Genomic DNA, 72,089 nt, shown 5'->3' with positions numbered 1-72,089 from the left:
GTAGCATGGGTAGTGTGTATGTGCGGTTGTGTATATCGCTGTATGTGAGTGTGCGTGTCAGTGTGTGGTTACATGTGTGTGTGTGTCACTCTTGCACCCCCTTCCCGATTGTATGTTGTGTGGGTGTACATAAAATGACAATATACATCAATAACAGGTAAGTGTGTGCATTTATGGTTGCTGTCATCATCGATGAATCCCGAGTCTTTGGGTGAGCAGGAGCAGTGGGATGACGTGTAGTTCTGGTGACATGGCAGCTCCGGCCGAGTATGGCTTCCTGAGGGGGTGTCTCCTTTTCTGCAGTTCATTTCCACCTGGGTTTCTGTGGTGGTGTGGCTGCAGCGGAATCCTTGGTAGTGTGCAACCTCGTAATCTGTCCAGCTGAAACAGGTTCTCTGTTGGCCTGCAGGTGGGCACCGTCGTCCGTGGTAGCCAGACCACAGTGGCAGTGCCAGCGGTGCTTTGGCTTTATTCTGTTATGAATACTGCCATGGTCACAGTTTCGGGGTCTTTTCCGCCAGCCTGTTGGTGGTATAACCGCCAACAAGGCGGTCCTAAGACCACCAAACTCATAATGATGCCCTTAGTTTTTGAATTTTGTGGGCTATTTAGTATCTAATTTTGAATTTTTAGTGGATTGGATTTTTGGGAGATGGCGGTGCAATTGTAAGTATGATATATTGATTTCTTCTTGGGTGGAAAATGTCATATTTTGATATGTATATGTATTTGACTTTTGGTGCAAGTCTATCTTTTTATGTGTGTGATTTAATTGGTGAGCTGCTTTTCTAATTTTTAAGTTGTATCTCTTAGTTGATCCAATGAATTATTTAAACTAAGTATTAAAATAATTTATTTTTATTTAGAAGTCTTATGTAATGTATTGATATTGTTTTTTAATTATTTTTTATGGATGATTTATAAAAAGATGTAATTCAAAATATTCACTTAATATTATGTTATAGTTTGTGTTCTCTTTTACTAGTGAGGTGCTTTAGAAAGTGATTTAGCTATAATTTCTAGGTAATGGACTCTTCTGGTATTTACAAAGAGTGTGACTTTGAATTGTAGTATTTCATACATTTCTCTGGTTGGTTTACTTATTTTAGGTTTGATGTAATTTTCTGATTGCTGTATTCTGAGTTATTGTGGCTTCTATGAATTTGTAGAGAGCTGGTTGTGTTCTTCCTAGTGTGGATTGAAAGGCATTGTGCAATCCTTCCACTACGCTGTTGGTGTTAGCTTATTATTGAGCCATGGTGCTGTTGCAGCCAATCTATCATGGTATTGGAAATTTGGGATGGCATCTGTGTCCAGAGCAAGTGTCTTCAGAGTAGTCCATTAGTGGACTTAATTCTTGTTCATTGTTTCAGTACAATAGGGATTCTATTAGAATGTTGTAGTAGGCTGTCTGATACAGGTACATAAGCTAGAACTATAAGCTTTAATAGCAGCCATGTATGGTTGTGTGTGGGTATAGTTCAAGTATTGGTTGTATCACAGCCTGTTCAAAGTCTAGATAATTTTGTGTTCAGAGAGTAGTTGTTAGTTTTCACTTTGATGTTGTTTAAGAGTTGATAGTAAGTCGCACTGTGTTTTTTATGCAGTAGTGCATAAATGAGGAGTATGTTTTGATATTGACTATGTATGTTGTATGTATGTGTGAATGGTGAAAGTTCCATCCATCATCCACATTTCACATTGGCCTAGTCTTAGGAGGTTTTTTTCAGTTGTAAATATGATTTTTGTTTTTTTGGGATTTGTGATTGTCGTGTAAGAGGAAGGGTTAATTATTTTGTGTAGTGGTCAGATTTCCCAGAATGTGTATATATGTGTTTAGGGGCAGCATGGGTCTGATCTGTGGCTTTTTTATTGTGCGATATTAAACATTTTAAAGTGGGTGTTACTGAATGTGTATATCTTGATATCTTTTAGGGGCAGCAGAGGTTTGATCTGTGACTTTTTTATTATGTGATGTTAATTGTTTTAAAGTAGGTTTTCCTGGTAGCTGACTTGTTATGTACTAAGGTACTTTAGGGAGAATATCTTTTCTAATTTTAGAAGTTACCTCATGGAAACTGGTGCTTGCCTAAGTACTTGTCTTACTTCTAACTCAGATACATTTAGGGGAGATGATTGTTGTTGTGCTTTTGCTTATGCAGGGTCATCCCCAGTCTTTTTGCCTCCTGCCTCCTATTTTTTTCTGACCTGTTGCTGTTGGCTTTTCAACTCTGAGCACTTTACCACTGCTAACCAGTGCTAAAGTGCCTATGCTCTCTGTGTAAAATGTGTACGTAATTGATTCTCCATGATTGGCATATTTGTTTTACTGTTAAGTCCCTAGTAAAATGCACTAGAGGTGCCCAGGGCCTGTAAATCAAATGTTACTAGTGGGCCTGCAGCACTGGTTGTGCCACCCACACAGGTAACCCTGTAATCATGTCTCAGACCTGCCACTGCAGTGTCTGTGAGTGTACATTTACACATTGTAAATTCGACTTGGCAAGTGTACCCACTTGCCAGGCCTAAACCTTCCCTTTTCTTACATGTAAGGCACCCCTAAGGTAGGCCCTAGGTAGCCCCAAGGGCAGGGTGCAGTGTATGGATAAGGTGGGACATATAGTAATGTGGTTTATATGTCCTGACAGTGAAATACTGCCAATTTCGTTTTTCACTGTTGCAAGGCCTGTCTCTCTCATAGGATAACATGGGGGATACCTTTAAAGTGTAGATTCCCCTAGAGAGTAGATGGACATGTGGAGTTTGGGGTCCCTGAACTCACAATTTAAAAATACATCTTTTAGTAAAGTTGATTTTAAGATTGTGCGTTTGAAAATGCCACTTTTAGAAAGTGAGCATTTTCTTGCTTAAACCATTCTGTGACTCTGCCTTGTTTGTGGATTCCTTGTCTGGGTCAGTTTGACAGTTGGGTTGTTTTTCACCTCGCACTAGACAGTGACACAAAGGGGGCTGGGGTGTAACCTGCATTTCCTGATTAGCCATCTCTGCTAGGAGGGAGGGGTGGAGTGGTAACTCTCATCTGAAAGGACTGTGCCTGCCTCTGACAATACCGGCTCCAACCCCCTGCTGTGTGTCTGATGCCTTGCCTGGGCAAGGCAGGATTTCACAAGTAGGTGTGAGTCCCCTTTGAAGAAAGGTGACTTCAAAGACTAAAATGGGTATAAGAAGTGCACCCAAATCTACAGACTAGAGAAACACTTCTGGAACCAAGAGGAACCTCTGCCTGGAGAAGAGCTGATAGCTGAGGAAGAAGTGCTGCCCTGCCTGTGACTGTGCTTTGTGGAGCTTTCCTGCAGGGCTGCTTCTGCCAGAGTAAGAGGGCAAAGACTGGACTTTGTGTGCCTTCCATCTTGTGAAGAAATCTCCAAGGGCTTGAGTTAGAGCTTGCCTCCTGTTGTTTGAAGTCTCAGGGACAGCAAAGACTTCTCTCTGCCAGCACCTGGGGTCTCTGGAGAGACTCCTGCCCCGACAAGTGGTGCCCTATCCAGTCCCTGGGCCCTTGAAAGGAAAGCTGGTGGAATCCAAGGAAATCGACTTCGTACGACTTCGGACCGACGCCGCTGCTGAATCCGGTAACGCCCCCTGCACCTGACGCCGTGACCTTCGCTGGAACGCAACGCTCTTCGAAGGCCCGACTTCGCAGCAGCCCCGCTGAAGTTCGCGACTCCGTGGAAGTCGCCGCACCACGTCGTAACCGGCGCCGCTTGAAGTGCACGGATTAAACGTTTTGCACAGACGCCGCGATTCCAGACTTCGCGCATCGGCTTGTTTTCACTCTTCACCAAAGGTACTGTACTTGGGGGTCTACACAACTCCGTGTCCGGCGCCGCTGGTGTCGGCTTGTTGGGAACGACTCCGTCACGACGCCGTGTTAACATCTCATCTAAGCATTTTTGTTTCTAAGCGCTATTTTTGAGTTTAATCTTTAAAAATTCATAACTTGACTTGTGTATGTCAGATTATTGTCGTTTTGGTCTTGTTTTGTTTAGATAAATATTACCTATGTTTCTAAACTGGTGTTGTGTCATTTTGTAGTGTTTTCATTAAGTTACTGTATTTGTTGGTACAAATACTTTACACCTAGCACTCTGAGGTTAAGCCTACTGCTCTGCCAAGCTACCAAGCGGGTAAGCAGGGGTTAGCTGAGGGTGATTCTCTTTTACCCTGACTAGAGTGAGGGTCCTTGCTTGAACAGGGGGTAACCTGACTGTCAACCAAAGACCCCATTTCTAACAATTGTATTCTCTCATGTTAGTTACAATCTCGTTTTGTCAGCATTTCATAACAAGCATTTGCATTTGTTTAGTACATTTACAATTCACATTTTCAGTGCTTGCACCTTCCCAATGCGTACCCCATGTGTACCCCATTTGCCTTTCTGTGATGTGATATATTTCTCTTTCTGCAAATATGTGTGAAAACAGTGTAATTATTATAAATTAACTATTATGTTAGAAATGCTAGAAATGTTAATATATTTTGCTAATATAATTAAACATGCTTTAAATCACTTTACAATGTATTACATTGTACACTTCCATTTGTGCTTTTGAATTAAATGCTAGTTGGTTTTCTACTATTTTCATTTGAAGTTGTTGAGATGTGGGTAGGATGGACTTTTCTTTTCTGTAGGGGGACATATTTGTTTTATTTACAATTTTAAACTACAGGTTTGTTTTGTTTTGGGGAAGATGGGGTTTTAGTTTTATTTTTAATGTATGATTGTTGTTTTATTTCTATACTTTTGTTTATTTTACTTACTTTGACCTGTCTTTGTCCAGGTGTACAGGTGTGGAGTTGAGTTTTTTTTTTGTGTGATGTGCATCATTGTTGTGAAGTGGTCTATTAATATCTAAGGAGTTTATAGTGTCGTTATTTTAAGTTTTTAAATTTACTTGTGATGATGGTTGGCCATTTTTTTTCAACTCCTTCTTCTAGGTTTCCATCATTCAGTCTGGCAGAGTGTTGTTTTATTATAGTTGCTAAATTTGTTCTGTGAAAAATATTGAGGTTTTGTGTTCTTTTCATACTGTTCTGTTAAAAATGTTCATATTTGTATTGGTTTGTTTATTTTACTGTTAATTGTCTTTTTCAGTTATTACCTTTTTTGTTTACACTAGATAGTGCTTCCATTTAACTTTTTATTGTGTGCATTTTTGTATAGTTTTAGTAATATATTTTAATGTTTAAGTACTGTATTTATTGTGTAGAAGCACCTATTTTCTTGTATTCATGTTTCTTAGATGAAATGGATGAAAATTAAGTATAGATTTGTTTTATGTATGCTTATGATGCTTTTTTCTTGGTTTAGTCTATTATTATGTATATGTAGTTTATTTATTGATATTGTTTATAATGATTATTTTTAACAAATAAGAGTATATAATGTAAGTTGTTATTTTTTGCTTATTTTTAATTATATTTTTGCAGTTGATGTTCTGTGTTTGGATAGTTTTGCTGTTTTCTAGATATTCATTTAATACACAATATTTTCCTTTTTGATATTTATGTTTTTGATATTGTTGAATTTAAATGTGGCGATATTTTGTCACAAATGTTTGTATTATTTTAGATTAGGTATAGGATGCTGGTATTTTTATAAACAATATTTTTGAAACATTATTTTGGTGAGACAATATTGCTTTCCACGATATTCTGTAATGAAACCATTGTAAGTGAAATTCTATGTGCCTCTGATGTTTCATTCATTTATTTTCTCTTTTTAGACCTCAGTGCTTTTTAGGTTGAGCATAGCAGCGCGCAAGGCATGGGCTTTAATCACACCCATCACTTTCATTCTTTTGTGGGCTTGCCTTTCAAACTTCCCTTGATTTCATTTGTCAAAGGCATGCATAAGACATTTTTCCAGTGATTAGTCCTTCTCGAGAGCACCGGCCAACTACTGATACCATACGAAGCATCCATGTTTTAAGCATGGGTTCTGAACTACTTTTTTATTTTTTAAATGGGTGACTGGTCCAATGCCCAGTGGGAGATGAACCGCTGGTGGCTCAAAATTGCTAAGTGCAATAAAGTAAGATCATAAGAAGAGGTCCTATGGAGACCCTTGACCATTTCCCCTGGCGACCTTTCGCACCAAGGCGCTACTCTGCCTTGTTAGCATCCCTGGCACTGCATGTGCCCTGCGGGCATTGTCGCTCACGCCTTTCTGGTTGTTTCAAGATCTCTACTGTAGCATTAAAGGAGTTTTGATGAGCACATAAATGGCTTTGTAATGACCACAGTATGTCTGCATGCAGTTAGCACACCAACACACATGGCAGCCCAAGTAATGTGCCTTAAGAGGTGTTTCATAGGGCACATTGGGCCTGCTTTATGTGTCCTGTGCAGGACTGCCTCCCTTGAATGGTACCTGCCACTTTCACAACTCAGCTAAAATTAGTTGTGGCCACTGTGTTTAATAAAACAATAGGAAACCATTTCACACAGTCCAAGTTCTCCTGCCCGCCACGCCTCTCTCATGAATATGACGGATGCCGGCTCCGGCGGTGGCAGGCGGCGGACATATTTATTGTTGCCTGAAACTTCTGAAAGGAAGTTCATGTGTTTTTAAACCAAGTTATTTTTCAACAAGGTGCCACCCATTAAAGACAGCACCAGGTGCAGATGCACAGGTCACACCGCCCTACTACCCTGATCCCTGGTGTGAACGTTGTTAGATGAGTGTGAAATCAATGCTGCGTGGGAACACATGAGAAGTTTAGGTATAAGAGGCATACACTGTGGCACTATACACTGCTTTTTGTGACCATGTAGGTAGCCACGGTGCATATTAGCAGTGGTCTGTGCTGCCATGTAGGTAACCAATGTGCAATGTAACAGTGCTCTTGTGTCCTTGCTCTTAGCCAGTGCTACCTTAGCAAAGGTCGGCTGACTGTATCAGAGCTCTGCGGGGCCACTCACGTAGCCAGAGTCCAACACAATGCGCTGTATCTCTATTCAGATAGCAAAATATGTCACTAAAGACAACACTGGAGGAGGTTTGCAGCTTGCAGGCAACAAATCTGAACATGTCAGGTTGTCTTCCATGACAGCTGCGACGCAAAAAAGGCTTTTGGTACTATTGGCAGTACCACTAGGAATTAGCCATAGAAATGCTCAAACTCACAGTAAAACCTATTTCAAACTACAAGTCAGGAGAAACAAGGTATAGCCATGTTAGCTTCAATTGATAAAGAAAAAATGGAGTGTTGCTGTATTAACAACCAAATTATTCAAGACAGACCAGGACCTCTGCTATGCTTGTGGAATGAGGTGTCCACTAAAACAAGTTGCAACCCTGATAGCACTGAGGAAATATCAATCAGCAACCATCAGCAACAATTTACCATTTCAGGGAGAAGGGGACAGGAGGAGTCTTTGGGGCATTGAGATCCGATACACATAGCAACATAAGAGCAACTGTGGAATCTCCTGAAGTTTTGTAGGATATTTATGTCATTTTGTTGCTCCTGGCCATCTCTAGCTGCCAGCAAGCATTTCTTTAGGTAAGTTTCCTTCAACTTCAGTTCAGCTCATTACTCTGGACTTGTACAATGTCTAACGCCTGGTGCTCTTCTCAGCCTAAGGTCACCTCCAGTGGACCCTGCAACCCTCAGGACAGACCACCCTTTATGGCTGAACTCTTGAGACCCTATAGAATTCGTGTCCCCTTAAAGGGCACTGTGTGATAGAAGAAGTCTGAGGATGGCTCGCTCTCCGATGATGGCCCTCAGAAGGGTTCTTCTCCTTCACGATGCTCCAGCATGTCCATTGCTCTAACATCCCTCAGAGTGTGCATGGGTGCCAACCCCACTGGCCCATGAGAGGAGAGTCCACAAATTCCCATCAAGGCTATGTCCAGAGTGCTCCAGCATCCTAGACGAGGGACCGGTCTTCTACAGAGTCTTACAAAACTCATCTTCTCTCTCATTCTCTTTCACCTGTTTAGAGATTTTTAAGTTTGATGGAAAGTTCCAGAAGGCCGACACCTCTACCCAGTCCAAGGATGACACATCATCACTCTACCCCTGTGCCAACCCCCTGTACAGCATCTTGGGACATTTTAAAATGGTGAATTGAAGTGGTCGGTTGAAAGATCTCTATAGGAGCCTGAAACCGCACTCCTGACTGCCACTACTGCTTGGTTCCTTCCATTCGAAACATCAGAGGAACGCTCCTCCTGTGTTAGGCTCCATAAGTTTGTCTCCCTCCTTTTTTCTACTTGAGATGAGATCTCCGTGGCCTGATGCAGTGTGAAAAGATCATCACCACTTTCAAGTTATGCCCCTAGACCTGCCTCTACCAGGCCCAGGCTGAACTGTGACAAATGGCCCTCTGATGTAGGGAATGCTTTTAATCATCCAGCTGGTCAGCAGAGAGTTATTACGTGGCCAAGCAGGACATTTCAAACCCAGAAATCTAGCTGGGGACTTGTTTCAGAGAGTCATAAAAGGCTTAAAGTGGCAGACGAAATGCCGATATGATCTATGCATGTGTATTTATATAGCAGAAAGTAGCTAGGACACAATGGAGCACTGTACATTACATGGGAGTTTGGAAGATGATCTACAATCTCATGTACAACAAGTGGTATTACAAAAATAAATTTCATATTGTTAGGCACAGAGATATTAAGTGATTTGTTGAGGATTACAACATATCAGCGGAGGCCGAGATTCATACACGTGTGCTGAGATTCCAAAGTCAGCCACTCAGGCCACATTTCTTCTCAGATGGAACCAATATCATATTTGCATTTGTGACCCTTATTTATAGATAAATCACACTAATCACGAGGCATAACTATGGTGAAAGTGTACTTTGGTGCACATTTCACCACACTCTGTATGTCAGTAAGCACACCCTCAGTTAAGCACTACAGGGAGTGCAGAATTATTAGGCAAGTTGTATTTTTGAGGATTAATATTATTATTGAACAACAACCATGTTCTCAATGAACCCAAAAAACTCATTAATATCAAAGCTGAATATTTTTGGAAGTAGTTTTTAGTTTGTTTTTAGTTTTAGCTATGTTAGGGGGATATCTGTGTGTGCAGGTGACTATTACTGTGCATAATTATTAGGCAACTTAACCAAAAAAAATATATACCCATTTCAATTATTTATTATTACCAGTGAAACCAATATAACATCTCAACATTCACAAATATACATTTCTGACATTCAAAAACAAAACAAAAACAAATCAGTGACCAATATAGCCACCTTTCTTTGCAAGGACACTCAAAAGCCTGCCATCCATGGATTCTGTCAGTGTTTTGATCTGTTCACCATCAACATTGCGTGCAGCAGCAACCACAGCCTCCCAGACACTGTTCAGAGAGGTGTACTGTTTTCCCTCCTTGTAAATCTCACATTTGATGATGGACCACAGGTTCTCAATGGGGTTCAGATCAGGTGAACAAGGAGGCCATGTCATTAGATTTCCTTCTTTTATACCCTTTCTTGCCAGCCACGCTGTGGAGTACTTGGACGTGTGTGATGGAGCATTGTCCTGCATGAAAACCATGTTTTTCTTGAAGGATGCAGACTTCTTCCTGTACCACTGCTTGAAGAAGGTGTCTTCCAGGAACTGGCAGTAGGACTGGGAGTTGAGCTTGACTCCATCCTCAACCCGAAAAGGCCCCACAAGCTCATCTTTGATGATACCAGCCCAAACCAGTACTCCACCTCCACCTTGCTGGCGTCTGAGTCGGACTGGAGCTCTCTGCCCTTTACCAATCCAGCCACGGGCCCATCCATCTGGCCCATCAAGACTCACTCTCATTTCATCAGTCCATAAAACCTTAGAAAAATCAGTCTTGAGATATTTCTTGGCCCAGTCTTGACGTTTCAGCTTGTGTGTCTTGTTCAGTGGTGGTCGTCTTTCAGCCTTTCTTACCTTGGCCATGTCTCTGAGTATTGCACACCTTGTGCTTTTGGGCACTCCAGTGATGTTGCAGCTCTGAAATATGGCCAAACTGGTGGCAAGTGGCATCGTGGCAGCTGCACGCTTGACTTTTCTCAGTTCATGGGCAGTTATTTTGCGCATTGGTTTTTCCACACGCTTCTTGCGACCCTGTTGACTATTTTGAATGAAACGCTTGATTGTTCGATGATCATGCTTCAGAAGCTTTGCAATTTTAAGAGTGCTGCATCCCTCTGCAAGATATCTCACTATTTTTTACTTTTCTGAGCCTGTCAAGTCCTTCTTTTGACCCATTTTGCCAAAGGAAAGGAAGTTGCCTAATAATTATGCACACCTGATATAGGGTGTTGATGTCATTAGACCACACCCCTTCTTATTACAGAGATGCACATCACCTAATATGTTTAATTGGTAGTAGGCTTTCGAGCCTATACAGCTTGGAGTAAGACAACATGCATAAAGAGGATGATGTGGTCAAAATACTCATTTGCCTAATAATTCTGCACTCCCTGTAATGCTATGAATGACCAGTCACATTAGAAAGCTTACTTCAGGCCAACACCAATAACTCAGGAGTCCATTTAGAGACAGATGACGTATGAGCAATAAAAGGCTGAGCTGGATGGTAGTCCCATGTGCCCTGCCTACATGTGTGCATATGTGTTTACACACATGTTTTCTTGTAGGACTACTGCCTACTTCACTTGAAGCTGCCAGCAGAGTTTGCAAGGGGAAGGGATCCATCATGCCACTGTGTCACCTTACAATGTATTGTGAAAGTGTGTAAATAAATGTCATATGCTGCACGGGCCTAGACAAAGGCAATGCTGACCATTACAGGGACTACAGAAGGGCCTAGTGAGTGCCTTCTGATGTACTTCAGTGGAAGAGCTTATTGAAAGTACCTTCCCGCTGGGGCAGTGAGGGATATTTCTCACATACACGTCAGTGCAGTACCTGGTTATCCACAGGTAACCCCATCCCTTCTTCACTTGTGGTCAAAGTTACACCTTTCCATGACACATTTAAGATGTGGCAGTCACGTTCAGTGTGAACTAAGTAAGTAGACTTCTATATAGCAACAGAGGTGCAAATGAAATAGAAACTGTCATGCAATCTGATGCCTGCGCAAACATGCACTGTACTTCCATACAGCAGCACCTTGGCAAGCATGCAATGTTGGCAGCTGTTGATATTGTTGCAGTTTTGGCAGCTATTATATTCTTCAGTGCCAGTGAGTCAATCCTGTTACATATAAGCGGCGTCAGATGTAAGGAATCATACTGTACACTAATGAGGAAATGTACTTCCTTGGAAACATGCAATCTCTGAACATTAACTGTTTTATGTGATTTATCTCATCCAGAGGACAGACCCCATATGCCAGATAGCAATGATAAGGACCCAGATGCCTTAGATTTTCTGGACCCAGATCAATGCTTGTGATGGTCATATCTTGACAGCAGCTACTGTACCCTTAGCATAGACAATCCAAACATACAAAATAGGGACACAATACGGCTGACCTTCTGATTTATGTACTGATTTGGGCTGCACTTCAAGGAGCTTCTTCCATGTTACTGGAAAGCTACCAGTAGCTCCCAATCTACCTACTGGGGACCCCATATCTAAGGAATTTAGGAATCAAAGGAATTCAGGTTAATATACAGACACAAAAGTGTGAGGTCATTAACATTATTGTCAGTAGAATTTAAGGCATAGGTGCAAAATGCCACATCAAGTTTATAGGTGTCCATGAAAGCATAAACAAGATTAGCCATGCTTCTGAATGATTTGAAGAGGCAATGCAGTGTATGGCAGAGGGAAAGAGCCCATGGACCAACTTGCAACCTCAACACCCATGTTCGTCATCAGACTCCTATAGGTAGAGATACTGTGGGGCATATTTATACTCCGTTTGCGCCGAATGTGCGTCGTTTTTTTCGACGCAAATTTGGTGCAAAACTAACGCCATATTTATACTTTGGCGTTAGACGCGTCTAGCGCCAAAGTATGGGCAAATAGCGTCATTTTTTTGCGTGAACGCCTTCCTTGCGTTAATGAGATGCAAGGAAGGCGTTCCCGGCTAAAAAAATGACGGCAACGCAAATGCGTCGTATTTATACTCCTGGGCAAAAATCACGCCCGGGAGTGGTCGGGTCAAAAAAACCGCATTTGCGCCACTTTTTAACACCTGGGTCAGGGTAGGCGTTAAGGGGCCTGTGGGCTCAAAATGAGCCCACAGGTGCCCTCCCCTGCCCCCAGGGACCCCCCCTGCCACCCTTGCCCACCCCAGGAGGACACCCAAGGATGGAGGGACCCATCCCAGGGACATTCAGGTAAGTTCAGGTAAGTATACATTTTTTTTTGGGTGGCATAGGGGGGCCTTATTTGTGCCCCCCTACATGCCACTATGCCCAATGACCATGCCCAGGGGACATAAGTCCCCTGGGCATGGCCATTGGGCAAGGGGGCATGACTCCTGTCTTTACTAAGACAGGAGTCATGTAAATGGCGTCTGGGCGTCGTTAAAAATGGCGCAAATCGGGTGGAGGCGATTTTTTGCGTCAACCTGACTTGCACCATTTTTAAGACGCCCTAGCGCCACTTTTCCCAACGCCGGCGCTGCCTGGTGTACGTGTTTTTTTTCCACGCACACCAGGCAGCGCCGGTCTGCTTGCGCCGGCTAACGGCATTCAATAAATACGGCACCCGCATGGCGCTTCAGAATGACGTTAGCCGGCGCAAAAATTTTTGACGCTAAACTGCGTTAGCGCAGTTTAGCGTCAAAAAGTATAAATACGGGCCTGTGTTTAATTTGTGACAAACAAATGACTCTTGTGCACATAATATATGCCTTGGACTAGTTATATTCTGCTAATGCCCCCATGACACGACAATATGTCAGAGAAGAATACAAGCCTAAATGTTCAGCAATCTGTCCCAGAAAGGGAGGAGAGAATTGTAGTTGGCAGTGAGCAAGATTATGCTAGCTGACATTTTTGTTAATACATTTTCCTAAAAACTCACCTTTGCTTCTTGTCTTGTTATGTCGCTGCTTCCTGACCTTCCTCTTTATATTATCCACAGCTAAATACTACTCTTTCTTCAGTTTACCTAACCTAATAATTATTTTCCTTCCACCACATTTAAATTCTGAAAAGTGTCAAATGCCCACTGTGTTGAGTCCACTCGTTCTCTTGACTGACGGTTACCTGTAGGAAAATGCATGTTAGTGGGGTGCTCCTCTGTTGCTCCTGGGTGTATTCTATAGAAAATTTACCTCAGTGACTATAAACAGTGCATGTCATAGACTTGGTTTCTATTGCTCCTTCAATGGACCATATAGGGTATTTATGTTCGTGGCCAGTAACCAGTGCATGCTTGACTGCTCTTCTGTCACTCCTTGTTGGATTCTATAGGGCTTTTGTTACGGTTGCCTGTAATCTGTGCATAGATTCTTATGCAGACTCCATGTCACATGCATTGTGGCTGTCTATCAGCGAATACTGTGGGGTGTTCCCCTATCAGTGCTGAATGGACCTTACAAGTAAAGCCTGAAGTCTTCCTGGCACTGCTAATTCTCGATGACAATAATATTAATGCTGCATGTGTGCCTGAGATGGGTAATGGGCCATAGACACCTTGTTTGTGACTTGCCATATGTTTTTGTTTCATTTTTCTAGATTAATTATTGGTGGGCCTAAACACCCTACTGTGGTAATAAGATGTTGGCTTCCAGAAACCAGAGCATATCTTCAGAATGCCCCAGTTTAACTACTGGCTAAACTCTAAAGACCATTTCCTTATCCAGTGCGTGTCCCTCACTTGCAGATCCCATATACTTTTATGCTGGCTACTGTACCATTGCTCTCCTGTAGGCCACTCCCCTGGGCGCTACCCATTTGCTTCTGATAGTTCCTAAAGAACATCTACTGAGGCTGTGTTTTTCCTGTGCAGGACTGCTAGTTACTTTTTGTGGGTTCTGCATGGGCGCATATCATGGATGCAATCATGACCCACTCAATCAGACGCATCAATAAATAAATGGAAAGTGCATGCCTGCTTACACCCATTACATGCTTAGGCATAGAGGCACACAGTATGATAACAGCACCACTGTGATCTCTCGGAAATACCCCAAAATGGTTCCACTTCCATATTCCAAACCAGCTAGCTCTCCCACATAGGTCATATTCCAACACAGCAAGCTACCCATCAGCTATGCCATTTTGGCACCCTGTCGGGGATATAAAATAAAAGTACAACAAAATAAATGTAAGCACAATGCAATAAAATGCAGTAGTCACTGAGCACCACTGCTAAGTAATTCATCAAGAAGAAAGCTTTGCTATTGATGTTAGGTATAACATCTTCTTATAACACTTGTGCAATAAAAACAAAAGATGTCAGAATGTTTCAAGGCTTTACTTCAGGTCTGATGTGTTTCAAGCTGCTGTGTCCATGTTCGAATGTAAATTTACTTTGAAAAAAACAAAAGACTAGAGGTGTTTGGCAAAACAGGAACAGTTGGTTTAATTAAACACTACAGCCAGTAGAACGGTTACCGAAATGGGGTCTGAGGACTGTCTCAAAGTACAATCGATCTGAGCAATCCTTTATCAATTTCTCTGGGCGTCATAACACAATTTCGGCATTCCTGTTCAGGTAAAGAATGTGGACAGTTGTCTTAAAATCATAAATAAGGTCCCTGATAACAAATGCACGTGGGCTTCGACCTTGTGTGGACACAATGAGGGCCAGTGAGTAATGTGTCCAGATGTCCAACATGAGGGTCTCGTTATTGCTGTGTGCTGAGTATTCCTAATTTCATGTGGCGTCTGAGTTTATGGTGCTTTGGGAACGTGTGCAACCCTCTGGCCATGCATGTTTTATTGGGGACAATCTCCTTGAACCATGGTGGTGTCACTGCACCTATCTATGGAATTGATCTGAGTTTCTTGTTCATGCATTTATCAGCCTGCTACGTGTCACCCCTCCTGTGAACTGTCAATCAGTGACCTCAGGTCTAGGTCTCAGCAGCTACCGGACCACGTATTTCTAAGTTGGGGTTGATGGGTGAATTTGATAATAGTGATGCAATTTCGTTTTTATATGTGAATGCATCCTTATGCACATCAGCATCTTTGTTTTCAATATTAACATCCTGTTAATCACCAATGGAGTAGTTCTGTGATAATTTCTTATTCCACCCTATCCATGGAGATGGGGTGAGGGGTTCTTCTGAGTGGTCCTCCTACAGTCCTACCCTCAAACTCATCCGAGTACCTGTGATTTCATAGCACATTTCCGAGTGCTAAAGTAGTAAACCTCCTGTTTTATGCGGGCATCTGAACCTTGATTTGAGGATTTTATAGTGTGTCTCGCAGGTGCTGCATTCCTCCTGATTTGCCCTACTAGGGTGATGATACCTCCCAGAGCCTCCACCTCTGGCTGCCCAGAATGATTACAGAGATTTTCCACTAAAATATGTCCCCAGTAAAGTCACTCCTTCATGTCAGATACAGGCCACTTTGACAGAGAGGAGAATAGGCCTAGAGGCTACATCTTGGAATGACGGATCTAGGCTCAGATTCAGGCCTTAGCTCAACATCTTGTGATTCTGGGCAGGTCACCTATTCTCCGCATGCCATAAAAAAGGAATAAGATATTGGCATTGTTGTAAAACTCCCTAATGCCCTCGGCCAAGATCGCACTGTGTAAAGCTCCAACAAAAACCTTCTGCCCTGCCAGGCAGCCCTAAATGTGACATTTTTTACCCTCATCAGCATTACAGGCGGATAATCCATTGATCAAACTCTTAAACAGGCTGCTTTTGGATAGCTGGGGGATTGTGCCTTCAGACACTTAGATATTCAGAGAATCTCTTTTAATGTTAAGAGAACAGTATGTACTGTTCTTTACTCTGCAATGTTACATTTCTTTTCTGAGAAGGGACAGTAACCTGAATTGAACACTTACCTCGTTTAATCTATTTCATAAATATTTATGTAAATAGTACTTAGGCCAGACTCACAGTCAATAAAATTAGTAGCAGTAGTATTAGTTATACAATACATTTCAATAGTCTTTTCAAATCCTACTAGCAGCCGATAAAAACATCATTCAAAACACCTAAAAGTGGTAGGCAAACAACCAAATAATATACGGTTGCGATTTTTAAATGCATTTTACAGAACAACATGTACAGTAAGATTTAATAGGTTTTCGCAGGCAGTGAAAAGGGTCAAAGATGGAAACGTAAGTCTAAAAAATGATTTCATATGATTAGATATAAAAGCAGTTGCTGGAATAGGAAAACACTCCATGAAAAGCAAAGGAGAAAGGACATGCATCAAAGAGCCTAGAAGTCAAAGCCTGTCAAGTCAGTGTAGGCTCGAAAGAGGAAGTATACAGGAAATGTCAACCTCGTTAACCATTTCATAGAGCCCAAGGGCGCCGCAAAGGAAATCAGCTTCTGTTGCATGACACGTGGTGATCTCATGTTATATTCCTATTTGTCTTTTGTGCTCTTCTATTCAAGCGTATGGCAATAGGCAGTAATACCTTGGGACTCGCGTGCTAAAACTGGCACACAAGGAAGAAATAGCAATCTCAGTGGACAGCCTAGTATGAAAAGGACACAGATGCACAGAGGGCAAAAGAGCATGCATCGAGAAATGGTAAAGGTGAATGCAGCCCTTCACTTGGATGTTTACTTTCTTGTTAGATCTTCAGAACCCCTAACCTCCAGGGCAGCCCTTCAAGAGATCTTGTCATAAAGCATGTAGCAGGAATATCAAGAGAGCTGTTGATGGCTTATCATGTTCTGTAAGACATATAGTAAAAAAAACGTGTAATAAAAAATATATATACAGGACCTATCCAGAAATGTGACATTTGTGAATAACTAAACATAAGTTCACTGTTACTGTTACTACCCGTTGCAATGCAATGCAGTTTAGCACTGCACATGTGGGCCTTTAAAATGGAAGTATATTAATACTGTGTTGTGCAAGCTCCAGTGCAAAACCTTAGTAAATGTGGTATACAGTGCACTAGATAATAGCTAATCCAAAATCAGTGCACAAGACAAAGGACATTTATTGGTGTCAATCACTAAAAAACTCATGGTTATAGAAGGAAAATGGAGGTCAAGTGGTAATAGTAGTTTTGACTGTTAATACGACATTAAAACACTTGCTCTTTTCCAGGTGATATTGAGTAATGTTGTAGTATACCTCTATGTCATGTAGATTTCCAGTTGTAAAAGTCTGGTAGTAAAAATGCAATTAAAATAGTTTCATGTAACTATAACTTGTGCCCCAAAATAACTATAGATCATGCCTTTGCCATGCACCGCTTATGACCCCTCATATTACAACACTCATGACTGTGACATCATTGGTAACTTTACAGATAACAACAGAGCTGACTTCATTGACAACAACTTTGTGCATGGCGGGCACAATTTATAGTTACTTGAATTAACTATAATTATTACATTTCAGTGTTTTTTATCCCTAATTTCAAAAGATTCATAGCCAGATCTAGAAAAGACACCACAGAAACATCTACTGATCCGAAAAGATTCCAAGATATAAATATCCATGAAAACGTAACTTTTACACATACCAATGAACCATTCCTTTCATATGAAAACTCTAGTAATAAAAAAATAATAATTATATATGCCGCAAAAAACAACCTACTAAGATTAAATTAGGAGCAACACAGTGATGATATACGGGATGTTCAAATAGTGCCATCCATCATTTACAGAAAACTACACAATTCACAGAGAGCATCACAACTCAAACATACCTTTAGTCTATGCACCTTTACCAAACCAAGTTCAACATACCACAAAGTGGTAACTTAAATAAAATCAAAAACTAATAATTACTATCCCCAAAAAATAAACATTGACATTGAACCAGCAATGATCTCTATCATTTTGAAAGTATCCACGTTTACAGCTATGCAAGGGTTTTGCTTCCATTCTAACCAAAGTATATGGAAACCCCTGCAAAAAGTGACACTAAGGGTCTCATTATGAGTGGGGCAGTCAATGGACCGCCAGACTCACTGTGGCAGGTGGGCCGCCGGGGTAGTGGCTGTCCGCCTCCCATATTATGACCGCGGTGAAGATGCCACAGTGGAAACACCGCCACCGTCAGGCTGCCGCCACCAGGCAGCCTGGCAGTCTCAGTGTTTCAAATCCCACAGGGCAGCGCTGTAAGCAGTGAAATGCGCGACAGGTGCCTCTGCACCCACTGCACTCCCACATTAGTGCCTGCTCCATTAGGAGCCGGCGTTAATGTAAAGGCCCTTTTTCCCACCGGGCCGGCGGGTGGAAACACTGTTTCTGCCCATTGGCCCAGCGTGAAAATCATACTAGGGACAGCGGGGGCTTCGCCGCACTGGTGGTAAAGTGGCGGCAATGAGTTCAGCCCCTTAAGTTCTGAATACTCAACAAATGCTAAATTCACCCATGAAATAAAAAATGAATTGCACTTGCAAACATCCCATTGGGTAGGAAAAGTATTACACTCTACTAATAGAATCACCCTTCTACCAAAAACATGAACATAAATTAGGTCTTTTAAAGGACTACTTTAATGATACTTGGGTTGGCAGACTGCACCGTTCCAGTCACAGATGTCAACATAAGTATCATATGTCATAGTGAAATGTACATGACAGTACCACTGCAAAGTAAGAAAAAACAAATAAGCCAGTTTAAAGATGGTACAACTCCTTCTAATGGGAATTAGGACAAACCCGCCTTAAACTTTACTAATTTCCATAACTATTAAAAAAGGAACAAAGCTATTAGCAACTATGAATAGAACAATCTACAACCCAACTAAAACATAAAATATGAAAAGAAACCAAAGAATGCACAAGATATTACAATATAAAGTCTGACTCTTTGATAACAATCAAGGCCTACCATACCTAGACTGTAAAGCAAGAGCATTACTCCAAATACAAAGTAACCCAAATACAAAATATAACCCTGAACAACATAAATGTATTTTAAAAAAAAGTTATTTATTTATAATGGTTACAATAATTTGTATTAATGAATCCAAACTAAATACGTAACTTTAAACAAAATCCAGTCATACAGAAAAGTAAAATGTACTCAAAAATATTGATAAATACCTTAATAAATAAAAACTAACCAAATAAATGACACATTTTATAGTCACACCAGCATTAAAAACTCAGTATATCATTAGAGTATAAATAAAATGCATAACACATTATAAAACAATATTATCACTCTAAAAACATTACAAAACGTGAAACTTTCCCACCCATAAAGAATTAAATAAAATCTAACTTAAGTTTTTGTAGCTGGCATTAAATAATCCACATAATGATAATCCACAAAAATATAAAAATATTAATCCCAAATAAAAAGCAAAAATGCAAACAGTCAAATAAAATATCCAGTGCAAAAAATAATAACCCATAGGAACCATTCAAGACCCAAAAGCTGGAATATCAAAAACACTTCAGGGAAGTCAACAAATGAGGAAAGTTAAAGATAATATTGGTTAATACATATGCAAAAGTATTTCCTTTACAAAAAACTTTACCCAATAGAGGGAAAAGTCCAGGACCCAAAAGAAACACTTGTAAAAATAATACTAACCCACGCAACAGAAATATTCACATAAACGTCCCAAATTAAATAGTAATAACTGTAAAAACACATGCATATAATACATTTCAAATACACATTTAATTGAAACTTACACAATACATTAAGACCTACCCCACGTGACTACCACAATTAAAGCAACAACCTAACTTTTAAATACTAAACAATCACAAACCGCTAACCTATACTAACTCAATCAACCCTAAACACATCCCAGTACCCAACCACCCAAAAAGTGACTTAAATGTATTCTTACCTAACAAATGGAGCAGAAATATGGAGCGTGACCACACAGATGCTCGAACAGCCTCAGCAGCAGCATCTTCTTTCTCAAGAAGAATTATCATTTAGGAGATCTGTTCATTTGATTTACTCTTAATGTAGCTAAATGCTGAGATGTGGATATTTTATATTATTCTTAATGCATGATTGCAGTCATTTCAATGTCTCAGAGTAGGAAGTTGACTGTCATTACAATTTATTACTAAAATGTTGATCACTTTAACATATACCAGAACATAATGCTCAAAAATAGTGATTTGGGGACAACATACATTTAAATCCAGGACCTAATGGATATTTGTGTTATTTTTGTGATACTGTTTTCTTCAGGGTCAATTTATATATTTGGTTTCTGGATATCTCTGAAAAGCTACAAACTTATGACCCTTAGCCGAGGAATTTGGTTGTTTAATAAAACACAGCTGGAGTTAAATGTTATCAAGTTTACTTTGGAATCAATCAAGCAATATTGGTTTTCTTTACTGTGACTAAGATTTAATGGGACTCTCAGTACTTTTTTGTAGGTAACAGATGAAATGACCAAACACATATGCAATATACCACATGATATTCAAATATTGTTTAAACAAAGTTTCTCCTTATATCAAGGAGTTTTCAATAGATTGGTAAGCAAGAGAGAAGATGATTGCATAGTATGCTATGATGAGTTTTAATTGTGGCAGGCAGGATCAATTCACATTTTGAAATACTATTGAAACAGAATGTGTGGTGGGCCAGGATTGTTCTAATGGTTGGTGCGATGGAACTTCAAACTATGTGAGCATTTCTAGAGAAGGATTGTGTAGGTGTTTGTTTTTTTAAATCATAGTGTTTTCAAGGTCTCACATTCTTTTTTTTGAGGAAAATCAATCATTTTATAACTGTTACAAAAACTGTGAAAAATCAATATACTGTACTTTTTTAAAACATTATTATTCATCCAAATCTCTCTTACTCCGATGAAATGTGTTATGAATGTTTTTTTTTAAATAATTTTATTGTAAGCACTGAAAAATGGTACAGAACCCAAGAGGGACCAAGGTCCCAACATTTGCAAACAATAGAACATAATAAATCAGAGAATATAGGAAACGAATAAGACATTGGGATATTGCCAATCATATTTTGAAAACATACCACAATGATCAAAAGGTCAAAAGAGAGAAAGAAAAAAAAAAGAAAAAAGAAAAGGAAAAAAAAGAGGAGATAAAAAGAATAATAAGAAATGGGGAGTAGGCAGAACATCGTGCTTTAGGACGTTTTTGTGGGGGGGAGCGAAAAAGGATAGAGAGAATAAACAAGCTAACAGGGTGATGAGTGCATGAATACAAAGTCATCTGGCCCTCCGGGAGTAGAGGGTTCACTCCTCCCTGTGTCGAAATCCGAATTGAGAGCAAGTCGTGGTAAGTATGTACAATAGGACATCAGTTTTAGGCCGGGTATCTTTACATTGGAGGTCAGGGTATCGGGGTAGTAGTATAAACCGGGATAGTGTATTGTCAAAGTAGCAGATCAATCAGGGTATTGGGGCCTGGGTCTTTTGACTTCACTCGACACCGTTCATCCTTATTACTTAGGCGGTCATTCCAACCCTGGCGGTGGGTGATAAAGCGGCGGCCAACCCGCCAACAGGCAGGCGGTCAAAAAAATGGAATTCTGACCCTGGCGGGAACCGCCAACACAGCCCGCCACTTTAACACTCCGACCGCCACGGCGGGACAGACAAACAGCGCGGCGGTCACCGCCAACAGGCAGGCGGCAGACAATGTACCGCCCACAGTATCACAACTCACCAATCCGCCACCTTTTCCGTGGCGGGAGCCCCGCCGATAAAAACACGGCGGAAACAGACTACGAAAGGGGAAAACGCTCACCTCTACACACTCCACGAGGACGGAGGACAGCATGGAACCCGAATTAAACATCCTACCAGCTCTTGTCTACCTGCTCATCTACCACGGGTACAAACTCCGGCGCAGAAGACAACGGTGAGTACTGCACCTACGACACAGGGGAGGGGGGAGGACAAAAGGTTACGGGCACACACATACGCCCCCCCCCAAGTATCAACATACCAATGCAGAGCAACAACTGAGTGACAGCCCCCAAACCCCCCTGAAAAATGCAAAGACATTATAAAATGTTAATTTAAATTTATGTATAAATTAGGTTCATTGAAGTCATGGAAAATTATCGTTATGAAATATCAAAGCAAAAATCATGAACAGTGCGAAAGCTACGTACATAGTCAATAAGTCCTGCTCAGTGTGTCAAATATCAACAGTCCGTGGGCCAATGTCTACCAAACACATGGGCAAAGCCCACACAGGAGACCTGAGTCCGTTGGAGAGAACACTGCTGGGGCATCAGATGACAAAACTTCAGGCACCTCAGGGGGAAGGGATGGGGGGGCACCTCAGCCACAGGAGTCCATGACGCCAGAACCACGAAGGGGCCACCATGCCCACTGTGCCATCCTGGGGAGTGCAAAGCCACAGTCCATCAGGTGGATTACAGACTCCACTGGTCATGGAGGAGGCAGGGTGCCCAGAGTGCAGCGTGAACACTAGCTCGACACAGAACCGGCACTGTCAATGGGCCAGCGGTGCTTGACAGGAAGGGCCCAGCGGAGCGGTGCTTGACAGGAAGGGCCCAGCGGAGCAGTGCTTGAGACGGCGGGGCCCAGCGGAGCGGTGCATGACAGGAAGGGCCCAGCGGAGCGGTGCTTGACAGGAAGGGCCCAGCGGAGCGGTGCTTGAGACGGCGGGGCCCAGCGGAGCGGTGCATGACAGGAAGGGCCCAGCAGAGCTGTGCATGACAGGAAGGGCCCAGTGGAGCGGTGCTTGAGACGGCGGGGCCCAGCAGAGCGGTGCTTGACAGGAAGGGCACAGCGGAGCGGTGCTTGACAGGAAGGGCCCAGCGGAGCGGTGCTTGAGACGGCGGGGCCCAGCAGAGCGGTGCTTGACAGGAAGGGCCCAGCGGAGCGGTGCTTGAGACAGCGGGGCCCAGCGGAGCGGTGCTTGACAGGAAGGGCCCAGCGGAGCGGTGCTTGAGACGGCGGGGCCCAGCGGAGCGGTGCTTGACAGGAAGGGCCCAGCGGAGCGGTGCTTGAGACGGCGGGGCCCAGCGGAGCGGTGCATGACAGGAAGGGCCCAGCGGAGCGGTGCTTGACAGGAAGGGCCCAGCGGAGCGGTGCTTGACAGGAAGGGCCCAGCGGAGCGGTGCATGACAGGAAGGGCCCAGCGGAGCGGTGCATGACAGGAAGGGCCCAGCGGAGCGGTGCTTGAGACGGCAGGGCCCTGTTCAGCGGTGCCTGTCTTCACGGCGGGGCCCTGTTCAGCGGTGCCTGTCTTCACGGCGGGGCCTTGTTCAGCGGTGCCTGTCTTCACGGCGGGGCCCTGTTCAGCGGTGCCTGTCTTCACGGCGGGGCCCTGTTCAGCGGTGCCTGTCTTCACGGCGGGGCCCTGTTCAGCGGTGCCTTTCTTCACGGCGGGGCCCTGTTCAGCGGTGTCTTTCTTCCCGGCGGGGCCCTGTTCAGCGGTGCCTGTCTTCACGGCGGGGCCCTGTTCAGCGGTGCCTTTCTTCACGGCGGGGCCCTGTTCAGCGGTGCCTGTCTTCAGGGCGGGGCCCTGTTCAGCGGTGCCTGTCTTCACGGCGGGGCCCTGTTCAGCGGTGCCTTTCTTCACGGCGGGGCCCTGTTCAGCGGTGCCTGTCTTCACGGCGGGGCCCTGTTCAGCGGTGCCTTTCTTCACGGCGGGGCCCTGTTCAGCGGTGCCTGTCTTCACGGCGGGGCCCTGTTCAGCGGTGCCTTTCTTCACGGCGGGCCCTGTTCAGCGGTGCCTGTCTTCACGGCGGGGCCCTGTTCAGCGGTGCCTTTCTTCACGGCGGGGCCCTGTTCAGCGGTGCCTGTCTTCACGGCGGGGCCCTGTTCAGCGGTGCCTTTCTTCACGGCGGGGCCCTGTTCAGTGGTGCCTTTCTTCACGGCGGGGCCCTGTTCAGCGGTGCCTTTCTTCACGGCGGGGCCCTGTTCAGCGGTGCCTGTCTTCACGGCGGGGCCCTGTTCAGCGGTGCCTTTCTTCACGGCGGGGCCCTGTTCAGCGGTGCCTTTCTTCACGGCGGGGCCCTGTTCAGCGGTGCCTGTCTTCACGGCGGGGCCCTGTTCAGCGGTGCCTTTCTTGTCTATCAAGGGAGCCAGACCTGGCCAGGACTCCCTGCTTAGTCGCCCTCCGACCGTGAAGTTGCTGGACCCTCCTGTGACGGAGTCCTGGGCCCGTGGGTGTCCTCCGTCACACCCGGGATGGGGCTTGTGGGGCCCTCCTGGTCCGCGCCCCTGCTGGCTGACTTCTCCGCCCTGCTGCCCTTGCCCTCCTTCGATGAGACTCTCTGGCCCTTGCCTCCCCTTGATGTTGTGGCAGGTGACGGGCCACGACTTTGCTCCTTGGGGGTAGCCGTGTCAGCCTTCTCATGGCGGCCCTTGGTTTTATGGGTTCTCTTTCCAGGGGGGGGGGCTGGCTGTCCCCTTGCTGCTGGCCGATGTATCTGTGCTGGGAAAGGGTGGACTCCAAAACCCGTGCACAATGGTCAGACTTGATCCAGGGCTGGTGGTGGCTGAGGTGCTCTTCGGACTCTTACCAGATGGAGGGGGTGGGTCAGGTGGTGCAAAGAGGTCAAGTTTGGAGAGGAATTTTTTTTTAGGAGCAATGGGAAGGGTAGGTGCAGTGGGTATGGGAGTGGAGGGAGAGGATGTGGTTGTAGGAGAGTCAGGTGTGCTGTCCATGGGTGCAGGTGCTTGTGACGTAGGCTGTTGTGTGGTGGTTGGCTGTTGTGTGGGTGGCTGCCTGCGTTTGTGTGTTTTGGAAGAGGGGGTGACAGACACAGTGGGAGAGGACACAGGGGACGTGTAAATGGCAGTGGGGGTGGTGACTGCACGTGTGCGGACTGTACTGGAGGGTGTGGTGGTGATGGAAGTACTAGCTGATGGTGGTGTGCATGCAGGTGTGAGTGGAGACGTGACAGGGAGGGAGGAGGGAGACGAGGAGGAGGGGGACACAGAGGTGGTAGTGACTGTTGGCATGGCTGCATCTGGATGTTGCTTGGGTGAATGCTTGTGGGATCTGTGGTGCTTATGTCTGGATGAGCTGTCCTTGGGTGTTGAGGTGTGTGCAGGCTGGTCTGATGGTGTGGATGGGATAGGCTGAGGAACAGGAGACTGGGAGACGGTGGAGCCAGTTAGAAGAGGGAAGCTGGAAACAGGGACAATGGCTGCCGTCAGTGCTGAGGCCAGAGCATTGAACGATCGTTGATGGGCAGCCTGACCCGAATGAATGCCCTCCAGGTATGCATTGCTCCGATGCACCTCCCTCTCTACCCCCTGGATGGCATTCAAAAGGGTAGACTGCCCAACAATGATGGTCTGTAGGAGGTCAATGACCTCCTCACTGAGGGCAGCAGGGGTAACTGGGGCAGGACCTGAGGTGCCTGGGGCGAAGGAGATGCCCGCCTTCTTGGGCGAGCGGGCACGGAGCGAAGGATGAGGGGCTGGTGGGAGGGCGGAGCTGGTGCGCTGGGTGGCGGCTGTACCTGTTGAGGCGGGGGGCACGGATCTTGCCGCCACCGCTAGGGAGCTCCCTTCTGAGGACGTGTCAGTGTCGCTGGTGTCACCACGGGTCCCCGTTGTGGAGCTCCCCTCGCCCTCCGTATCACTGGTGACCTCGGTGTCTGTAGCGTGGCCCACCGGGGCCTTGTGAGTTGCAGCTCCCTCGTGCTCCGATGCCAATTCTCCTCCGCCTGATGATGCTAATGCACACATGCACAAGAAGATAAAGAAAAAGGGTGGGGGGAGAAATAAAGACAGGTTGAGTGCATGCATTGTCAACACCGTTGTCGGAGAGGACAGACACAGGAGCCTCCAGCACTACGCCGCGCAATCGGGGTACACTACTCAGTACTTGTGACTAGGCCTACAGGTCTATGGACAACAAATGCACACATGGGTGATGCTGGACCATGGATTGCTGTACTTGGCACCCTACAGAGGTGGGGGGGAGGAGGCACAGGGCCATGCCTAAAGGAGGGGACTACACTACAGAAAGCGCCCTGGCCTAATGTCACCCACAGCCCTCCTCCCCCACCCAGACACCTCCACTGCGCGTAAAGATAGCAGAATGTGCTGGTACTCACCCCCTTGTGTCTGCTGTGATGTCCTCACGCGCCCATCCAAATCGGGGTAGGCCACCGCCAGGATCCGGGACATCAGGGGGGTCAAGGTATGACTGGCACCCCTCCTACGTTGGGAGGCCATCCCCAGCAGTGACTCGGCGGTCTTCCTGGTCCCGCGGCGGATGTCCTCCCACCTCTTTCGGCAGTGGGTGCCCCGTCTGTTGTGGACCCCCAGGGCCCGGACTTCCTTGGCGAAGGCACGCCAAATGTCGACTTTCTGATGGGCGCTGACCTATTTCACATGTACAGGGTGGGAAAGGAAATTTCAACATTTTTCTGCATGTTAGATGTGATTGCCCCCCCCCTCCCCAACCCTGCCATGTGGCACATGCTCTCATCTGTCGTGCCTTGCACTCCTCATTCGCTCCCCACCCCACCATCTTACATCCACCATACACAACCCAGCCATAGCCCATTCAACGTGCACCCAGTGTTCTTACCTGTTGGTCTGGAGGACCATAGAGTAGCGCATACTGGAGCAGGACCCCATCCACAAGTTTCTCCAACTCTTCTGAAGTGAAGGCAGGGGCCCTTTCCCCAGTCGCAGCAGCCATTGTCTCTTCCAGACCGAGGTCACAGAAGCACTTGCAGTATAGGTCTTCTCCTGTGGATGATCAGGTCTCGAGTGATTAAGCAGATAGAAAATGGCGGTCACGCCCGCGGCGGTGCGTACCGCCGCGGTGCGTACCGCGACCGCCGGCGCACATCGTCATTGGCTCCTGAGACCCATAGGGTGCCTTGTTAACCAATGCGCCTTCGCCCCGCGGTCTTCGACCGCCTACCGCCACGGTGTGCCACGCCAGCGTGTTGACCTCACATCCCACTGTCACACTTCTCAGGTCAGGCAGCCGCCATTACAAAGGCCCACATGGCTTAATTGCTACTGCGTCACACAGGCCTAGGCCTTGCATTGCCACTCATACAATCCTTTCAATGCATAGCGATTCGTGTACTGTGCAAGCTGGGTGAACGTACCTGTGGTTTGCTTGACTCTGTACTCCATGTTGTCCTTCCTAGGCACCGTCCGCTGGGACTTGCGAGGAGAAGGATGAATCCTCCCGTGTACCGACCGCTGGTGGACCTGTCGACAATGGAAGAACGACATATTATACTTCGATCCCGACTTGACCGAGCCACTATACATGAACTGTGTGCCCAGCTGGAGCCAGACCTGATGTCCCCCATCCGCCAACCCACAGGAATTCCCCCTCTGGTGCAGCTTCTGTCAGTACTCCATTTTTTGGCAAGTGGGTCTTTTCAGACAACAGTGGCCATGTCTTCAGGGATGTCTCAGCCTATGTTTTCTAAGGTTTTGTCCAGAGTGTTGTCTGCCCTGATGAAATACATGCGGAGCTACATTGTTTTCCCTGAGGAGGGTGATTTGGCCACTGTGAAGGGTGATTTCTATGCCCTTGGACATATCCCCAACATCATTGGTGCCATTGATGGGACCCATGTGGCTTTAGTACCCCCAAAAGACAATGAGCAGGTGTACAGAAATAGAAAAAATTACCATTCGATGAATGTCCAGGTGGTCTGTTTGGCTGACCAGTACATCTCCCATCTAAATGCCAAGTTCCCTGGGTCAGTGCATGACGCGTATGTCATGCGAAATAGCAGCATCCCTTATGTGATGGAACAGCTACAGAGACACCGTGTGTGGCTAATAGGTGACTCTGGTTACCCCAACCTGCCTTGGCTATTGACCCCAGTGAGGAATCCCCGGACCAGGGCAGAGGAACGGTACAATGAGGCACATGGGCGAACTAGGAGGATTATAGAACGGACCTTCGGGTCCTGAAGGCCAGGTTTAGGTGCCTGCATATGACAGGTGGATCCCTAATGTACTCACCAAAGAAGGTGTGCCATATCATCGTGGCCTGCTGTATGCTTCACAATCTTGCATTGCGACGCCAGGTGCCTTTCCTGCAGGAGGATGGTCCAGATGGTGGTGTTGTAGCACCTGTGGAGAGTGAAGAGGAGGAAGACGACGGGGACGACACGGACAACAGGGACACAGTTATACAACAGTATTTTCAGTAGCACACAGGTAAGAATCACCCACGCCATTTTACATTTACTTCTGGCCTCCTGCATCTCTACTTTCTGTGTTTCCCCCCAGTTCCTTTTACCTGATTTTTGTCTTTCCCTTCCCTTTTCAGAGCTGTATGACCCACAGCGTGACTTCTGCTTTGTTTGCCCATGGACTAATGCTTATTGACATTGGTATGTTGTCATCACAATGTAACTGAACATTATTGCACCGTTATGTGTAATACATTTGTAACGAATACACGCAGACTTCTGATTTTTGAAGTGCAATTGGTGATTTATTTTAAGTGCTACATATAGGTCCATGATAGTAAAACGGTGATGGGGGGGGTGGAGTAATGTCCATGGCAGAGTCCAGTTCTCAGTCTCACAGGTGCACAGTCCATATGCCTGTGGAAGGATGGAGCAGGGGCTGTTTGAGGTTTGACAGGGTGACAATGTGGGACAGTGGGATGAGATCAGGGGGTATCTTATGCTGGCGGGGGTCTTGGCATCCTACTCTGTCTTCTTGTGTGATCTCAGGTTCCGCTTGCGGGGTGGTTGATCTTCAGCAGGAGGTGGGGTTCTGGTGGCCTGTCGTTGTGTGGGGGCCTCCTGTCCACTAGCGCCGGCGGAGGTGGTAGGCTGTTCGTGGTCCGGGCTAGTGACAGGGGCCCTTTGGGGTGCCACATGGTCCCGCAATGTGGTGACTATCTGGTTGAGGGCCAGGACGATGGTCCCCATTGCGGAACCGATGTTCCTGAGTTCGTCTCTGAACCCCATGTACCGTTCCTCCTGCTGTGCCTGGATCTCCTGGAACCTGGCCAGTACCGTCGCCATCGTCTCCTGGGAGTGGTGGTATGCTCCCATGATGGTGGTGATGGCCTCTTGGAGAGTGGGTTCCCTGGGCCGGTCCACCCCCTGTCGCACAGCAGCCCTCCCAGTTCCCCTGTTTCCCCGGGCCTCTGTCCCCTGGACGGTGTGCCCACTACCACTGCCCCCAGGTCCCTGTTGTTGTTGGGGTGGTGGGTCAGCCTGGCTGCCCTGTAGTGGCGGACACACCGCTGATTGACGCGTCCTGGAGACAGAGGCATGGGCCCGCTGGGTGGGAGCTGTGCTGGTATTCCCAGAGGGGGTTGGGTCTGCTGTGGCCTGTGTCTGTGTGTGGGGAACCGACTGTCCAGAGGTCCCCGATGGTCCGGGCTGGTCATCAGGTTCCAGGTCGACAGAGCTACTTTCATCACTGGGGGCCTGTTCTGGGGGCGGGATGGACAAATCTGGACCCTCCTGGCCGGTGTTTTGGCGTTCGGGCCCTGCAGGGGTAAGAGAGTATGGTTATTGCTTCTGTGTGTGCCATGGCGTGCGATTTGTGGGTGCCCTTGTCCCCCAGTGCTGGCATTCCCTTGTGGGAGGAGTTGTGATGGTGGTTTGGGGGGGGGTGATGGGTATGTGCAGTGGTCATGCTAAGGTGATGGGTGTCCATGGTTTGTGTTGGCATTCAGGGATTGGTGTTGTGTTGGGTGGGTTGTGCTGGTGAGACTTTGGCAGGGAGGATGTGTGCTGGGGGGTTGGGGGTGAGGGTGGGGGTGTGGGTTGGCATGCTGGTGGTTGGGGGGGGGTGAAGTAGTTGAGATTAGATTTACCAGAGTCCATTCCTCCGCCTACTCCAGCGAGGCCCTCAGGATGCAGGATGTTCAAGACCTCTTGCTCCCATGCTGTGAATTCGGGGGGAGTGGGTGGGGGTCCGCCGCCAGTCTTCTGCACAGCGATGTTGTGTCTTGACACCATCGACCGCACCTTCCCCCATAGGTCGTTCCAGCGCTTTCGGATGTCTTCCCGGTTTCTGGGATGCTGTCCCACAGCGTTGACCCTGTCGACGATCCTTTGCCATAGCTCCGCCTTCCTGGCTATTGTGGTGTGCTGCACCTGTGTGCCGAAGAGCTGGGGCTCTACCCTAATTATTTCCTCCACCATGACCCTGAGTTCTTGGTCCGAGAACCTGGGGTGTCTTTGGGGTGCCATGGGGTGATGTGGATGAGGTGTGGGGTGGTGTTTGTGGTGATGTGAGTGGTGGTGTGTGGTGAAGTGTGCGTGGATGTGGTGTGGGTGATGATGTTGGGTTCCTGTGTGTGTTGTGGTTTGCGTTCCCTGTGCTCTCTCTCTGTGTATTGCGCCTTGTCTCAGAATTTCGATTTGGGGGGGTTTGTGGGTGATGTGGGTGTGTGTTTTATATGGTGATGGGTGTGTGGGAGTGGTGTGTGTATGTGTCTCAGGTGTGTGTATTTTGAATTGTCCAATGTGGCTGTGTTTTGTATGGGTGTGTGTATTTTGAGCGCGGCGGTGTGTACCGCCAATGGAATACCGCGGTTGAAAGACCGCCGCGTGGATTCGTGGGTCGTAATGGCATGGGCGTGTTTGTGTTTGTGTTGGCGTGACGGTGGAGGTTTGGTCATCTCCAGTTTATCGCTGACCGCTGATGAGGCGGCCTTCCGTGGATGTCGGGTTTTTGGCGGTTTGGCAGTTGTGGGTCAGAATGACCGTGGCGGTTTACCGCGCCGCGGCGGTAGAATAGCAGTCTTCTGACTGGCGGTAAGAGCCTTTTACCGCCGAGGTCAGAATGACCCCCTTAGTGTTCTTTCAATGACTCAGAAAGATGGGTCTACGAATGGAACATGCTAAAAGGAATAGAAGAGACCAGGATCGAATCCCCGATGGAGCTGAGAGGAAAAAGAAAGAAAGAAAGAGAAAAAGAAAGAAGAAACTAATAAAGGGAGAGAGAAGCAGGGGGGGAAAGGGAGGGAAAGTAGGGAAAAAAGAGGGGGGGCAGGTGGTTTCCGGCGGCCTACGGTCTTCCCGCAGTGAGGAAGGGGGCCCATACTTGGTTGAATAATTGAGCTTGGTCTTGCAAGTTATAGATGATTCTTTCATGCATAGCGATACGGGTCATAGCTATGATCCATTCTTCCTGGGTTGGGGAGACCGCCGTCCACCAATGACGGAGGATGCAGATTTTTGCGGTGGCTAGTGCTGTGTGTAGCAATCTCTTGTGAGGTCTAGATAGGTCTGGGAGGGAGGTCGTGTCTTGTAAAAGTATGAGAGAGGGGGGGAGTGGTATCGGGAGTAGCATGGATTCAGCCAGAGTGGAGCCCACCATGTCCCACAGTGTCCGGACCGTTGGGCAGTCAGTTAGGATATGTTTTAGGTCACAGCATGTCTCTTGTGCAGTTTCGCTGGGGACCAGTGCCAATCGTGTAGGACCTTAAAGAGGCAAAACGTGCCTCCCAGGTACCTCTGTCCAGGGCCTCTAGGATGCCTTCCCAGTCATCTGGGTCTAGTGTCTGTTGTAATTGGGTTTGCCATTGTAAGCGTTACTTATCTAGGAGAGGTTGGGAATAGAGCTGTCGGGTGATTAGGTCGTAAAGACCCCCCATAACTCCCCTATGTTGCCCCCACTGCTGCAACTAGGCCACTACGGGTGAAGACTGGGATCCTCGTCGGATAGTATCGGTCCCCTGACAGATGCAGTGCTTGAGTTGCAAGTATCTCCACTCTTGGCTCGGCTAGAGATCAAATTCTTTCCGCAGCCTGAGGAAAGATTTGAGTGTGTCATTTTCCAGGATCTGGGAAAGAGTATGAATGCCAGCCCTCTTCCACTGTGGCCAATTAAGCACTTCGCCGCCTATCTGAAGTCCACTGTTACGCCACAGAGGTGCTTGGGCGTGAAGGAGAGGATGGACCCCAAGCAGGCGGTGGGCCCTTCGCCAGGCTGCCCGAGTCGCCTTCAAGATAGAGTTCCCGGAATTGGCGGATGGGAGGTCGTCGCGGTAAGGCCCTCCAGGTCCCTCATTTGTGGATAGCAGTAGCCTTTTCACAGCAATCCACTGAGGCGGATCTGGCACTTTGGACAAAGTGTGGGACATTTGGGACAGGTGTAGTGCTAGTGAATAATGCTCTACCGACAGAAGTCCCATGCCCCCATGGGAGCGGCGGGCTAGGAGCTTGGCGGGCGATAAGCGTGGTCGCATTGAGCCCCATACAAATGATCTGATGAGTGCATCTATGCTTCGTAGCATATGAAGGAACACCTGTAGGGGGAGGAGCCCCAGAATATAGGTGAAGCAGGGCACCGTGTCCATCCTGACCGCTTGTACTCGACCCCACATAGAAAGGCCCAGTTGATTCCATTTTGCAAAATCAAGTTTCATCCGTGCAATGAGGGGATCGATGTTGTCCACCAACATATGCACCAGGCCCGAATTGACTAGCACTCCCAGGTATTTGAGGCGTTTCGGTGTCCAGCGAAATGGGAAGCCTAGGAGTGCTGCTCTTGTAGTCACCCGTGAGAAGGGGAGCGCCTCGCTTTTATCCCAATTGATGCGGTAGCCGGAGAGGGTTGCGAATCCATCGATGACCTCCAGCAGAGCTGGTATGGATCGTTCTAGATCCGTGAGAGTTAATAGGATGTCATCGGCATATAAGTAGATTTTAGAAATATCTTCCGGTAGCGTAAGGCCTGTTATGGAGGGGGAAGATCGGATAGCTGCAGCAAGGGGCTCCATTGCTAGCAGGAACAAGAGTGGCGAGAGGGGGCAACCCTGTCGTGTACCTCTGCTGATAGGGAAGGGGTCTGAGAAAAAGCCTCCACAGTTAACTCTTGCTGCGGGCTGATCATATAGTAGCCGCACCATTGAGATGAATCTGTCTCCCAGACCAAATCTCTCCAGTGTCGTAAACAGGTAAGGCCACTCTATGCGATCGAATGCCTTTTCGGCGTCCAAGGACAGAGCTAGCGCCATCTCCGGTAAGTCCCTTGAGGTCCATAGGGTATGGCATAGGGTGCGCAAGTGGTTCCTAAAGGTGCGGCCCGGTACAAACCCCACTTGTGTATGGTGGATCACGGACGGTATGACTTGCGTAGTCTATTTGCCAGGATACTTGCTAGGATTTTGATGTCACCGTTTAGGAGAGATATGGGTCGATAACTGCCGCACAGCAGGGGATCTCTCACGGGTTTTGGTATGATGCCTATCGTGGCATTGTTGGATACGGCCTCCAGGGTCTGCACTGAACAGGCTTCATTCAAGGCCGCGTGCAGGATGTCAATCGCCTCTCTCCCTATCCATTTGTAGAATTCCGTCGGGAATCCGTCTTCCCCGGGCGATTTATGGTAGAGGAGGTCAGAGATGACTCTTTCTATTTCCTGCCTGCTTATTTGCCCTTCTAGGAAGCTGCGTCCCTCTTCTGACAGGGAGGGTAGGTCAAGGCCCACCAGGAAAGCTGTAATCTGGACAGGACTTGATGTTGTCTCTGGTGTGTGAAGGCGTCTGTAGAAAGACGCAAATTCGTTTGCGATAGCTTGCCGGTGTGTTAGCATTTCTCCGGAGGAGGCACGGATGGCCCGGGATAGCAAGGGCACCTGTCCTCTGGTGAAGCTGGGCTGCCAGCAGACGCCCTGCCTTCTCACCCTGTTTGTAATGTCTCCCTTGTAACCTCTGTAAGGCGTACTCAGCCTGGGAGTTATATAGCTAATTAAGGGCCATTTGGGCACGCTCTAGGTTTTGGAGCTCTGAGAGAGAGGGGTGTGCAGTGTATTGTCTAATGAGCCGACGAATGTCAAGTTCCAGTGCCGCCTGTTGCTCTTTTCTGTCTCTGTTCACCAGCGCAGCATCCCGCATGAGCTGTCCCCGTACCGATGCCTTGGCTGCGAGCAACATAATTCAGCTAGAATCAACAGTGCCCAGATTATCTTGGGCGAAGGTGGCTGCGTGGTCCTGTAACTGTAGCTTACCCTGGGGGGAGCGATAGCGATGGACTACAAAATCTCCAGTGTTTGCGGCCCGGGGATACTAGGCCCAGTTGGATGGCTACGCTAATTGGGGAATGGTCCGAAAGGCCGCCCTCTAATATGCAGTCATCATGGGTATGGGCCACGAGGTTGTGGGATAGTAGAAAGTAGTCAAGTCGGGATTGGGTGCCGTGTACCTGTGAGAGAAAAGTGAATTCTCGTTCTGTTGGGTGGGTCAGCCTCCAGTGGTCCACTAGGCCGTTGTCCGATAATATGTCGGTCTGTAGGGCTCTGTCTGGATTATTACTGATGTCCAAGGGTCCCGTTCTGTCCAGTACTGCGTCTCTGACTATGTTCCAGTCACCCCCTATTGCATAGCGAGATACCCCTATCTAAGTCAGGAGTCGGTTGATTTGTAGGAAAAAGAGGCATTTTGGGTCAGTTGGTGCGTAGACAGAGCCCACACACAATGAGGAGTCGCCTATCTTTAATTTAGCAAATATGTAGCGACCCTCAGGGTCAGTCCATGATTTAATAACAGTATGGGGGAGAGTTTTACGCAGCAATAGCGCCACTCCGCATTTTCTTGGAGTATTCTCCGTACTGGGTGAGGGTGGGTTGCGGTGCCCACCCAGTCTTGTTGCAATTTATCGGATTCCGGTCTGTCTAGATGCGTCTCTAGTAATAGGGCAATGTCAGCCTGTTTGGAATTGAGATAGGATAGGACTTTTTTCTGCTTTATGAAATGGGTGAGGCCATTTATGTTCCATGATATGATCCACAGAGGCACTGCTGGTGCTTTGTTCGGATCAGACATCCCTGCACCTTATGGAAACCTACCTGGGTGTGGGGGCACTTGGGGCAGGTCAAAAGGGAGGGGATGGGGGGGTTAAGGGGAGGGATAGTAGGGACTTGGCGCGGACTCTAGAGGCGGGGAGGATGGGTGGAGAGAAGAGAAGGTGGGAAATAGGTAGGGGAAGGAAAATGAGGAAGGAGGAAAGGGGGTAACTGCAAAGGAATGAAACAAGTGGACAAGACTGAAAGAAAAAAGATTAAGAAAATCGAGACAAAAGTCCCAGTGTTCTCGGACTGTAACCTGCGGGTCTAAAACCCAGGCCTATTGAGCTCCGGTGCCCGACCAGCGGGCCCCAGGCCAAGGGAGGCGGCGCACACGCGGCCCACCGGCCCCCCATGATCTGGTTCTCCCATCTGCGTGCAGGTCTGGGCGACATAAAGGGGAGGGAAGGTGGGGAAATGAGGAGAGGGCTGTGTATAGGTTATGTGTGGCTCCCATGATAGCTTATGACCAAAAGCGTGTTGGAGCTGTACCTCGAGAAGGGGGGGGAGGGGAGAAAGCGGAGGACAGGGAAGCAATGCTGCATGGGTCTGCAAGGATTTTGGAAGATAAAATCAGTACCTTGGTCGCATCCAGGAGGGTGTAGCTGCAGGGACAACGTGTGTAAATTTTATCGACATCAGAGAGGGGGTGGGGAGGGGCGGATGGGCTGTAATAAGGGAGAGGGAAATACTACGCTGCTGTTGTATGTTAGTCAGTTGCAATAATACGTTACCGTCTATAGTGGACATTTAACAACCATCATTGAGAGCAATCAAAATTAGAACAAATTGTTAACAGATGGGAACAGTGTAACAGTCCTAAGGAGATGCTTAATATCTTTTTAGCAGATAAAACAGGAGTCAGGCTACTGAAAGAAGGCATATTTCTGAGTCTCTAAGAAAAGGGAAAACAAAGAAGAGTGTACTAAAACATGATAATAAGCAGGGACATTCAAAAACAATCGAAGACAATCAGAGGCAATGGCCCCCAGTAATAGTATGTCTAGGAGTTCACAAAATCAGGTACTCATCTCTCCGTTTCATCTTCTCCGCAGCTGGATCCCTTTGGCGCATCCGTGACAGCCCGTGGTCAATGATAGCGAGTGCCCTGAAGGGCACAGTGTTTTCTCGTCCTCAGGTGAGGGCCATCATGGGCTTCAAAGGGGATCGGGATTTGTCTCTGTCCGATAGCTATGTGTGCATCTCCACCGCTTGGAGTACTTGGCCCCTGTCGTCGTAACTTTTTGTGAGTCTCTCTAGGTCTCTTCCCCTGGTTTGGGGATCTATGGTAAGTCTTCCTTCTGGTTTAGATGCAGTTGCCGGATGGCCGGCTCCCGAGGGTAGGCCCTTTATGTCCTGGGGGTCTGGGCTGTCATTTCCATGGATTGGGCCTGGTCATGAAGTCCTTCTAAGAATGTTCTCAGGTCCTCCGGGTCGTAAAGTTCTGTGATTCCCCGTTTTTGGTGATCCACATCCTGGCCGGCTCGAATAGGCCAAATTTCACATCTAGGTGATGGAGTTGAGTACGGAAAGATAGGAAGGCTTTCCTTCGTTCTGCAGTCTCCTTGGAAAAATCAGCTGAGAGTCAGATTTCCAGGGTACCCGACCGGAATGGTCCTTGTGTTCGGGCTGCCTGTAGCAGTTGGCGGCCTGCATACGGCGCAGCATACAGACTATAATTGGACGGGGGCGGCCATTTCCGTCTTGTCTCTTGGGGCCCAGTCTGTGCGCCCTTTGAAATTCCAAAGGAGGATCAAATGTTATATCCGTTAGTTTGGGTAGCGTGTCCCGCAGGTAGGAGAATATGACTGTGCCTTTAATACCTTCCGGAAACCCAAGGAGGCGAACGTTGTTCCTGTGGCTCCTGTCCTCCAAGTCTGTCAGTTTGCTACGGAGGTGCAGGAGTTCTTGGTCTCTATTGGTCCAGGAGGCTACTTGAGTTTCCACTGTTGCCACATGTTGGTTGAGCCCGGATATCTGCGACTAGAAGCCCGCTATATCCAGGCGCATAGATCTTGTCTCCGCCGTCAGTGCCACCATTGCGCTGTCCATACCCTCCAATTTGCATCTCACCGCCGATATCTCCTGTAATATATGGTCCATTGTCGCACCTTGTGTGTCATCTGCCATGCTGGTGCGAGGGAGGGGTGGAGGGTCCTTCACAGAAGGATGTTTCTGCTGACGCAGGGCTTCGGAGAAGAGTAGTTGGCGGGCTGGTTTACCCGTTGTTTTGCCTGTCGTCTTGCCACTGGGCATTGCGGGTTCCCCCGTGCAGGTAGGGATCCGAGGGGTGTCTGACTTTGGCGCAGCAGATGCGGAGAATGTAGAAAAAGGGAGGGGATCGGGGGAGGACGACAGGTGGTCGACAGTTTCGGGTGAGTACTTTGTTAGCTCACGGAAAGATATCAGAGAACAGGCCTCCGGGCGCTTGGGCAGAGCGTGGATCTGGGCACAGGTACAGTCTCAGGCAATCCCCTGCTTCTCCAAGGGAGGGAGGAGGTCAGCGCGGCAATAAGTCCCGGCGGGCGTTAATTGAAGATGTGGGGGCGAGAGAGGTCCCCAGCGTGGGCACCAGTGGTGTCCTCACTCACCTGGAAGTTGTGGCACGTCTGGGGTCCCCAGAGGAGGGGGGCTTTGTGGGGATCTGTTCCAGGCCGGGTGGGAGGGTGGATCCACGGCGCTGTCGCCGCTCCCCGTGGTCCACCCGAGTTTCAACGTTGTGTCTGCCGGGGCAGGGGCCCACCAGGAACTGGGCGAGGGGGGGCAGGGGTGAGCGTGGAGGCTCCCAGGCACTCACCACCCCCGACGTCCACAAAGAAGTGAGGCGCGCTGCCTCGGTCGGGTCTCCTGGATACTTGAGGCCGCGGCTGCCCCACCCGCTGCAGGCCTCAATGGTAGAGGGAGATGGAGATGGAGATGCAGATGTCTCATTTGAAGGACAGCTGTGTTGCTTCTTGCTATTGTAGTACTTGTGTACTTGTATTCTTTACATTGCTGTCCAAGAGAGCCTTTACCACCTGCCCCCTGGCAGTCCAGGCAGTCCAGGAATCAGAAGAATGCTTGACTTGGGCAGGATTCCAACTTTTTCAAATGTTTAGATGTAGTTGTAGATGTGGGGGGCGAGCGAGGGCCACCAGCGATGCCCCCAGTCACCCAGAAGCTCCACGAGTCCCAGTTCCAGGTCAAGTGGGGGGGGCTTCCGATCCTCACCAGTGCAACCGCAGGGGCGGAGGCCCTCTGAGCTCCGAGCGAGGAGGGGGAAGGGGGGAGCGAGGGCAAGCGGGGAAGCCTCCAGGCGCTCGCCGCCCCCGATGTCCAGAAAAGGGAGGCGCGCCTCCTGGGTCGGGTCTCCCGCCTACTCGAGTCCGCGGCTTTGCATCCTGCCGCATGCCTCTATGTCTTTATTTGAACAGTAATCTGCATGGCGGAGGTTTGTTTTCCACCCAACCATGTAATGGTGTAGTGCTGACTGGTACATCTCCTTCCCTGTTCTCAGCAGTTAATCAATCGCTGTCCAAATCTTCCTTGTTTTTCCCATGTGAAGAAATATCTCTTTTCCATCCTCCTGCATCTCTGGCTGGCCCTGATTTACTTGTTTATTATCTTGCTTGTTAACTTTCCTGCTGCATTCCTTTCTGTCCAGCCCTCTCTTACCGCACATCTCCCACAAGCTTTTCCATCCCATCAATCTGCTCCTTGTTGACACCATCCTTCAGTAATGCCATAAACATGTCTCTCCTAGACACTCTGTTATTATCTGTGTGACCCTCAGACCTTGAGGCACTCTCAGGTTTTATCGAGTCTCCAAGCTCTCCTAACTTGCGAACTGCCTCCAGCACGTCTTTCAATACCTGCCCTGTCTGATTAATTAGGAGTCATTATTACCTGCTTGCAAGCTGGAGGAATAAGGTAAATAATTTTATTTCACACTGACACAGAGAGCGGTCCATCTAACAGACATCCAGGAAAAAAGCAGTTTTCATTCCCTCCTCCTTAATTCTCTGCATTGCATCTCTTAAAGTGTACCAGGGCTTGTCATTTTGTGGCCAATCTGATTCTGTAGGACACTTATGGTTACACCCCATCACTGCTAGCTGCAGTAGGGTGATCTGCTGCTTACCCCGATAACCCCTAAACTGCTCCTGTGTTATGGGGTCAGTGCTAAGGGTACAAAACTTAGGAGTGTCTCCGATATATATAACATTACTCCAGAGGCTCCTGTGTCAAGTAATCACACCATTCTTGTAAGTAATGTTTCCCCAGATCTCTGCTTGAATCTGCCTATAATATTGTTGACTTCTTGCTGGGTGCAATCTTCTAGGGAGTGCTTGTCAATTCCTTCTGGGTTCTGTGGAGTGCCCTGTATCTTCTGTCTAAATATTGGTTGTACATGAACAGCTTTCTGTTTGTCTGGCTCAAGCTGGCCCCCACCTTTTTTAACTGCCTCATCACTGGAATCTGAAAAATTGATTGAGTCCCCGATGTTTCTGTCCTAGATTTCTGGATCCCAATTTAACCCTGCTTTAGCAATAGCTAAATGAACTTTCTTTTGATTGACTTTACCCCTCTGTTTCCAATACCTTTATTGAGCGACTTGGATAGTTGCCTTCTCGGAGACAGATTGATAACTAACTGATTTATCTTGCAATAACCTATTCTGACAAGACAGCATGGTTACATAATTTTTTGCTTCAACTAGCTGCCTCTCTAATTGCTGGTTTTCTTGCTCTAGCTGCCTATATTTTTCATTCATTGTTCCATAAGCAGATAACAGGATCCAGCCCCGTCTGCCTAAAATAGATAAATCACATCCCCATTCTAGAGGTACTTTCAGTAAACAGAGTAAAACAGTTTTTGGCTCAGCATCACTAAAACATACGTCCCAGCTCTCGCATATGCCTGCTCCACAAGACCATTCATTCGCAAAAACATTATAAGGTGCTTTCTCCCAACCGGGAATCTCATTTGGAAACCACCTTTGACTTTTTGTTATTTTTTTTTACTTTTAAATCTTTCACCTCGTATCCTGCAAACGGCTATGCCAAATTGTTCTGCTTTGCCCCAAACTAAGAGGGAATGGAGCTAAAGAATGCAAAGAATGCAGCACTTCCTAATGCACTTTCCTGAGCACTAAATTTGAATGCAGCAACTCACGTGCAGCTACTAAAATAATCACAGCAGTTGGATAATAATAATCAGAGAAAATACAATATATCAACAATTAATATATATGGAGTGAATAAGTATACTTATGCATGCACACAGTGAAGCTAGATAATTAAGAATTAAAAGTTCATCACCATGGGGATCGAATCCAATCTCACCCTTGTCTACCAATGTCAAGTTGTGGAACCTGGAACATCTGAGACAGGAGGAATTTCCCCAATGGGACTCTGATTTGCCTGAGCACCCTCAGGAATGAGTTCCTTCTGCCTCAGCGCCAAGCTTCCCCACCTCATATCTCATATACATTGCACAAAACTTAAGAGGAAGGTTCTAGTAACCCCCCTCCCTTTGAGTAAGTTGTGAAATTCAAGCGCTGGCTTTACAGGGTAAGTGTTGAAAAACATGCAAAGAGATTGGCCAGATCCCAAGGTGTATTTCCAAGACCGAGCTGTACCCTTCTCTGCCATAAACATTTTCATCCTTGTACACTCTTATCAATGTTGCATCCCCCATGCTGTGTTCCCTTCCCTGGCGAGAAAGGCGAAAAGACGTTAACAAGCTGTGTGTGGACAAATACCTGCACCACCGATGTGAATAGTATTCAAAGCTAAGTTAGGCACAGAATGGAGTCAGTGGGCAAGATGGAATCAGCGGTTAAATACAGATAGCATTACATAGTTCCAGAAGGACAAGGAGAATCAATTCATCTTAGACTAAGAGCCTGATTAGAAGTTTGGAGGTCAGACCAGACCGCCGTATTGGTGGTCCCAAAAAGACTGCTGCGCCAGCGGTCCCTAGCATGCCATATTATGATTTATACAGGCAGAATTACCGCCTGCCGAGCAGAAAAGGCAGACCTCCAGCAGCATAGCGGTCTGCTTTGTAGGCAGTCAACCTCCAGTGCTATCAGCACTGTGGCCAACAGCAGAGTCTATTAAGAATACGCAGTCACCGCAGTGATCTCCCTGTGGCTGCAAGGCAAAACCGGCGTACCACCATGGTCAGCGTTCAGCAATGTAATAGATAAGAGCCAAATGGCTGAATACAATAAAAAACACAGCTGACACACATTGGCCCAGTGGATACACCTGCAAAGCACACTATATAACACACCTCTTCACAAACTACAATCCTTTGCATTTCCCCTGCACTCTGAAGACCGCTGACCACAATTTCCCCATTTTGCAATACATCAGGCACCCTGTTATATTTTTTCACCATCCCATTTAAGACCCTGCACACACTTTGGTCCATCCACTCCCTATTGTACTTCCCCTGTTTATTAAGTCCCTATCACCCATTTTAGTTTTCCACCATGTCATGTCCCAAAAATCCCCATTTTTCTGAAGATGAGTTAAAAGCCACGGTCGATGAAATCATAAGAGTAGAGCCACAATTGTTTGGAGCCCAAGTCCAACATACTTCTCTCAGTAGGAAAATGGAACTGTGACAAATGATAGTTGACAAAGTGCGTGCTCCAGGCACCACCCTATGCACCAAGGAGGACATTAGCAAGAGATACAAGGACCTGAGGGCAAAGGTCCATTCCCTGACCTCCAGGCAGCAGCTGGAGGCCAACAAGACTGGCAGTGGCTCTCCCAGTCCCCCATTAAGACTCTTTCCCTGGCAGGAAAAAGTCTTGACCATCCTCTATCCTAAGGGCTTGGCAGGAATACCCGGGGGAGTGGAGGCTGGTAAGTTACAACACAAAACTGTCACAAAACTGCAATCCCCTGCATGCTGACAGCTCAGCTTTTACCGCTGTTTTGTTCATGTACTTAACCAGCATTCAATACCCAGAGTATCTGAGTTTTAACACTGTCAATATGTATTGTTGGACCCACACCACATCTACCAAGGCCTATCACATGCCATACGTCGAAATGGTGCTTGTAAATCTTACAATATCAAAACAAAAAATCCCAGGATTCATTGTTTGTCTCAACATGCAGATGTATGCTCAAACCTAAATGCTGTCTGCATACAGATATGTAATACCATAAATTTGGATGGTGTGTGCATAGCAGAGGGAGTGACATGACTGCAGCTCTCAGGAGTCCCTTTTTCAATAACTCCAATCACCAGCCCAGTGTTCACTTGTACAAATAACCATGTTTGTTAACTCTCAATTGAACTGTACTCACCTGGGAGGATTCCATTTGTCAAGTGTGTGAAGTAGAGGGAGTGACTTGACTGCAACTCCCAGGAGGCCAGTGTACTCACCTGGGAGGATACCATTTGTCAACTTTGGGAAGTAGAGGAAGTGACCTGACTGCAACTCCCAGAAGGCCCTTTTTCAATAACTCCAAACACCAGCCCAGTGTTCACTTGTCCAAATACCTCTGTTTGTTAACTCTAAATTGAAGTGTACGCACCTGGGAGGATATCATTTGTATACTGTGTGTAGTGGAGGGAGTGATCTGACTGCAACTCACAGGAGGACTTGTGTCTGTAACACAAAACACCAGCCCAGTGTTCACTAGCCCAATTACCCATGTGTCTTAACTTTCAATTGAAGTGTATTCACCTGGGAGAATACCATGTGTATAGTGTGTATAGTAGAGGGAGGGACCTGACTGCAACTCCCAAGAGGCCTCTTTTCAATAACTCCAAACAGCAGCCCAGTGGTCACTTGGTCAAAGACCCCTGTTTGTTAAATCTCAACTGAAGTGTACTCACCTGGGAGGATGCAATTTGTACAATGTGTGTAGCAGTGGGAGTGATCTGACTGCAACTCCCAGGATGACTTCTGTCTGTAACATCAGCCACCAGCCCACTGTTCAATTGCCCAACTACCCATGTGTCTTAACTCTCATGTGAAGTGTGCTCACTTGGGAGGATACCATTTGTCAAGGGTGTGTAGTAGAGGGAGAGACCTGACTGCAACTTCCAAGAGGCCTTGTTTCCGTAACTCCAACCAAAAGCCCAGTGTTCACTTTCCCAACTACCCCTGTGTCTTAACTCTCAGTTGAAGTGTACTCACCTGGGAGGATATCATTTGTATACTGTAGTGTGTGTAGCAGAGGGAGTGACCTGAGTGCAACTACCAGGAGGATGTGTTTCAGTAACTCCAACTACCAGCCCAGTGGTCACTTGGCCAAAGACCCCAGTTTGTTAAATCTAAATGAAAGTGTACTCACCTGGCAGGATACCATTTATATACTGTGTGTAGTAGGAGTAGTGATCTGACTGCAACTCCCAGGAGGACTTGTGTCTCTAATACCAACCACCAGCCCAGTGTTCACTTGCCCAATTACCCCTGCGTCTTAACTTTCAATTGAAGTGTACTCACCTGGGAAGATAACATTTGAACAGTGTGCGTATTTGAGAGAGGGACCTGACTGGAACTCCCAGGAGGACCTGTTTCAATAACTCGAGCCACCAGCCCAGTGGTCACTTTGTCAAAGACCACTGTTTGTTAAATCTCAATTGAAGTACTCACCTGGGAGGATATCATTTGTTTACTGTGTGTAGTGGAGGGAGTGATCTGACTGCAACTCCCAGGATGACTTGTGTCTGTAACACTAACCGCCAGCCCAGTGTTCACTTGCCCAATGACCTCTGTTTCTTAACTCTCAATTGAAGCGTACTCACCTGGGAGGATACCACTTGTATAGTGTGTGTAGCAGAGGGAGTGATCTGATTGCAACTCCCAGGAGGCCCTGTTTCTGTAATTCCAACCCCCAGCCCACTCTCCACTTGCCTAATTACCCCTGGGCCTTAACTCTCAATTGAAGTGTACTCACCAAGAGGATACCACTTGTATAGTGTGTGTAGTAGAGGAAGTGACCTGACTGTAGCTATCAGGAGGACATGTTGCACTACCTCCGACCCCCAGCCCAGTTTTCACTTGCCCAAATACCCATTTGTTAACTCTCAACTGAAGTGTACTCACCTGGGAAGATACCATTTGTATAATGTGTGTAGTAGAGGCAGTGATCGGACTGCAACTCAGTCCTACACACAGTATAGAAGTGGTATCCTCCCATGTGAATACACTTCAATTTAGATTTAACAAACTGGGGTCTTTGGCCAAGTGACCACTGGGCTGGTGGTTGGAGTTACTGCCTCTTTGTCAAGTGTGGGAAGTAGAGGGAGTGATCTGACTGCTAAGGACAGGAGGCCCTATTCTGTAACCCCAACCACCAGCCCAGTGTTTACTTACCCAATTACACATGTGCATTAGCTTTCAATTGAAGTGTACTCACCTGGGAGGATACCATTTGTCAAGTGTGGGAAGTAGAGGGAGTGATCTGATTGCTGAGGCCTGGGGGCCCTGTTTCTGTAACTCCAACCACCAGCCCAGTTTTCAGTTGCCCAATTACCCCTGTGTCTTAACTCTCAATTGAAGTCCAGCCACCTGTGAGTCAGTAGTATACAGATCATGCTCAACTCAGAGATATGTCTGTCTATCTAGTTCTATTGTGACCTGATACCCAAGATTACACTATTGAGGACAGGAATGACACCTTATCAAGCGTGTATACCAAGTGTTCCTAAGGCCTTAAGAAGCATCACCTAATTGGTAGCGGCAGCAAACACATTGATACAGAACTGCATACATGATGACTGCAGTGACATATACAGCAAAGGTCTGTGTTTGCCAGTATCTAACTCAACTAGGCCTCTAAATGGTCAAAGGCAAATGTTGATTCTACACTGTGTAGGCTTCACTGTTAGTAAGATGTAATTTGCAGTCCATCATCTAAAGTGCAACTGATCTGGTCAGTGCACCAGTGACCTGGTCAGTGCACTGCTCTGCTTCCCGTGGCTGCACCTGGCATGTAGAGCCCTCAACCCTCGCTCCTCTGAACTCCTGATCCTGGTCAGGAATTCGAGGCCCTCCTCCACCCGCAGGCTTCTGCCTGCACCTCACCCCTGGTGTCTAGTGGGAGAGCTCTGCTTCCCTACTAGGCTGCCCCCTGCCTCTCTCCTCTTTTTTTCTGCTTTGCTCTCCATTCTGCTTTCACTTCTGTGTCTGTCCCTTTTTGTGCTCCTTTTGCCCTCTGCCTCTCTAATCCTATTTTCTGCCTTGCTCTCCATTCTGCTTTGCTTTCCGTTCTGCTTTCACTTCTGTGTCTGTCCCTTTTTTTGCTCCTTTTGCTTTGCGTTCACTCTTCCCCATTTTTATCTCACTCCGCTCTCTCTCTCACTTCGCTCTCCCCCTCTCTCTCTCCCCCACCTCTGCTGCCCCTGCAGCTCCGCCCCCTCCTCTCTCTCTCGCGCTGCACTCCCTTCGCTACTGCCCCACCCCCTTTTACGTGCCGTTTTTCACCCCTGCTCCCACCTCCCAGCTGTCCTCTCCTTCCCCCCCACCTCCCTACTTAATGGCGGCCGCTGTGTGGTAGGTCGAGCAATACCACTCACCTGGTCAGTGCACTGCTCTTCCTCCGGTGGCTCCACCTGGTAAGTAGAGCCCTCATCCCTCGCTCCTCTGAATTAGTGGCCCCTGTCAGGAGTTCGAGGCCCTCCTGCACCCGCAGGCTTCTGCCTGCGCCTCATCCCTGGTGTCTAGTGGGAGAGCTCTGCTTTCCTACTAGGCTGCCGTCTGCCTCTCTCCTCCTATTTTCTGCCTTGCTCTCCATTCTACTTTGCTCTCCGTTCTGCTTTTACTTCTGTGTCTGTCTCTTTTTGTGCTCCTTTTGCTTCGCATTCACTCTTCCCCATTTTTCTCTCACTCTGCTCTCTCTCTCACTCACTTCGCTCCCCTCTTCTCTCACTCCCCTGCCGCTGCTGCCCCTGTGGCCCACCCCCCTTCTCACTCTCTTGCGCTGCACTCCCGCCACTGCTGCCCTTGTGGCTCACCCCCTTTTTTGCGTTGTTTTTTGCCCCCTCTCCCGCCTCCCAGCATTCCTATACTCCCCCACCTCCCTACTTAATGGTGGCTGATGTGCGACCGCGTGCAGCGGGTGTGCCAATGGCAAGCCCGTCTGCGCCCATCCGCGCCTGGACCGCACCCAGTGCCAGAACCCCCGGCTCTCGTCACCCCCACCACCGCCACGCACGTCTTCACTACGATGCCGCCACCCTCCAGTCCCTCAACACTGGCCGCTCTCCCACCTGCCTTCAAGCCTCCCCACAGACCACCCGGAGATCCTTCTCCTGCCGAAACTGCACCTTCGCCAGCCTCTATGCCAACAACCCACCCACCAAGGCAGTAAGCAACCATCTCAGATGTATCCTCCTCAACACCTGCTCCGTCCACGCAGGGACTGCTCCAACAAACCAGGAGGAGGCATCGCCATCATCCACAAGAACACCCTCAGGGTCATGACCAGCACCGAAGACCCCCTCAGCACCGCCGAATACCTGCACTTCCAGATCCACACTGACCTAAACGCCACCCTCCGAGGAACCCTCGTCTACAGCCCTGCTGTCCCCCGACAGCAGTTCAGCCACTCCATCACCGACGTCATCAGCACGCACGCTCTCACGTCCACTGACTACATAGTCCTCGGGGACTTAAACTTTCACCTCGAGAACACCAACGACAACAACACCGCCACCCTGCTCGACAATCTTTCCTACCTCGGCCTCAAACAGCTCATCATTACACTGACCCACTCTGCAGGACACACACTCAACCCTATTTTCTCCACCAGCAATCACGTCTCCTTCAGCCACACCACCGAACTCCACTGGAAAGATCACCACTGCATCCACTTCTCTTTCAAGAAACCCACAACACACCACCACCCACAACTGATCCCCCACCGCAGTTGGAACAAGGTCACCGAAGACCAACTTATCGCGACCCTCTCCCGGAACCCACCCATAGACACCACTTACACTGACGCAGCTGCCCTCAACTTCAGGCAATGGATTGACACCTCTGCCAATACTCTCACCCTGATCAATAATCCCTCCAACAGATGCACCGACAGAAGGACCTAGTGGTTTATCGCCGACCTCCACGAATTTATGCAAACCTGCCTTAGACTTGAAAGAAAATGGTGCCAACATCAGACTCTGGACAACCACACAGGCTTCAAAAATGCCATCCTCAGACACCACCAACTCATCTGAACAGCCAAGAGAGCCGCCTTCAAAGACCAACTCAACAACAACACACACAGCAACAAGGAGCTCTTCAACATCATGAATGAACTCTCCAACCCGAGCTCCAATGCCAACAGCATCCCACCATCTCAAGACCTCTGTGACTCCCTAGCCTCCTATATCTACGCAAGATTGCAGACATCCACGACAGCTTCAGCACCCAGACCCCCCCCCGGAAACCATCAACACCACAGATTCACCTCCGACCTAACTCCTGCTCTCCTAGACCCCTGTCAATGACACCATCGAAATCATGAACACCATCCACTATGGCTCTCCATCTGACCCCTGCCCTCACCACATCCTCAACAAAGCAAGCTCCGTCATCGCACCTCAACAACAGGATGATCATCAACAGCTCTTTTGAGTCCACCACCTTCCCGGAGAGCGGGAAACACCCTAGGGTAGGTTGCTCCCCCGCCGCTGCAGCTCCACCTGCCCAGGCTCCTGACACCTCCCAGCAAGACCAGCTAAAATATAAGTACTCCCCCCGCCCAGCCCCACGCCCAGCCCCGCGCCACTCACCTCTCTTTCCCTGAACTTCTGTCTTCTGCCTTCCGCTCTCTCCTCCAACCTCTCTCCGCACCTCTGCTGTCCATCTCCCTTCGCTTCCTGCACCTCCTTCCTGCTTCTGGTAGCCATCTTTCTCTGCTCCTCTTCTGCAGCCCACTTGCTGCGTGTTTCTGCTCTTCCTCTGTGCCCCGCTCCTCTTCCTCACCGCGTTTTCTTCCTGCTTTGCTCTTCCTCTGTGTTCTTCTTTTCTCCTCTGCACCCCGTCCTGCGTGTTCTTTTCTTCCTTTTTCTTCATCTGTGTTCTTCTGTGCTCTTTTCCTCCTTTGCACCCCGTCCTGCGTGTTCTTTTCTTCTTTTTCTTCATCTGTGGCCTTCTCGTCATCTTCTGGACGCTTCCCTCCTCTGCTTCTCTGGTCTCTCCTCTTCTTCTTGACTCCTCTCTCCTCTTCTTCTTGACTCTTCTCTCTGCTCTTCTTCTTGACTCTTCTTCTTGACTCTTCTCTCTTGACTCTTCTCTCTTGACTCTTCTCTCTCCTCCTCCTCTTGACTCTTCTCCCCTGACTCTTCGTCCCCTCTCTTCTGTTCTTCCTGACTCCTCTCCTCCTCTGTACTCCCCCCTTCCCTATCTTTTTTCCCTCCCCCTCTACCTGACCCCCCCGCCCTCCGCTTTCCCGCCACCACCTCCCGCTCGGCCCCGCCCCCCCCTGCTCCCATTCATCGCCCCCCCTCCCGCCTCCCGCCTCCCCCCTCCTCCCTCTTATGGCAGCCGCTGGCGCGCCGAAGGCAAGCCCGTCTGCGCCCGTCCTCGCCTGGACCGTGGCCAGCGCCAAGAACCCTGGCCCCCAGCACTCCCAAACCCCGCAGCACCGCTACGACCCCACCTCCCTCCACACTCTCAACCCGGGGCGCTCCAGGACCTGCTTCCAAGCCAACCCTAAACGCACCCATGGACCCTTCGCATGCCTCACCCGCAAACTCACCTTCCACTGCGACTGCACCCCGCCCGCCAGCCCACGCGCCAATAACCACCTTAAATGCATCCTGATCAACGCACGCTCCGTCCACAAGCACGCCGTTGAACTCTGGGACCTCCTCGACTCTACCGCACCGGACGTCGCCTTCATCACTGAGACCTGGATGAATGCCTCCTCGGCCCCCGACATCGCCATAGCCATCCCCGACGGCTACAAGATCACCAGGAGAGACCGCACCAACCCAGTCGGTGGAGCAATCGCCATCGTTTTCAATGACTCCATCAACAGCACCACCTCCACCGAAGACACCTCCCTCGCCGCCGAACACATGCACTTCCAGATCCACACCGACCCCAGGACCACCCTCAGAGGAACTCTCATCTACAGACCCCCTGGTCCACGCGTCCTCTTCAGCGAATCCATCGCAAACTTCATCTCCCCGCACGCCCTTGCCTCACCAGACTACATCCTCCTCGGTGACCTCAACTTCCACCTGGAGCAGAACAACAACCCCAACACCACCACCCTGCTCGACAACCTCACCAACCTCAGTCTCAAGCAACTGGTGAACACCCACATCGCCGGACACACGCTCGACCCCATCTTCTCCACCAGCAACCACGTATCCTTCAGCCACTCCTCCGTAATACACTGGACTGACCACAGATGTGTCCACTTCACCTTCAGACGCAAGACTCTCCACCTCCGCACACAACCCATCCCACGCAGACATTGGAACAAAATCCCAACGGAACAGCTTCGCTCCACTCTCAGCAACAACCAACCCACCTTCTCCACCGACCCCAACAACGCAGCCCTCAGCCTCACTCATTAGATCACCAACTGCGCGGACAACCTCGCACCTCTCAGACGCCTCCCAAGACAGACCAGCACCAGGAAACCTCAATGGTTCACAGACACCCTCAAGGAATCCAAAAAAAACTGCCGCACCCTCGAGAAAGCCTGGCGCAAAGACCACACCGCAGAAAACATGTCTGCCCTCAAAAACGCCACCCGCGAACACCATCAGCTGATCCGCGCCACCAAAAGAACTTCCTTCACAGACAGACTGGACAAGAACACTCACAACAGCAAAGAACTCTTCAACATCGCAAAGAGCTCTCCAATCCTAACGCCAACTCCAACTCCATCACGCCCTCACAAGACCTCTGCAACTCCCTCGCTACCTTCTTCCATCGTAAGATCACCGACCTACACGACAGCTTCGGACACCAGACCCAGCCAACCACCACAGAACCTACTACCCCAGCCATCACCCTCAACGCCTGGACTCACATCAGCACGGAGGAGACCAAAGCTTCCATGAACTCCATCCACTCCGGTGCCCCCTCGGACCCACACTTCATCTTCAACACAGCCGACGACATCATCGCCCTGCATCTCCAGACCATCATCAACAGCTCGTTTGCCTCTGCCGCCTTCCCCGAGAGCTGGAAACACGCGGAAGTCAACGCCCTCCTGAAGAAACCTACGGCAGACCCCAGCGACCTGAAGAACTTCCGCCCCATCTCGCTCCTCCCCTTCCCTGCCAAAGTCATAGAGAAGACCGTCAACAAGCAACTGACCAATTTCCTTGAAGACAACTCGCAGTCCGTATTCCGAGCCAATCACAGCACAGAAACCGCCCTCATCTCAGTCACAGACGACATCAGAACTCTGATGGATAACGGAGAAACAGTCGCCCTCATCCTCCTGACCTCTCGGCTGCCTTCGACACCGTCTGCCACCGAACCCTAACATCCCGCCTGCGCTCCACCGGTATCCAAGGACTGGCCCTGGACTGGATCACCTCTTTCCTCTCTAACCGCTCCCAAAGAGTCTACCTCCCTCCGTTCCGCTCAGACCCCACCAAGATCATCTGCGGCGTCCCACAAGGCTCCTCGCTCAGCCCGACTCTCTTCAATGTCTACATGAGCCCCCTCGCCGACATCGTACGCAAACACAACATCAACATCACCTCATACGCCGACGACACTCAGCTGATACTTTCCCTCACCAAGGACCCCACTGGCGCCAACCTGCAAGATGGAATGAAAGACGTCGCAGAATGGATGAAACTCATCCTCGGAAACACCCTGTCCGCCTTGGACAACTCTTGGTGGCCCACGGCCCTAGGCACCGCCCCAACCCCCTCAGACCACGCACGCAACCTCGGATTCATCCTGGACCCGCTTCTCACCATGACCAAACAAGTCAACGCCGTATTATCCTCCTGCTTCCTCACTCTCCGCATGCTCCGAAAGATCTCCTGCTGGATCCCCGCCGACACCAGAAAAACTGTGACCCATGCCCTCGTCACAAGCCGCTTGGACTACGGAAACACCCTATACGCAGGAACCACCGCTAAACTCCAGAAACGTCTGCAGCGAATACAAAACGCCTCCGCCCGCCTCAGCCTCGACATACCCTGCAACAGCCACATCTCCGCCCACCTGAGACACCTGCACTGGCTTCCCGTCAGCAAAAGAATCACCTTCCGGCTCCTCACCCATGCACACAAAGCCCTCCACAACAAGGGACCCGAATACCTCAACCGTCGCTTCAGTTTCTACACGCCCACCCGTCAACTTCGCTCCGCCAACCTCGCACTCGCCGCCGTCCCTCGCATCCGCCGCACCACGGCAGGTGGGAAATCCTTCTCCTACCTGGCGGCCAAGACATGGAACTCCCTCCCCCCCAACCTCAGGACCACCCAGGACCACCCTGCATTCCGGAGGCAGCTCAAAACCTGGCTCTTCGAGCATCAGTAACCCCCTTCCCCTAGCGCCTTGAGACCCTCACGGGTGAGTAGCGCGCTTTATAAATGTTTTTGATTTGATTTGATTTGATTTGAGATCAACGCCCTCCTCAAAAAACCCAAGGCAGACCCAAAAGACCTCAAGAACTTCCGGTCTCCCTGCTCCCCTTCCTAGCAAAAGTCATTGAGAAGGCTGTCAACAGAAAACTAACCCGCTTCCTCGAGGAGAACTACAGCAACCACAGTACTGAAACTGCTCTCATCGCCGCCACCGACGACATCAGAACCATACTGGACAACGGCGGAACTTCGGCCCTCATCCTCCTGGACCTCTCAGCCACGTTCAACACCGTCTGCCACCACACCCTAAGCTCACGCCTCAGCAATGCAGGAATCCGCATCACAACCCTGGACTGGGTCACCTCCTTTCTCACTGGCAGAACCCAGAGAGTCCACCTCCCCCCATTCCGCTCGGAGGCCACCAAAATCTGCGGCGTACCCAAGGGTTCGTCCCTCAGCATGATCCTCTTCAACATCTATATGGCCACGCTCACTAGTGTCGCCCGATCCCACAACCTCAACATCATCTCATATGCCGATGACACCCAGCTTATCCTCTCCCTCACCAAGGACTCCGCCAAGACCAACCTCCATGAAGGAATGAAGTCCATCGCCAAATGGATGAAGAACAGCTGCCTCAAACTCAATTCCAACAAGATGTAAGTCCTCATCTTCGGCTCCGCCCCCTCTGCCTGGGATGACTCCTGGTGGCCTGCCACTCTCGGAGCCGCTCCGACTCCCACCGACCACGCATGCAACCTAGGATTCATCTTGTATTCCTCATTATCCATGACCCAGCAAGTCAACGCCATCTCCTCCTCCCGCTTCAACACCCTCTGCATGCTCCGAAAGATCTACAAATGGATCCCCACCAAAACCAGAAGAACAGTCACCCAAGCCCTGTAAGCAGCAAACTGGAGTACGACAATGCCCTCTAGGCAGAAACCACAGCCAAACTCCAGAAGAGGCTGCAACGCATCCAGAACACCGCTGCATGCCTCATCCTGGACATCCTCGACCACTGCCACATCACAGGTCATCTGAGAGACCTGCACTGGCTCCCAGTCAACAAGAGAATCACCTTCAAACTCCTCACACACGCTCACAAAGCATTGCACAACACCGGACCAGAATACCTTAACAGACGGCTCTCCTACACCACGACCCGCCATCTCCGCTCCTCTGACCTCACCCTCACAACCATCCCACACGTCTGCAGAACTACAACCAGCGGCAGATCATTCTTGCACCTTGCCGCCAAGACGTGGAACACTCTTCCCACCCACCTGAATCAGACCAAAGACCGCCTTACCTTCAGGAAACTCCTCATTACCTGGCTGTTCGAGCAGTAGCAGCACCTCCCCCCTGCTCCTCACCTTAGTGCCTTGAGACCCTCATGGTTGAGTAGTGCGCTTTACAAATTCCTGATTGATTGATTGGTCTGCACATCTCATGAGTTCCTTGAGTCTAATAGGTTAGGCACGCTTTGCAAGTCATGCCACATACTCCAATGCCATGGTAACATGGCACAAAAGACTAAACTACTACTTACAAATGTCCAATGTCTCTGCTTACTGTTACACAGGAGCTCTGGAGGTCGATGTAACACTTCAACCAGTGAAAATGTACTTCCTTCATCAACATGTTGAGCTGCCACTGGGCACACCAAGGCCACCCAACAGACTCCCACTCCCCCCTGGATGAAGCCTCCAGTGATGATGACACTCTTGGACATGGAGGATGGTCCTGACCCATCTGGGCAACCTGGTCAGACTACAACAGTGAATCTCACTGTGACCACAATGTCGCCTCCCAGCCCTGTTACATCAACATCCCAGACAGCGATGCCCACCCAACCTGTGTACCTAGCACTGTTTCCACCATCTTGGTCCCCCAAGTCCTGGATCCTGTGGTTGAACTCTACACTCCTGACACTGAGGGTTCAGGACCCAGTTGGGGAGGGCACCCTGTGCCAAGGGCACAGGCCCATGGAAGTAGAGTGCCTGGGAGGGATGTTGTGGGCCACACAATGAGGCCACTGGGGCTGCTTTCAGCCAAAACCTCATCAGCCACGTCTTTGGGGTCTATCAGAAGTCACAAGACGTGATGGGCTGGATGTTGACTGCACTTCAGTACATTAAGTAGCAACAGAGGGTCATGATAGACAAATGGAAACCCACAATGACAACATGGCCATCCTAACATTGGTGCTGAGGGAAACCAACACCACCCTGAACAGGGCTTTCCTCTTACCATCTTCCCCTTCTTGTATGGCCGCTACATCACAGCCAAGAACATTTGCAGCACCCACAGGAAGGTAGGCCCTGCCAGAGGAACAACTAGCCTCTGATCCCTATGCAGCAGCTGATCCCCCCCTCATAAACGGGGACATCCAGCAAATAATCCAGGAGGTGCAGATAACAAGACACCCACCACTGCCAGCAATTGACATCTTCATTATGTACTCCTTTGTGTGCCACCCATTCACTTTGTTGACTGATCCTGAACGACTTTCCATTTGCAATGGAAGGAGTACTCTGGACTTCCAATGGTGTGGCCTCTACTCCAATGATTTCATCCACTATGACTGACCCCTTCACTTCACTTTGATATTCATTTATGTCCCAATTTGAATGTATGTTTGTGCACTGAAATAAACACACCATCACAAACTCATTGTCTGCTGTCTTTAATTTCACATTTAGCTATGTGGATATGCAAGACCATGTGAACCATATGGTGCAGATTCAAGCTACTTGTGTAAGCAGGGATATGTAGCATGTACACAGTGTCCACCTCAGGATTACAACCATTACACTCCAACACATAAACACAAGTGTCTTGTTGCAGAAGAGATCTTGTCACGTTGTTCAGCACATAGGCTCTCAAGAAGTCAGTAACTATTAAAATGAGACATTACCATAGCAGACAGGGTAGACCACAAAATATAATGGTTCAGACACCCAGAACGTTGTAGTAGTGGACATATTAGACAGTGTCCTGTTACGTATGTAAAAGTTGGATATGGTTGATGTCATCAGCTAGAGCCGGATCACCTATCTCAAAAGGAAGCAAACCTCATGGGATCCAACATTCAGACAGATGTCAGTACGACAGTACATGATCACGGGGTTATTGTACTCCAGTGCTTCTGCATCTGGTGGTATGACATAATGAATTATCGGTGATGTGCCACAGGCACATTGCCCAACAATGATCAACCACATCAACAGCTGCACACAGTTCATACCAAACGATTGTTAAGCCAATGTGAAGGGGGACTGAAAAGAAAGGGTCCTATTACAACATTTTCACTCACCACATGATGGCACACATGATGCATCATGACCACCACACAACAATGAACAAGTCCAATGGATTCTTCTGCACTTCCATCCTATCACTGGGCTAGCTGCCTTGACACAGGTCGTCTGCACCCAAAGTCTGTGATAAACATTGCCAGGGAAAATCCATGTCCACTTTGTATGTCCCAACAGTATGATGTACATGCCAATGTCACAACTCTGAAATGCCCAAATGAAGATGTCATGGTGAAGGTACCTGGATAAAGAACAAATCAAGGAGTAGAGTCATGAAAGCGTACACATGACACATGTCACATAGCAAACATCTGGACAACAAAGTTGTTCAGAAAAATCAGACACGAACAAAGCAATAGCATCAAAATGTAATTGTGTCAAAAGCTTGCTCAGCAAACATCCTTTTGCACATTTTACATGAGATTAATAGCTATCACTAAAGAGATACTCCACACATCATCACAACTGCAGTTCATTGCACAGTCAAAGTCATAACATCTCATTAAATACTTACACTCATGAGAAGAAGCTGTTGATGAGCTCCTTTCCCAAGTCAGCTCTTTCCTCCTCACCATCATTTTATTTGGCATTTCAGGATTCTCACCTGAGGGCACCTCAGGCTCCACCTCCTCTGGGATCTAAGGGATATTTCTCGGCAGGGCAACATTATAGAGCATGCAGCATGCCACGGTGATCTGACATACCTTCCCGGGTGAGTAGAGGAAGGTTCCCTCAGTCTTGTCTAGACAGGAAAATCTGGCCTTCAGGAGCCTAAAAGCCTGCTCCATTGCCAGCCATGTGCTTATATAGGCCTCAATAGAGCGGACTTCACCTGGTGTAGTTGTATTCCTCAGACGTGCTAACGACCAAGGACGGTTTAGGTATGCTGAGTCTCCAGTTTTGGAATGAGACATGGGTGCCATTGTTAGTCACTCACTTCATGATGATAGCACCTGACATTGCACGCACAAAATCAGGACGGATGTTACTTACCAACCAGCAAGGCCCTCTCTGGTTGCAGTTGTGGCATCAGCTGGGGTATGGTGCTGTTCTGCATTACAAAGGAATCATGGACTGATCCAGGAAACCTGGCAGAAACATTTGAGATGTAGAGATCTGACAAGCAGACAACTTGCACATTGATAGAATGGAAGTTCTTCCTGTTTCAATAGACTTGTTCACTGGGTTGCAGTGGGACCAAGGCAACATGTGTCCCATCAATGGCTCCCACCACATGTGGGAGGTGGGCAAAACCATAGAAGTCAGACTTCTCTTTGGCCACATCCTCACATCTGGGGAACTTGATATAGCTGTTTATGTGTTTCAGCAGTGCTGATAGCATGTCTCATAACACCCCACTGAACATATGTTGGAACATGCCCCGAGAGATGGCCACTGCATGTTGGAAGGACCTTTTGGCCAGGAAGTGTAATACTGCCCTGAGTCTAACAATAGGTGGCTTGTATGCTGGATTAGTGTTTTTAGGCATTATATAGGGCTCCAACTGACGACAAACATCCACAATAGTTTGCTGATTCAGATGGAACAGTCATATTATGTGCCATTCTTCAATAGTTTGAAGGTCTGGCATTGGACGGTAGACTGGAGCTTGTCACCTCCTCACTCTCTCAGGGTACCTACTTGTGACATCAGATGAGTTGGAGCATTAGTAAGTGTGTACACACAAACATAAATGATGTATACAACAAAAGTCCTGTGACAACGCAGGAATGACTGGAATAACATTGCACCCATTATACATCCAAACTGTGTACTACTCAAGGCTATCTTCAGATGTGGGCACAGCATGGATTTCAACATCACCCAACTATCTCATCCTCATATGCCCCTCTAAATTTGACGGTCTGTGCAGACTGCCAAAAATACCGTCACTGGTTGTGGACTGGGAACTGTCACTTTATGCCATCTGTGACCAGCAACACACTACAATGTTGATTGTATAGTAGAAACCAACACATCAAGACTGCTTTGGGGTGTTGGTGATGATCATACACATATATTTGTGTTGTGATGCGTTTTTCAGAGCTCACAACTGTATTTCCAACTGCCAAAATGGCAGATGCCTGACCTACTGCACTGGACATTAGGAACTGCCCGAGGCCGTCGGCGGAAGTCGACAGTGCAGTGGGCAGTTTCAGCCATGGTGCACACAGCCATAGGCAAACGTTATGGCCTGTGGAGGTTGTGAGTCAATGTCTGTGACCGTGATGTGACGTGTATGTCACGTTTTACAAATTCACTCACTTGACTGCTGACACTGCTGCCATCCATACCTCTACTACTTCAGCTGCTGTGTGCCGCCTCTGGGAGCAATCATGCCATGGCTAGCAGGTGAAAGGTCCCTGCCTTCTTTCCAGAAACATTGGAGAAGCTTGTGGTCCTTCTTCTGTATGGGCAGCTAAATGACTCACCAGAGGAGCAGGTAAGAACCTCATAGGCACATTTGACTCTGTTCAATACTATCCTTCCCCTCCTCACAGGCTACAATGTTCCCCTGTGTACCAGTTAGACTTATTGTGTGCATGTTGTCACATTTTGTGTGGTATCAATGGGATGCACATAGTGTAGGTAGTGGATGTAAGTACTCTGTGTATTGCACATTCATATTGTGTTGTGTGATGTGTTTTGAGGCCTAGAACATCCTTGTGTTACATTCATATATCTAGGCAAGGAGACTTTACAGCCATACAAGGACACATCAATAGATATGATGGTTGTAAATGTCAAACAACATGTATGTGCATGATAGCATGAGCTGTGTATGCATACTGTTTGAGGCATTTGAGGATCTTGTAAGCAATGTGTAGTGCCAGAGATCATTCATCCCACATCTGGCCTTGCCAAACTATTGTATGAGAGGTATATAATGACTCACTATACCCTTCAATGAGCCACATAAGCCTCCAGCCACATTGATGATGACCACATGATGTACTGTCATGCATGGAAGTGATATAAATGTGAGTGTCATGTGGATTCTGTATGCTCAGCCTGCAGACACTAGGGCCCGTCAAATAAATCTCCCAGAATGGTACAAAGTCCAGACTGGGGTAGAGTTACTGTGGCTATGCAACTGTGGCACTATGCCCATCCCTGTAGCCTTGCAAAGCCTGACATGTGGCCAATATGAGGCTCTAGTGGCAAAACTTGGCCTGAATGCCTCAGTCCATTTACTAGATTAGGAATGGGTACTGAGGTAAATTTCTGAACTAGTACATATGTGCATTTTGCATCATTGTCAATGTGTGTCATTGACCGATGACCACCGGCCCCTTACTCCCACAGCTCTGTTGTTACCTTTACATATGTCGTATTTGCCCAGTACAGACATATTGCACAATTAAAAAACCCACAGTGCAGATTGTGTGTAGATTCCAGGGAGGCCATACCATGTGACTCAGTAGCTTGGTTACATAGTAGAAATTAGACCAAACATAACTTTGTATGTTGGATGTCATCTCTGTAGGTTTGCCACATGTGGTCAAAAGTGTATTCTGTGGTATAGGTATATACCACAGAAACCCACCCTGCAGTGGCATGAGTCTACATTAGGTAGGCCACATGTCCATACATGCACAGGGAAGAGATCTTCCGGGCCCACCATGGCAGCCCTTTGTCACTCAAGTCTTAAGGTGAAGTCTGTACTATAGTAGTTGCCTGTAGGGACTGTATGCAGTGAGTCAATGCTGAGTGTAAATGTGTCTGTCCAGTCAGGCCCAAGGACTTTACCCTTCAGATGGTCACAGTGGTGTGTAGTGTTTTATTGTGGCTCGCATCACAGTACATGTAGCTTGAGACTGGGCTAGCTGATGTCAGTAGGCTTGCTTAGTCAACGTAGGCCATGATCAGGGTAGTGGGTTAGTTTGCAGATGACTCCAAAAGTGTGTAGTCATGTCCCTATGCTTATCAGCATGTGTATTTTACACTTGAGGTATGTTGACAATTTTAAAATGTTGTGCTTGGTGTTTCTGACGTGTGTGTTACAAACATTTGGCCATCAACTTGTGATTGTAACATTTTGATTTGTCTCTTGCATCCTTACAGGTCAACACTGATCAGAAGAAGGGGATTTGGAGACTCTGGTGGTCCATAGCCAGCGGAGCACTCACTGTCGCAAGAAGTGGGAGCACCTGAGACTCTAGGCCTCGAAGATAGCTGAGGTCCAGCTGCAGCTGCCCTCCCAACGTGGGCAGGGTGCATGTCAGAGCCTGACCCCTGTAATGGCTTGCATTTTGGTGATGGCCTACCCAGCGATTGATAGACATCTGAGGGGAGCACAGCAGCTACAAGGGGGTGAGTCAGGGGCATATTCCTGCCTGTAACATTGCTAAGTTGATGTGTTAGGTTCTGTCATCTCCCCCTGAGGATTGGGGATGGGTCATGTGTGACACAAGATGAGTAACTGTTTCTGTTGATGCATGCTGATGTGTCTTGCCTATTAGCTCAGTGACCTAAGACACAACCGAGTACAGTCCACAACCAATTTACTCTCCAACATCAACACATGGCTGAGGACAGTGATCAATCTGGGCATGTTGTTTGTTGTGGGTGTAATTAGCATACAACAGTCCACTGTGATAGCCTAAACAATATAAAATGATAGATCACTGTGCTCAGCCATGTGTATGCTCAAGTGAGTATGTCTGTCCCCCAGAGGACACTTGTCTTCAGTGTGTCACGAGTGCTGGTGCCTCACTACTGTCTGTCATGTGAAGGTGGCCATCATGTATGTGACAGAGCATACAGAGCTCTTTGGGTGCAGTCACAGAGCAATACTTTCCCTTGGTAAGTGGGGAATGCCCGTTGACATGATTTTGGTGACATCACTGTTGCAATCAATCCTTGTGCCTACATGTTATCATGTGTTCCTTTCACTTTTGCCAGATCATTTTCACTGCTGTTGCATGCATGATCTACCTGTCTTCATGAGATGATGTCTGAATTCCCTCACATAAGTGTGCATGCCAGCATGTATTTGGAATTGGACATACGTCATGTGGCTACATTTCATGTGGTGCCACAGACAGGACTGTGTCACCATTGACTGGTGGCTCACTCATACAATATCCTGTGGCCAACCGTTGACAGTTCATGTAGAATGTGTGCATATGATGTGGCAAATGTTGGAGCCACTTTGGTGGAGCTTGTTTCTGGGGGCTACTGTACATCATGGTAATGTTCGCTAATCACAGCTGTTGTTCAAGTGTGATCAGGAACATGTAGTGACCCTATTTCTCTTTGTCATTTCAGCATCATTTCAGACAAGCAAAGAAGAAAGGGCGGAACCAAGTGGGGAAGTATCTGGCCATGGTGCCTCCAGTCATGACACCCCCAACATGGAGGGACCCAGTGGCCCGGAGGGTGAGGGGAGTGGCATGGAGGGCACAGGATCGACTTTGTCATCTTCTGACTCTTCCTCCAGTAGCCACTCCCTAGTGGTGGCAGACCCATCAGGACCTACTCCTGTACCATCCTTGTCTGCTATATCCCAGTTCCATCCCCACCCTTCCTTTTGCTCCCAACCCAATTGGCCATGCCCACTCACCCAAGAGGGCAGGCATCTCCTTTGACCCAGGCACCTCCCCCCTGCCCCGGTAACCCCTGCTACCCTGAATGAGAAAGCTATTGACCTCCTGAGGAGTATCTCTGTGGGTCAGACTGCAATTCTGAATGCCATCCAGGTGCAGGGCAGCCAGCTCCAGCAGATTCTGGAAGGCACTCATACTTCCATGCCTGACCTACAGAGATTTTTTCAGGCTCTGATACTCACTGATGGCAGCCGTTCCCCCCAATCCTCCCCCACCACCTACCTCTTCCCAATCCAAAATTCTTTATTGCCCTACCTGTCCATAGCAAACAGACACATCCGTACACACCCACCTCAACACACACAAGCAGCACACATATATACAAGCACCACAAGCCACACCAGCTTGCAAGCACTCAACAGTCACTCACAGATACCACAACAACCACCACCATTCCCACAGATACATCACAACACCCAGTGACACATTTACCACACCCACCATAGACCCAGAGAACACCTCACAACCCAGAACCACACACCGCAGACACCCCCAGACACCACCCCAACACACACAGACACAGCCACCACATCCAGCATAACCCCAGATACCACTACAACACCCACACACACATCTACCACTTCGACATCACCCAGCATCTCCACCTCACAGCCCCCAAAACACATAAATGATTACACTCACATACACAGCAGAAAATACCCAAACCCAAGCATACTCACACACACACACACACACACACACACACACCAAAAGCATCAACACCCAACAGGCCAGATGACCACTCCCTCAACCTCCCAAACCTCAAACTCTTCTGAAGACCATACCCGCTTTCCCAAGAAAAGTTTCCTTTTTGACCTCGCCCTTTCCACTGTGACCTCCACCCCCCCAAACCCAAGATGACCCCACCCACATCACAACTCATCCCTTCCACATCCAAGTCCTCCCCTGCCACATCTTTCCCTCTGTAAGCACCTATAACCCTCCCACCGCAAACAAGAAGCCCACCCCTCCTAAGAAAAAGGCCACCCCTCCCAAACCCAAACCGGCGTATCCCAAATTTGACCCAACCCCACCCAAGCATGATCTCTGAGGTTCCTGCATGCACATATGATGCCTTTTTCTGTGGAGGTTCTCTGGCAGTTATCGGAGTCAAACTGAAGCACTGTGCATGGACTACCTTTTGGACGGGCCAATCGCCTTTGCTCTTCAGCATTTACTATTAATAAACCCAAGTTGTTGTTTTTTGGGTACACATTTGTCCTGCCATTACTTTTCTACCTTTTTGTTGTTCCTGAATAATTTGTGTTGTATGTCTACAGTTGTGGTTTTTCACCTTGATAGCTGACCATTTGCAGTGGTTGGCAAGATCTGACTTTGTGGGCAGTGCTGGTGCCACCCAAGACAAGGGTCGATGTTCACTGTATGGATATGCAGGTGATAATCCAATCAGGGTGTCTTTGCATTGTGTTTGTCCCCCGATGTGGATTGGACATTCGTCTCATGTGTGGAAGCTAGGGTTTTGGTTGTCCACACATGGAGGGTGTTCAATTGTGCTATCATCCTTTACATACGCTGACCATGTGTCCATTTTGAAGTGTGTACCGTCCAGCTACTTCATCTAAATGTATGGTCTATGCTGTTGTTGTTATATTTGCTTTCTTGACTTGCACTTACACATTTGGCAAATATGCATGTCACTTAGCTCTATTATCGGTTCTCCCTGAGATATATGAAGGGCCAGATCCTGTGCAAATGTTGTTTTAGGGGCATGTGCAAAGTGAAATGTGTCCCAGGGCAGCACCCTTCCAGGAGTGCTCCTGATTGTGCAGATATTGTTTCCATTGTGAGCTTTGGATATTTGTCTCGCAAAATATTGTGCATCCCATTGACCTTCCATTGTGTTGCAATGTGGATGATATATGTGGGTCCATTGCAGGGATGTTGCATGGAAGGGGTGTTTGTGTCAAATGACGCATCTATATGCATGTGTCTTCAATCTCACAACAGTCCATGGCATGTGAACAATGTGAGGGTGTCAGTTTTATTATGTGTGATGTTGATGTTGTATTGCTGTTGTGAGACACAATGTTCTGTACACTTTACTGTCCCTGATACTGTGATGAGTGATGTGCGTTTTTGTGGAGTGTGGCGGTGCAGTCTCACTGACCTGCCCAGAGGGGGCATCATGTGGCTGTAAATGAATCATTTGTTGGGAGCGATTCTGACAGGGAATACAATGACAAGTGTACTTGGTCCATGTAGAGTAACCTACATACCAGGTGGATGGTGGCACCTCGATCTGTTGGTGCGTTTTGGAACACGGGGTGTGTGTTCTTACCGTCGGTTGCATCCACAGCAAGGTGGATTTTGTGCTACATCTATGAGCAGCAGTAGTGACGGGACGGGTATGATCGGCTCCATGGCGGTACAGGACATGAGAAGCTGCCTGCAGGTGAGTTCCTTTCTTTAATGGCTCAATTTCCGCCAGCTGGGATGTGGTAGTTTGATCGCCTCAGTCACGTTTGCAGAAGTCAACATCATAATGTGTCTGGTGGAAACACTGGCTCTGATGGGCTCATTGGCCTTTGTCACCACTGCAGCGGCCTGCTCTGCCTGGCGGTGTCGTCGGGACTGCTGCGGTCTTTCCTCTATGGAACCACATGCATCATAAACAGTGGTCCGCCCCCAACCCGAAGGCCGGACAAAGTCATAATCAGGCCCTAACATATTAACAGCATCATCATCTACTTTTAGAGTTGCAGTCTCAGCTCTTTGAAACACTCTCAATATTAAATAATGTAAGGCCTCATTATGAATTACCTGGTTTTAGTTGCAGGACTCCTGGATGGCCAGACTCTCATACTCTGGTTTATCCATGCACCTACATCCGGGGATTACAGGTTATTTCCTCAATAATTTGAAATAAAACATTAACCCAACAAAACCAAGTCCTAAGTGCCTGTTTTTTTCCTTTCGGGGGGAAATATGAGGCCCAAACCCTCATCCATTTGCCTTCTGCTTCTTGCAGGTTGTAAATGGGTACAGGGGTTTTTTGCAGGGCAGTGATTTGAGGGAGACAGACGGAGGAAAAAGTAGACAAAGGTAAAGCCTGTGAAACATTTGCAGCTCCTCCCACTGTGCAGCTGGAGGGCAGGCAGGTGCCAGTCCTGTAGTACCGCACAAGGGTCTGGGTCTGGAGTCTCCAGGTCTGGGATTACAGAGTTCATTTTTTTCAGATCCAGTAGTCCCATGTCCAGAAATACTGAGCTTCTTAGAATGGAGATTCTGCTCAAGGCCACCTGTAGTGATGAAATTAGTTCTAAACAGTATTGCTAAAAAGCTTTGCTCTGTACTGGTGGTGTACTTACCATTACCGTCAATCTTGATTTAGAGACCAGAAAATGTTTGAATTAAAAGAACAATTTAGTAAATGATGCACATTAAATAAGAGCAATGCAGAACGCGTGAACTTGGATTGTAGCAGAACCTGATTGTAGACCTCTTAAGGAAGCACATTATGCAGCATCAATACAAAGAGTCAAAAGCCTACCTTGTTTGTTCATGTGCAGGAAGGTGTATTTTACATCACAAACACAATTGAGCCCACAATGCAGAGACACCTGCACCATGGTGCAAGGGGACGTGTGTTGTCAATGTTCACTAATCTGTGATATTGTCCATGCAGAAGGAACACAAATGTGCCATTTTCTGTCAATATGACACATGCATGTTCTTTTCTTTTGATGCAGGGCAGTGCAGCTAAGTAACTCCCTGTGCTGCCCTGTGGAAATGGGGCCCTGTGTGTGTTTCAAAATGGGGGAAATGGTGACCCTCAGCAAAGCAACACCGTGTAAAATGCTGTGTTACAATGTTGTTTCAAAGGAAGGGCCTCAATTTTTGATGTTTTTGTGTCCACAGGTAACTCCCATGGGCATGAGACATGTCATGTATCCAATGCCTGCAAAACATAAATAGGACAAGTAGCCAGAAATACTAGGACCACATATTTGACCATACCCAGCTCATGTGCACCATGGGGAATTACCTTATCGTCATATTAGCACACCTGCCTTCCTGTGTTTGCTCCATATTGTACCACAAAAACCTACTCAAACAGTCATACCCAGATTCAGACTGTGCAGCAAGGTATGCCTTCAAGCACAAAGTTCAGCTCATACATTCACCTTTCCCATAATGTGCCTGTCTTGGTGCTATACTGCCCATTGTCTGCAAGTGCAGGTGGCACACCCAGGACACTGTATCATGCAGAAAAATATTTCCTACACTGTCCTCAATCAGTGAGGCAGGGCAGTTCTGAGATTTTCACAGTTGCACTGAACAGCGCAAAACTTCAACAAATCTCTCCCCTTTCGTACTGTCAACACAGTGGACACAGTGCACTGCCTTGTGTAGACTATCATGTCCCACAATGACATGCACTCATTATGTCTCAATGACAGTAGCTAATGAACAACTGTGACAACTACTGGCACAAATATCTGTGAATGAATGCGACAACATCATCCAGTCAGGTCAAAATTTACAAAACCTGATATGTGTCACTATAGAAATACCAACAGTGGTCCCAAATAAACATAATTTAGAAGACTGAGAGAAGTGTCTCCTCAATGGCTAATTGACTTTCCATTCTATTAATGACCCACCACTGTCATAGCATTGGCAATCACAAGTTAGACAAATAGTAAGTATAACACACAGGCCAGTATGTGTTGAACAGTGTCAGTCATACCAAAAATGAAAATGTGTGTATGTCAAGCATTGTCAGTACATCGCCCATACTGGTTGAAAAGAGTCATTAAGAACACAAAACAGTATGTAAATGAATGTGGGCATATCAACCATCATGACCATTGTCTGATTGTTCCCCCCTGTCTTTTCAGCAGACCAAGGATATGGTCTGCAGCCATGGGTCATGACCCCATATGCACAGCCCCAAACGGAGGCACAGCACAGCTACATCATGCCCTTAGCAGGACCTGGTCCACAGTTAAGCTGACTTTTGGACAACTCAAGCCGTGCTTCTGCTGTCTTGATTTGCCCAGGGGGAGATTGCAATACTCTTCCCTATGGTTTGTAAAATAATCCTTGCGTGCTGCATTTTGCAAAACATCTGTGTGTGTACCAATGTCCTGTGGGATTAGGAAAATGTGGACCATGAAGGCCCTGCTGAGGATGAAGAGAAAGATGAGGACCAACATCAAAATGTTGCAACAATTGCTGGGTCACAGTGGAGAGACCAAATTGTAAACACTTTCTTCTCAGGTGCTTGACACTAATCAAGGCATCACAAATACATACACTACATACCAAAAGGGTAATAAAGTGACACATATTTTTGGAACACTACCAATGTGTAAGCAATCATAATTCCAAATTACTGTAAACCACAACAATATCAAATCATATATGCTAGTCATTTGTACACAACAAAGGTATGTAGGAATGTGTAACAAACACGGCTGGACAGCATCTTGTAATTCAAAAATTGATTGGATGCCAATGACACATGCCAAATGCATGTCTGTTGGGAATATAGACAACAAACAAAGATTGCAATGTGGCAAAGTTTAGACAGTTCATGACAATCTGTTCAATTGCAGTGTGAATAATGTCAGACAACAAAAACCTTTTAAAATTGTGTGACAAAGTAAATATTGTCCAATGACTATGTGTGGCCTGTATAGCTACCGATTTGTACAGCCTGATACTTGTGGAGGATAGTAGAGTTAACTCACAGTCTTATGCCTGTCAGCTTAGGCACATAGTATGTGCATGGGAACTCAGTCCAACCCAGTTTGCATATGCTACATCAATGTGGAGGCACATGTAAAATACATTGTGACAGATCACAACACATAAATAACTGCAAAATACACAATTACAGCAGTACAAGATTGACTTCCTACTACCATTGCTGCCATGCTTGCCCCACTAGGTTAATATGCAAATGGACCAAGCACAGACGTCTCCTACCATGTTGCTCTGTTGCACTTAGATGCAAACAATAGGTTTACTCCTATAACTACATTTCATGTGTGAATGTTAAACACCACACAAAGAGTCTGATCATGAAAACTTTCCACAGGAACAATGAGTAAATGCAAGCTGAATACATCCAAGGTACCATGCACTGATGCATTCCAGGTCAGAGTGGCAGCATGTGACAATAAAAGCCCAGCTAAACATATTGTGTGAATACATACCCACACCTATGTACAAGTAACCCATCAATATTGCAACATATTGTGATGCATGCCAGTAGCATACAGATACCTCCTTGGAATAAATCAGACTCTTTTTGCCTAGCCAAGCTGGCTTTATGAACACCAAGATGTTGAGAAAGATTAGAGTCAAAACATTTTGGGGCTCATGTACAAGCCCCTTGCCCCACCAGGGTGTCACTTTTTACAACACTCCAGTTATACTGTGCCCTGCTCCATATTTACAAGAATGCGTTAAGCCACAGTTTGTGGCTTTATGCAACCTTGTAATTATGGGTCACCCTGACACAGGTTTCTGCAGCAAAGGGATGTGCAATGGTTGTTGCTGTGTGTATTCCCTTGCAATACCCACTGCTTTTTGACACTGCCCCAGATTTATAAGGAAACATAAACCTGCAGACCAGGGGTGGCATTAGAGTGGCACAACAAGGAGAAATGCTTGTATTTCTCAAGCAAATTGCCATTAATCACCTTTAATGATTGTTTTTGTGCAGAAAGGTTTCTCTTCCTGCACATAAACAATCACCCCCGCAATGCAATGGCTGCATTGGTGCTAGGCAACTGATTTAGTGCCGGCGCAGGGGAAATCTCAAGGATGCGCAGTATTCTGGTAAATTTGGTGCATCCCTGCGTTTTGGGAATGATGCAGCTCGGTGCAGCAAAATTGTTTGCAGCACCATACTGTGCCATTTCCTCGTAAATGAGGCCTTATGTATATTGGCACTGTGCACATGTAACACATATCCTTCCAGACCCAAGCTCATACAGCAGATGAGTGTGTACCATAACATGATATGGTGGTTGTTGTATATGACTCGCTAATACCTGTTGGTATGCACAAATCAACATGGACCTCAGGTGGCCCAAGCATCTCAAACATATCCATGAGGGTATGCCAAGTCACTCTGTGTGGCTCACACTGTCCTCATAGCTATGGAGTAAATCAAGGCACCTCAATAGGCTGCTTTGAGCTACTCTGTGTCACAGATGCATTGTGTAGGACTTGGAGGGGGTTTTGCTAACCAACGCACATGGATATTCAGAATGACTCATGTTCATTTTTAGATTTAAACCTGATGTAGTAGAAAAGGCTTATGCCCTCATCCAATCTTATGGCATGTTCAATTAAAGTAATCTCTGCACCTTTCTGCACATAAACCATACATGGTTTTGTGGCACATATGGAATTTGAAAGGACAATATTGTTTTTAAAATTTCACCTTGTTAAGACTCTTCTGGGAACGTGTACAGTTCTGGCCTTGATCTAGGTTTATGTGAGTCTAAGGACCTGGGTCAGTGTCAAACTCCATGGGTCTTGAATGTGATCCCCCACTGCAACGCAAATGCAACGCCTCCTTGATGCCGAGACAAGCTATGCTGTGTTTCATGCTGCCTTTCCTTACCCAATGGCCATGAGGTCATACATAGGCATGCATGGTGGCTTTGCATTACATCATCAGTATGAGTGAGCATCCTGTGCACCCCAATTAACACAAGCATTTTCAATGCAACGGGGCTCGTATTTTCTCGAGTTGGAGCTATTTGCGTTGTAAACTCCTAACCTAACTTTTCTTGCCATACAAATTAAAAGAAAAAAAAACACAGCGCGATCGCGCTATGTAAAACGCAGCTCAATCACGCTGAAATTGAAAACGAAAAAACGGAGCGCGATCGCGCTATGTAAACCCCAGCGCAATCGCACTGCGGGTAAAATTAACAGATAAAGTAGTCCAGAAACTAGGCTCAAAACATTGAGCCTAGTATGTTTCTAGTAGTTTACCGGTTCTGTGTAGGCGGGCTAAACACCGTAAAAGGCATGACGTATGCATGCCTTTCACAAATGAAGGCAAGCAGATTTTAAAGAGCAAGCCCAGGAACCAATGAAAGAGACTGACATGACCTGGGTGTGGTTTGAAACCCAAAGTGAGATTACTTTATGGACGGAGCGCTTTGCGCTTGCCCATAAAAAGGGAGTTTCCTGTGGTGCATGACCCTTGTATATGAACAGCCTAATGTCAACAAATGAAGAAGATTCATGGCTAGATTACCTACCAATTAGTGTAATCATTGCACCACTGTTGTGACACATACATTAGACAAAATGCCAGTACAGATTCATAAAGCCAGGGAAAGGGCTATCTGCCACACCTTGTGTATGCCTAAAATAAAGTTACTGAAAACCAGTGTCAAGTGCTGCAATGTATAACATTTAATTCTGTAAGGTGTTCCATCGGGGGCAACACAGCCGTTTCCATGCATCCACACATGGATTTAATTCGATGACAGATTAGACAAGGTATGTACCCCAGGGATTGCATGGTTTCTGTATCCATTATGGAGGATGGTGTGACTACGAGAGAAATATGTCTGTCACATTGTCATTGACTATTTTTATGTGTGGTGTATCATGCAGCACACATAGGGAAAAGGAAACAACTCAATTTCTTGTCTTTTGTGCGGGAGGAGGTCCCTTTCTGCACATAAACAATCCTGCAAACAAACCAGACACCCTTACATTATGCTGCAATGGTGCCTGTGTCGGTGCTAGTCTGCCTACATTGTATCAGTGCAAGGAGACACAAGAAAACAGCTATGTCTTCATACTCATTGGAGATTTCTGCCCTCTTAATTCCATGGAACACAGTGCGTCAACTTGCCTTGCTGCACTGCATTGCGTCACTGATTAGTCAATACGCCCTTTCATATGCCAGCACAAAGGAAAATATTGCCACATGTGCGCCATTATTAGCCACAGGGGCTGTATCAGAGAAGTGCTGCTGGGGCAAAACGGGCATGTGTCCCTGCTCTGTTCTCCACTGGGGCACTTGGGAATGCCAGAAGGGGCTGCAGGTGTCAGTGTTTCCGTTCAGGAAGGAGCAATAGCGCAGGGCCACTTATGTTGGTAGTGTTATTAACAGAGGGTGGTCACACTTTTGCAGGTGGGTGTGGCCCTATGCAAACAAGTGAATCACTTTGCCTCTGCATCTGTGCTGTATCAAAAACATGGTCAGAGAGACAAAGAAGATGTCATGTGGCACACCGACAGCTCACCCCCTGATGGCAGCCCTCTAGAGGGGGTGAAAGAGGGACCTATGGCACCATCCAGACATTCACTTGCAGATGAGTGCGTTCACTCACTGCACTCGCCTGCAAGGGGAGCTGTGATGCCTTTTGGAATTGTAGGCAGGTGCTGCATGCACAGTGCAGCCTAAAAAAAACTGTTCCATTGAATATTTTAATATGCAGCCACCAGGGCAATGCAAGTTTCCCCCAGACCTGGGGGTAACACAATAAATACACAATTTGTGTACATTTTGATAGTTTGCGCAGGACACGCCTCTTGTAAGGTGTGTCATTATACAAATAGATAAAGTGCACACTAGTAGTGGGTCTCCAGTAATGCAATACGTCACACATATGTGCACTCTCAACATGCACATGCAACACATTCATATACATCAAGCATGTCCCCTCCAATATTCTCAAGCAGCACGCTGAGCCATGTAATTGTTTACATACATTTTAACACACACTACACTGTAAAAAAACAAATTTGCCCCATTCTGTAAAAAACAAGACTCATTTGTGTAATGCGTGATTTTTTGCACCCATCGCATCAGGCGGATGTGACACTTCCCAGCCAATGTGCCAGAAATACAACATTGTGCCTTGTCATGCCTGATGTGAGAATTATGCATTGCTTATTATTACATTGGAAGTTTACAAAAAAAATTATGCATTTGGTGAAAAGACGACGCATCCACCCAAGAAATGTTGCAATGGCTCTGCAATGCTGCAAACCAGAAAGTGTTACTTTCACTTTGCCTCACAGTCTTTCTGTCTGTGCTTGCTAGAGGTTGTGTTTTGTGTTTGGTGGAGAGTGTGTTGGTGGATTCTGGTACTGTTGTAGTGTGTGCTGTCCCTTTTGTGTCCCTAACGTTTAAATTGTATTTTGCAATTGTTTTTTGTGTTGTTTGTCCTGTGTATTGTCTAGTGTGTCTTTTTGGAGTTTGGGATTGTTAGGGGTAGTTGTGGCTTACATATGTATTTTTGGATTTTATGGGGTAACATTTTGTTTGAGGAGGGACATGTCTGGGAGGGGCAGGGCATGCTTTATGACTGAGCAGGAGTTTGGTTGGTTCCTATGGCTCATCACACACTACCTCCCTAACATGATAGCCAGTGGAGGCCGGGTCATACAGTGCTACCCAACCCAGGAGAGAAAGACAAGATGGGAGAAGGTGCGGCAGCATGTTTTGGCTATTCAAAGTTGAATGGACAATGCACCAACTGAAGCTTCTCTGGGCAGATGTGGTCAGCTGGGAGGCTGACGTCCTAAATTACCTTGGAGTCAAAATGGGTAGAGATGTTGGTAACTAGACATATGCTGTGAGTTATTCACTGTGCCTCATTTGCCAAGAAATTTGTATTCAATGTATATGGGGCTCACATATGTTTCAGAGTGAAACTGCCAAGGCTCCGCCAAAGTATGCAGAAAAGATGAAGCATGCCACAGAGGTATTAAAACACTGGGCTTTCAATAGCCCACACAGAACAGGTATTGCAGGGCAGCCCCAGAGGTGCTTTTTGCACCACAAGCACTTGGCAGGTGCCAGCAGTATACACAACGGGTAAGGTGGAAAGCTTCAGGGATCCGGATGTTACCAGTGAGTGCCATCCTAAATGCTTAATGTGTAGTGCAAGGATTGTGTGTGATGTAGGATAATATTTTTAATCTCATGTTCAACGGGCATCCCTATTCCAAAGAAATCATATAATCAGAAAGGATACTTCATAAATCAAAATTGCCAACGTTGCATGTGCATTAGCATCTGACTAATGTCACGGTGACTATATGGCCAATCTATGGTGGACCACATGATAGATGGGCTAACATAGGAGCCATGACAAAAATGCCATAGCCTGTGAAAATATGAGATAGTGGATTCATAGGTGAACATGGATGGGGATGGTTAACCTTCCAAATGCATGTCAGATGTACATAGCTACTGTAGTCGCCCAAATTGCATTCAATGTCCAATTTGTATGTCTAGTCCACACAGAATGTGAGCATTCAAAGCACAGTGAAGACAGAAAGAGTAACTGTAGTAGGCCTAGATGTCAGCATTCCTTTGTGCTGTCTTCTTGACAGAAAAGCCAAGGTGTGTTTGACCAGAGGCATGTCTACACAGCATAGTCATCCACCTTCTGGTTGTGTTACCCATCATAGTTTTCAAACATTTTCCCAAGCAGGTTTTCACTTTAGGTAACTATTGCTAATTACATCACACTATACCTGAGCAGATGAGATGTAGAGCATGCATGCACACACCCATCCAATGGCTATGCTGAGTTCTGATGTGCAGGAAGGTTAAATTAATATCTGGCCCATTGGGACGGGCACTAGGCTATGTAGAGGGTCACATGCTAATAGATTGCCTGCATGTGATGAGCCATGGCATGGTCCACCATGGATTTACATTAGTCTATATAGGAGATGTTTCCGATTTCTCTGTTTGATGTGAGTTAGCTATCCACCCTCCATTCATATGTCTAAAGCCTGGGACATGGTAAGTCTATGTAGCAATATGTCAGGATATGTGTCCTTGCCATATCAGGTACCCAATGTTGTGACACAATCCATG

This window comes from Pleurodeles waltl, chromosome 1_1, assembly GCF_031143425.1.
Source record: "Pleurodeles waltl isolate 20211129_DDA chromosome 1_1, aPleWal1.hap1.20221129, whole genome shotgun sequence".
NCBI lineage: Eukaryota > Metazoa > Chordata > Amphibia > Caudata > Salamandridae > Pleurodeles > Pleurodeles waltl.
The sequence above is the reverse complement of the archived record's forward strand: the minus strand, read 5'-3'. Positions refer to the sequence as shown.